Below are 60,948 nucleotides of genomic sequence, written 5' to 3'. Positions count from 1 at the left end.
TCTATAATGTGTGTATATATATATATACATGTAACACATAAAGTTACCCGTTTGATCGATACGAGAATAACATTGAATCCAACCGAAAAGTACTGGCAATGATGCGAGGCTGCGTATATAATAAGGTATACAAAGTTATTGCAGAATTATTCATCGAAGCATGTCTTCGTTTCGACGTTATTCCGACGAGTATATTTCTCGGCCAATTACCCTCCGTGGGAGGATTGTTTAAATATTCATACCGAATACCGAATGAAATTTTCATCACTTAAAAATACGTAACCGATAAAAATAATACTTGGAGTATGACTGAACGGCGCACAGTAAGTCAGATTAGATGCAGATTACCGAGAATTCCACCTTGAAGTAATTTCTCAAAAAATTAACGTCCATTTATTCTTGAATCTCTCATGCGACGATATAAGTATTAAAATAAAATCTTAGTGGCTAATTAATTACATAATGTGTAACGATGACTGGGATACCGTTATGACAATAATTACTTTTTCACATAACATACAATTATACATGTAAATCACGTGTATAAATAACTGGCAAGCATCTTCGAACAATCTTTGTCATCCTTTCTAATTCTCAAGAATTAGGAAAACTAGGCAAAGTAGTAACGTTTGCGTCGACTCGATCCAAAGGCGACCACCTGAAACGAATCCGGAATATAAAATCGGGCAATTCGTGAATTCGTAGCTTGACTCGACGAACAATTATTTTCAAATGTAAAAACATTAGCGTGACACATCCTTACCTCAAAGTGATTACTGACTCCTTTATAGGGATAAATACCACCAAGGATATATCTGTAGTTTCCGTTATGCCTGATGCGGTATTCGCCTGGCTCGACGTCGTCGGGTATCGTCCACGATATGGTAACTTCGCTGGATCCCAAAAATATCGAGGTTCGTTTCCAGATAAATCTACCGAACAAACATATAACGCAGATTATACCCATGCATTGTATACACAGGGAGACAAATAGCCGTCAAAAGTTTCGGTTACGATTTATCGCGTTACACTTGTCGTAGAATGCGAACGGTTTTTTTTTTTTTTTTTTTTTACTTCTTTTTGTTTTCATTCTTTGCCCCCGATACCAGCTATCAAAGTTAAAATTTATCCCCCAGGGAGATATATCTCAGATTTTTAAGACACAACGCTGAGAAGTTGTGAGTAAAAAAAAGTCTACTTTTTCACCGGTCTATAAACTTTATATTGGCGTAAACAGATATTATATGAAACCACTTGTAAAGTCTGCGTGAATTCATTTGGCTCGTATTATAGTATACGGTATTCATGAAATCAGCTGGAAAGTCGCGATAATATAAACGATCAACTCTGGCAAATTTTTTTGCCTACCCACATCTTGCGAGCGGGCGAAAGAAAATTTGTCTCCCGAAATTCGAAACTCACTTTGTCTCCCAGTTCGCGTCTGTAGCCACCGTTTTCCAACTCTCGTCGTCTTCGAGCCTTTCGATAAACAAAAACGAACCACCAGCCATCGGATTATTTCTGGGGTGACCAGCAACCTGTAATAAGGGTGAAGAAACAGTATTTTGTATAATTGCACGAATTATATTTGTATAAAAAATAAAGAGGCGACTCAAAATAGACCGCAAGTGTGACGTTTGAAAAAGAAATCCAGAAAACCAGTTTTTTCCAATTTATTGAAATTTTCTCCTTGCAGCTTTTTTTTTTAATTCTCCTCTTCAAATATTCGAGAAGCGAATGCGGGTGAATTTATGCTTATCCGATAATTGCTTTTTATCGCGACACGCGGTTCAGCGTGCGAATAAAATTTCGCATAACCTGTTCAAAGAGCGTTAATCTAACTGAGTGCTTTTCCCGGTGTTCGTAGAAGGCGATAGATCACCGACGTTGGAAATATTGAATCGCTGATACGAGTTTCCGTTGTGCAACGTGCAGCTTATGCAATTTTCACTCGTGAAAACTTGCAGTGACACTTGCGAAATAGAGTCGTTTGGTTTCATTTGTTTTATTATGTATGTACACAAAGTATACATAACGAATTTAGGTACACCATGAATTCAAACGAAAGAAGCTGTATCGTTGTGAATTATTAATGATCACACGTTCGTTCTCTGTGCGCTGCTGCCTGCGTCGTGGTAAATTTTTAATACCACTCTCAAAAGTTCTGAAATTAATCGCGTACATATATGTTTGGCTAATAAGCAGACCGACAGTTCGTTAATTTCAAATTTATCATGGAGTTAACGTTTGTGTTTTTTTTTTTTTTTTTTATTTTTGTTTAGCTCTTTTTCAAGCTTCGCAATCATATTTTTTTTTTTTTAAACTTCAAAACACTTCATTCGCCTTCCAATTTGCGAATCGACTGAGACGAATGTTTTAAAAAAATAATTGAGGATAAGTAATTTATCGAATTGAATTTTCAGGACTATGCAGGTGATAACAATAATCCTCGATTAAGCTTGCAATCTTTTGAACATTTCGACGTAATTTATCCAATAAAATTATCATTACTCCTGACAAAAGGGATTATAATATTTTTTTTTTCTACCCCACAAGTAATACTCAGAGGAAGAAAAGTTTCTGCCATAAAAAATTCCATCAACGGTTTCCGCAAGGAATTTTGCACACTGAATACACGATTCGTATTACGCATATACCCTATTCACGTTCACTAAAGAAAAATAGTCCCGAGATTCCAGGGTGATGGAAGAAACCTCGGCGTGTATCATGGGTGATAAGTTGCTGCGGATTCGCAAGCTCGCATTGAATCTCATCCTTGTAAATGCGACGGTCAACCGAGATTCGAAGGCGTCCCATCAATCTCCGGTAATCCTCTAACCGATCTGAGTAAAAATCGAATTTCGATCACAAGTCACGACACGGTGATAAAATCGCTGGTCTAATGTTTTTGTCGCGACTCAATTTTAGGTAGCGAAAAGCGTTTTGTACAGCTATCGACTCCGAGGTTTGCTCTGAGAAAAACTCTTTTTCCAGCATCGATTTTCACCTAAGGTAAAAGGAGGTGACGCGTTTTGCAGTAGAGACGAAAGCGAAACGAAGGTCAGGACGGCCATCTTCTTGGTCTCTGATCAGTCTATCGATTCGCACAAGGTTCCATAAAAACTTGTAACGACCATCGGAAAATTTATTACAGAAACGCGATACGGGCAGTGCAAGGTGACGATGATAAAAGTCTCGTCTTTCCCTGAGGCTCATATTCGTCTCGCTTTTCCCCGGATCCTAGATACCCTGGAAAAATCATTGGGAACCATAGATTCGTAAAGAATACTCACGAATCTTGCCGTCACCGTGTCTCCAGCTCCGGCGACTTTTGCTGGATGCTCAAGACAGTCGCCGAACTCGTGTCGCCACTTAGGAGTGTCAAAGAGGACCGGCGTCACCAAGGATATCAGATGACTCGAGTAGAGATCCGGGGGCTGCGGTCCGGGAACGAGTGACTTCCGCTGGAAGTTTTCATCGCCGATCAAATTTCCGACCGCACGCGCAATGCCCGTGCCAGGGTGAGTTTCTTTTTTACAAGGGCGAAATTACTAATGCGATTTCACACTGGGTGAAAAGTTTTTACCGAAGGTCGGTTGTTTGTGGCGAAGTTGAAGAATTCTTGTTTCTCTACGAAAAACTTTTTTTTCAATCGTTAAATAAATATTTTGCAAGTAGAACCATATGCCGATTGTACGAAATAAGAAATTCGTACTTGAACGAAGTCTAATTTGACAACTTCCGTCGAGCATAAATCAGACGTGACTAACAATTTTCTTTCGACGTGGACTTTTGTCAACGTCGAACTTTTCACGGTATAAGACGATCAATCAACTACGCGTTATAGAACCGTCATGTTTTTTAGAGCAGAGAAAAAAGCAAACACCCTTTCCCTTGATTCCCTATCGTAGTGTAAGAACTCACGGCCAGAAGTGCTGTCACCAGTTCCTTGTACTGTTTTAAATAAATCGTCAGGGTGTGGGGTCCGTATATAGTGGAGGCCCCTTCGTATCTCTGGATCTAAAATAGGAAAGTGAGAAGTTTTAGTGCACAAAAGTGACAGTGAGGTGGAAGGCTTCGAAGGTATTAAGTAAATCGATTTCGAAGTATCCGGTGTAGGTACCTGATATTCCTCGGGTGTCGTTACGTAGTCGCTGTAGGTGTTGCAAAGCCCGGCAATGACGACGACGCCGTCATCGGATGCCGAATTCTGCATCGCACCCTTTATCGCATTCCTCAGTCTCCGACCCGACATCGTTGTGAACTCTCCCGGCACTCCGGCGATTATCACATCCCCTAGGAGAGCCACGTGGGTCGAGACCACTTGTGGCTGCCATTCGTACGGAAAGACCATCTGCGGGTGAGTGAAAAAAGTCGTAAAAAATTCTCTCACTTTTTTTTTCTTTATTAACAGAACGTCGTTATTCCTCGCCTCGTAATATCTCTAGCCTCAACAAATTATCCTACACAGACAAGTATCAGAATGATAAACAATGTGTCTATGTACCCTAATACAGAGTCACGCGAAATTCCAAGAGGCGTTTATAATCTTTCGATTCCGTTTTCTTATCATTGCGAATGCACGGTATTTATCGCCTCGATCGTACGTTGAAATTCGATGAAAAGAAAACCTTCCTTTAAAAAGCTGACTCGTTCGAATTTCAATAAAAATTCAGCCAAATGCCGAATTCTCTTTAACCTTCACCTCTCCTTGCATAATGTTGTTATTACGCGACAAATTTTCACCGAATTCAAACCAATTCGGGGTATATATCTATGTTCACGAAAGTGTTACTGACGACGGTAAACGTTTTCCCAGAACTTCAAATTCTACCGAAGCGAAATATCCCGTATGCCCCGGAGTGTTTAACAGGGATCATTTCCGGCCCCGAAGAAACGTCGGGACCTTCGTCACTTCCGTTTTCATTCAGCTCTTGACTCGATCCTCTCAGCCGCCACGCCCCGAGCGGATCTTGGGCAAGGATATCACGCCGAGAAAGACGTTCGCACGCCTCGGTGTCGTTTCAAGTTCCAGAACACGGGGAGGAGGCGTGCTCGCGTAATTTCCTCGCCTTGAAACGATATTACATGATCTCACCTGACGCACGGCAAACGCTGTGTAGGATTCGTCGTTGACCATGCAAACGAACTTTTATAAAGACTCGAGAACGGCCGACTATCCTGTCTTGATTAATGTTGCGGACTTAAAAGCGGTTAATCCTCGGCGCCATTCACGCTCCAAGGTTTTTTCGTTCTATCGGTAACACCGCGATGGGCTTACTAAAAATCGACTTCACGTCTCATGAATAAACCCTGAATCCCGTTCGACGTGTAAATTGGGACATTTTTCACTTGTGTGCAGAAATTTACCACGTATAGATTACCGTGCGTTATTACGAAGCGACGGAAGTTATCGATCTTTTGTAACGCAAGATCGTGTTCTACTATTGTAAGATACGTCGAATTGCGACAGCACTTTTCACTCGAATTTACGCGAACGAACTTTTTGACTTCTCTGATCGATACTTCTCGCGTATTCACAAATTTTCTCACTCATATTGCGGACAATATTCGCATGATCGATTCCGTCGTCTGTTTCTATTTCCACAGATTTATTGAATCGAATGTTCATCACCATCGAATTAGCGAGTACCAATAACATTGGATTACGAAAGTGTGACTTGAGAGTGTTTAACCGAACTCGAATTATTCGAATGACGTAAAACCACGTTTCATTAACGACTGGAAACTTGTATCGTAATCCGGGTGGTAATTGCTTTTATTATAAAAGCTGTATAATTTCACGATTCGTTCGACTTTGACAGACAAAGAGCTTCGACCTTCCATACCAACTTACTCGTACCGGTACTGCTCTGTATTGTAATTGATATTTTCCGTACTGAGGTGAAATTTCGTCAATTCCGTTACCGCCTGCATTCAAAACTTACTTTCCAAGTACTTCATGCGTGGAATCTGACGTAGGCATGGCCATTTAAAACCGGTCGTAAACCGCTGATGTGGAAATGTCCTGAAACCCTGACGAGGGTGTAACGAAGGGTGTGAAACATGAGCGAACGGACTCGAATTTCAACCCAGCGAACCGTGGCAATAGGAATGTCATCAATAACGCGAATCAATGGTGTTCGTTTCCCCCGTTGAACAAATCGCGTACTCAAAAAAGAGCTTCCACCTACCGGGGAAAATATCGATTTATCCGATCATTTTGCAGGTCGACGAGTAACACCGGCACCCAAACATATAACACAGAGCCGGTGGATATAACAAATCGTATCGAACAGTCGGATGACTCTCGAATTTCAAAGAAACTCGCTTTGTCGGGTTCGTCTGAGACTCCCGAAATGTCAAAGGGTTACGATTTTCGAAATTCTTATTTCCGATCCTTTCTTTGCGACGTTTTTAAATGATGAAAATTGATTAAAATCCTGGAATCAAAAAATCGCCAACTAATTGGATAAGCAAGTAGGCCAAGTGGGTGCCTGCAGTGTCGCAAGTTTCGTTACGTTCGGTCGTTATGAGTTACATGCATATACCTGCATGGCCTGAAAGCGAAAAGTAACGGCCAGTTTGTCGTAACTCACGCATCCGATAATAATTAAGTCTGAAGCTATTAAGCACACCGTCCGCAATAATCGAGTCGGGCGGTAGCGATTCTGCAAATTTTATTACGTGTAATACGAATAAGAAACGAAATGGCTTCGAAGCACCAATTCTCACCCGTCCAGTTGCCAGCAAAATCGGCTTCGCTCCGTGACAGAGAACGTCTTCCTTGCTCGGAGCGGCGAGAAAATCGCGAATGGCGTTCCACAGCGGGTTCGAAGTCGTCGTTCCCTGTTCGAACGAGAAGGAACCAGGACCGTCCGTCGTTCCGGCTGCGAAGCTGTATCCCATTGCGGGAAGACATCCGGTAACCTGATCGAGAGAAAGAGAGATTGAAATTGAGAAGATCGGTTGGCGATCGGTGATCCAATGAGACCTACTCGAATTACGGTTACGGGTTGCGTTACTTTTTTATTCAATCTTTTCGCAAGCTTAAAACGTAGGAACATACCTCGGTTAACGTGTGGTAATGGAACGTGCTAATTGGGATACCGCTCAGCTAGCGTAATTGTAGATATGCGAGACGTTGTAGCGAATTAGGCAGAAGAACAAGCGTTTAATTAAGAGGAAGCTTCTCACTTTCAATTCCGTAAAAACTTTACTCGCGTAACTCGTACGATTATACGCGTATATTGTTCACGCCTCAAATAATACCGTAGTAAATTCTGTTTCAGCTGCGCTCGTGATATGTGTGCGCAAATTGAGAAGTTAGGAAATACCCGACGGAATTCATTCGATTACCGGTATAAGGCACACGATATTATTACTTATGGGGCGTTCCACGTCAAATCAACGGGTCATCGGCCTGACCGCCTGGGACTCTGATGTTCGTTGGATATTTTCGTTTGTTTCGGTCGAAAATAATACATGTCATTTTTTTTTTTTTTTTTTTTTTTAATTTTTCCGCCACCTTTTAAAAGTGTGGCGTTCTGAAATATCCATGACTGGAAGATAGACATTTTATACATCGATAAAACGTTTTCGTAAAATCAGGTACTCGAAAGTACATCACTTTGCCATGATTCAAAAATGAGATGAGAATGCTAAATATGTTCTTTCTTTTTTTAATTCTTTTACAATGGTGGTTCTTTGTGGTAAAAAATAAGATAAAAAGAAACTTCCTCTTGGTGAAATTCGATTTTCTTTTTGTTCATAACCTTTTTTCTCTTTTTGTTTCGTAATTCCCCGAATAAATGATGTACTTTATTCAAGATTCCTGTTGATCGAGCTTTTATTATTCTTCTTCGCTTTGAGTTTCGGTACCTTCATTTTACTCTTGAAACAAGAAGAGCATCGAATTTCACCAAAGTGGAGTTTCTGTTTATTTTATTTCTTGCTACAAGAAATCATCATTAAAAGTAAATGCCAAGAAAAAGATGTGTGTTTGAAAAACCGAAACTCAAAAAAAAAAAGAAATAAAACTTAGCATTCTCATCCCATTCTTGAACCATGACGGAAAAATGTGTTTCCAAGTCTTTGAATTTACTGAAAAGTTTCATCGATTTTAAAAACATCCATTTCCATGTCAAGAATATTTCCTCAGTTACTGAGGTCACCACACTTTTACAAAATGGTGAAAAAAGTTCGAAAAATTGAAGGTATTATTTTCGACTCAAACAAACAAATAAAAATCCATTGGTCATCAGAATCCCAGGAGTCTGGCCGATGACCCGTTCGTTTGACGTGGAATGCCCCTTATGCGCCAATAATTTTTGCGCCATGTGTGCATATACGTAACTCGCTCCCGTACGAGATGATCGCAGGAAGTCGTGAACCACACTCACTGCTTTCTTTTCCCTGCTGCCTGAAGCAACGAATGTAAACGAAGGAAAAACTGTTCTTGGTAGCGAGATGCGATTGCAAAATAACCTCTGTCAAACCTTCGCGCGATCATGTAACGGCGAAACCTGTCCAAATCACTCTGAAGGGTCGATTAGTGTGCGTTAGACAGGCCATTATTAGACAACGCGGAGCAAAAAAAGATGTAATTTAAATAAAAAAATGATATTCGAACTCCGTGCCAAGATATTGCTCTCGTTAATTTTTTTTTTTTTTTTTTAATTTTCGATATTCACAGTTCCTCGCTCAATCCTATACTTAATACCTGTACAACAGAAACTCTCACGACCATTTAGCCGCAATACGATCGTCGTCGCGGGGCAAAAATACCCGGTAAATAGGCCAGTTATACCTATAACGTGTTACTCTAGCGTCTGGGAACGTCACGACGAAGACTCGTTCGGTTTCGTATTATACCCACGTATGTTCCTCGAAATGGCAACACAATCTCATAGATATACATATACTGTAAAAAATTTCATTTGTCGTAGTAACTAGAAAAATTTAGTAAAACAGGTATTGTTAAAAAAACGGTTCGAATATTGTTGGAATTACGAAAAACGAGGTACATGTAACCATTTTCCGCTATCGTCGATCCTTTTTTGCTAATTGCGACGCAAAATCAGTTTGTTGGGTTTGCTCTAATTTTTTAATCAAACAAGGCTTTAACGTCAATTTATTGTTGTGCAAGCATTAAATTTTCGTAACAGCGTTTGTTTGTCCGTCGAGTAGGTTGCGCGTATTTTCCCGTCCATTTATACTCGCCGTTGTTCAAGTCTGTCCTAAAGGTGAAAAAGGACGGGACGACGAATTTTCTCTACTCATTAGAATCCGCTGGCTATTTGTGTGAGTTTCTTTTTTTAACTTACGTTTTCGACGTTTCCGGTCGTCTCGTTGAAGAACTCGGCCTCCTGCTCCGGCATCCGGATGTATTGATGGATCACGCGGATCGGTCCTGTGACTTCTTTCGCTTTGCCGCCGTGCCAGAGCTCCTGAAACACAGTTAAATATCGAGCGCTGTAGTTAGCCGTGAAAACGAGTGATCGTGGTAATGGTTGGCGACTAGCGTGTCGTACTGTACGGCAATTAGAATATTCATGTGGAAATTCCTCCACGGTCGCTGCTCATGGGGTTCAAGACTAGGTACGCGTTTCTATTACATCTCTGGGCCAAGTTTTTCCCAGCCAATTTTCCCTCCGTGAAGAAGCAGGAAAGAAAAGTGGAACACAAAACACACGACGTTGTTCTTCCATCTCACAGAAAACCTGCGTAACCCGTTTCTGCATAACGCTTTTCTCGCCACTTCTTCGACAAATATTTTCGAATCGATTATCGTGAATGAAAACGGCGGGGTTGAAATTCTGAATTTGAAATGTTCCGAAAGCGCCAAATTCTGAATTTCCTGACGGTGAATCTAAAAGTAAAGAAATCAAACTTTGATGAAGCATGAAAGTTTCGAATGGTCCGAAACTAGAGGCTCAAAATTTCAAACATGTAAAAATTTAAAAATCTCAAACATCGAAATTGTGAGTAATCGAAGATTTTCAGTTCTGTGAATTTCGGGCTTCGCAAAATTTCACCACTTTGATCTTTCTTTGTTTTAGATTTTCGATTTTTATTTTTTCTGATCTTTTACACCCACTCGTAGAGTAAATTACGCTTTGTCAGTACACTTTAATTTTCGAAAATTCACTCCATCAAAGCTTTGTTTTCCAGGATTTTGCTTTATCGGAACTTTTCTTTTCAAAACTTCTCTCTATCCTGTCTTGAGTCTTCGGGATCTTGCATTTCGGAACCTTAAGCCGTCGGGTTTCCGACCATTCACAACTTTGTTGTTTCGTAAAAGTTTTATTTCTTCACCTCCAGTTTCGTTGCCAAATAATTCAGAACATTTCAAATTCGGAACTTCCACCCCGCCCCGAACAAAATTCCGCCGACAGAGCGATGCCTGAAAAGTTCATTACTCTGATTGAGAAAAGGCAAGATTTTTATTCGTATCACTTTACGATGATTCAGGCAAAACGTGAAGGAGAAGCGACCGAGCCGTCAGTTTCTGTCTCTCGCCTCAAGGTGCACGCTTAGAAAAGTGAGAACTCGTTCCCCGAAATTATCATAAGTAGACAATGGCCGCGTGGCATGTGCCACGAGTTAAGTAAAGCGTGTAATTATCGAGTAAGCCGAAACGCCGTATGGTCGAGATTTTCTCCAGCGTGTGGCAAACGGCGTTCCCGAGGCCGCGATTCAAGGCGCATTGTACAAACGGTTTTGATGTATTGCAAACTGGGTCTCACCGGCTGACCGATTATTGACATGATAATGAGCTGCCTAAGTAAATCTCCGTATATAATCTCTCGAACCTTCCTTACACTTGCCGCACGCATACGTGTGTTCTACTTCCGCGTTTTGTGTTTTCACTAGGATTTTCTCCAGCTCCGGTTATGTACAGTGATATACATTAAACATAGGTGTATATGTGTAACTCAATTAGCCATGGTTAGCATATTTACGTCACGGACCGGAAATGGCGAGGTAAGAAGCTTGATTATTCAGTGAAAATAGCTCGGTTTTCTTCGTTCGAAATTATACACCTTTCCTTATTTTTTCGGCTGTATTATTTTGAGTCTTTTTCCAGAGTCATTGCAATCCCGAAAATCAGTCAACGTCGCTAACGGAAAGAAAATCCTCTCTCGCAGGATCCTGCCGGGTTCTGGAACAGCGGCAGTAAAGTATAAAAAATATATATATATCTATATATATGCACAAATACACATGTTACACATTTATGTATGTATACATGTACGGCTTGTGGAAACAGCGGCGAGATTCATGCGGCTGGGATCGTGAAGGCAAGGCCGACGAACAAGGACCCAGAAATGTTTTGTTTGGTTTTCTTGCGAAAGGGAAAGCTAGACAAAAGGTTCACAATAAGCAATCCAAGCAACGCAGATAAGATACACGCCGCGCCGTCTCAACGCGGTTACTTCTTTGCCTGGTTGAATTACGAATGGGGTGCTCAGAAGATCAGTGAAAAACGAAGGAAAGAGTAATCGGAAAAAATCGAGGAAGGAATCCGCCCGTTGAATATTATTGAATGCCAGTAAGGTGCGAATAAGGCTGTAGATTATTGCAAATTCTTATAATAATTTTCTCTCTCCTTTATGCCAAACATATTTCTGCTCAGCTTCCAGAATTCCATCCTGCGTACACGAAATTCCACGCTAGATTTTGATCAAATCTTACGCCATTAATCAGATGTATTGCTGGACAGGCGTCACTTCCGCCTTCCTGGGATGAAAATTGTTTGGAAGAGGGCGCAGAAACGTTTCAGTTATAAGTATCGATTAACAGGAAATGCTGTGTACACGGTATCTTTACGCAGTCGTCGAAGTTTAACCCCAATGAAGCATAATATTGGAATTCGTCGTTGTCTCTCCTAATTAACAAATTGTATTAGGCCAGGTGAACAGCGGATTTTACAATTCATTGGGTATTATTAATAAAAACTCCACGATACGTAAAGTTATGCTGATTAATGTCAGGGCCTTGTTTCTGCGTGACATAAAGAAATATAACGATATAAATTCCGGCTGCAAAGTAATAAACTCGGCTAATTAATTATCCGCGAAGGTGAATAGAACAAGAAGCAGAAATATACAAAGGAAATAATCATCGACGGTCAATAATGGTTATTATTATTGTGAGAGCGGACATCTGTTGTGGTCACATGCAATTGTTATTTATTATAATTGCAAGATCACGTAATGCACAATTTTTCATAGCGGATTGTTGATTCGTGGGCCGGCAGATCAGTCGTCCCCCGCAAATCGCGATGAAAGACGTTGAAACTCTGGAAGTAAAAACCGTATCGTTTTACGTTTCAAGTTATACATCTAAAGCCTAATTGCATTTCGGTTTCTATTCTATACACACCGGCTTTATTTAATTTCAACGATTCGAAGCGGCGTCGAAAATCGAGTTGAACGTGCGATAAAATTCAGAGGTCAAAGTACGGCTTTAAAAATATTTTATGCGTAATTGAGACAGGTTTTATTGTCAGCCCTCGTTCGGCAGGATTTCGTTTTACAGTTTACTACGTAGTAAATGCATATATGCTGCAGTGGAAAATTCGAGGAACGCAGACGATCCGAGTAAAGGTATAAACGGGATTTGTCTTTGGTTACCAGTTCACGTACACATATATGTACGCGTGCAAGGCGTATAATAAAGCTGCGGTTTGAATCATCGATTTTCATCGTTGTGAAGGTAGCCGAGAAAACGTGGAAACCTTGGGTCTCACGCCGTTCGAGTATCACAACATTATATAGATCGGGAATGACTGCGAAGTTAGATCAATGATGACACCGCAATATCTCCGTGTCACTGCGTCTTCCGTTTCGCGAAACCGCGGAATAATTATCCATATGCCCCACTATACGCGAAAGCTCATCATTCGGAGGTGAATCGACTTTGGAAGCGCTCGAAACGCATCCATCTACGTGAGATTATAATGCGGTGCACGAGTGCAATATCTGTCGAATCACGAAAGTGCGAGGGGCAATTTCGGTGCAGCTTGCGCAATTTCACACGGTTGTTTACTTTATGCATAGATAGTGGCAATCGTGTGTTTCTGTGTCAATTTATTCTTACAAGTATGCAAAAAACCTCGGCTCATTTCAATTGTGTAACGATGTGATACGGAGTAAGTAGGTTGCGCGGCGTACAGACATTCACTCGATTCTTAAAGGTTTGTGATTATTGCGGGATGCTGCCAAGACGCATCTTCCCTTGCCCGGTGTAAGCTTGCGGAAAGAAAGCTTCGGGCTCAACGATGGAGAATTGAGACGCTTAGACGAGAGGAGATTACTGTAAGAAATACATATTTGTCGCCGAAAAGATATTGCTAGTCCAACAAAAAATATTTCAGCTCCGTTCAACGGCCGAAACTGCTCGACAAAACCACCAGCTTTCGAGGTTTCCGATGATCCCGTTCCGTTCAAAAGCAAATAAAACTTTGTTGCCAAGTTTTGAACACAAGCGGAAAGAAAACCGAACGTTTCGAAGTATTTTCTGAAATCTTCCCGACGGTCTGCTAAAGGAAATTGGCTTCATGTGGTGTTTGAAACTTTGTCGACAGGCTTGAACGTTGCAGGAAACTTTTTCACCACTGAAAGTTCGAAAGTTCTAAAGGCTCGTACTTTGATCCTAAACGATGAATTATGAATAGCTTGACGCGTGTTTTCTTAAAGCTTGGAGGCAGTATTAAAAATGCTATCATTCCAGAACAAGATTGCGATCTGAAATTTGGTACCGAGAGCTCGAAGTTCACCAACTGTATTCAACGAGCCGTTATTCAATTCTAGGTATGTAGGTAGAAGCTGCGATTCCGCGGTCTCGTCGCGTTTCCTTATAGTCCCCGAGATCCAATTGGCCTCGCCCAGGATTGAGTCGGAGTGCGGCTGGCAGTCGGAGCCAAGGATAAGTACGTTGAGACATTTCTCTCCGAAGTTACGAGAGCAAAGTAAGGCAACTGGTTCACATCATTGTATTGAAATACTACTCGCGAACAATATATTGCATAACTCCTCGGCGCTAGCTGCGCCATCCGCTTCCACCTCCACCTACCTGCGCTACGGCAGATCTAAGGTAAAGGTGTCGGAACGGCGACAGAAGCGCAGGATCGGATTCACCAGGCGCTCGTTTCATGACCGTGAATCGCAGGGTGGCTCGAAGGCTGGGAGGCGAGAGCCTCTAACATTCGGTAAGGTATCGAAAGGTTCCAGGAAGCGTGGGAGACTCCACGCCCCAGTGCAATCTGCCCTTTGGCAAGAATCATTGTCATCGGGAACCGGCAAGCGAGTGTTCACACCGGAGCAGGAATTCGCCTGGGAGAGTAGTCGCTGTGCAAAAATCATGCCCCCTTTAGCGATCAGCGTGTAGTATGGATCACGAAGGAGATAACGATACACGGAGAAAAGGGTACATGCATTTAACATTCGCAGATGGTACAACAACAGATGGATAATGATTTTCCCGTCCCTCTAACGCAACTGTCGGTACAATTGTAACGGTACAATGTTTCCAAATCCATCCGAATTACCATACCACGCGTGAATTTTCAGTTAATCCTTTTCTTCGTTTACGTGAAGCCGAAGCCACGACGATCGGTGGGTTGGCATTCCTGTCGCAATCTGAAAGGTTCTCGCATGGAACAAACCGCACACGTACTCTCCAAGTGATGACGGGGAGCCTCGGTTCGCGAAGCGACACTTTCTTATCTCATCAGGGACACCGTCACGTATTCCGGAGTAATTAGCGTCTCCAACGGATCGTCAGCCCGGCCGACGCGTCAAAGAACGACGACGAGGTATCCTGAGTGATGCGCTGAAGGATCTGAGCAGGAAAGCAGGAAAAATGGCGCCACGTACGCGTGACGACGAGGATCACTTTCACTCCCTTCATCCAGTATTGAAGACGGTGTACTTTCCCGGAATTTTCCACTGTCCGCCGATCTGGAAACTCCCCGTGATCCAGGAACCCGAAGAGTTGCGCAATCCGGAGTGACTACTCGTCCAATGTGAAATTTTAACGAAGCTGCTCCGTCTCCAGAAGACGACGAGACGCCGGGATCCGTTCTGTAAATTTTCAGCTCCCGCTCGTTCTGCCTAGACTCGAGTCTCTAAGTGGCCCGAGAGACTCGACTTGCGAAATTGGTGTTGCTTCACATCCCGGAGTTGATGGGTATGCGCAAGACGTACGGTTCCTATCGCGAAAGGGTCGGCGGAGCCACGTAAAGACACATAACTGATCTATCGGAGGATGTGGATGTTTACATGCTAGACGAACCAAGACACGCTTTCGCGTCTATTTCGCACCGCGTCTTCTCGCGTTACGCACCGGGACGTCGCTCCACGCTTCGTCTATCATCGCACGAAGCATCTGACTCCTCTGCGATCTATCTCGTTAGAACGAAGATCACGTTCCTAACCAGACACACGGGTACCGGTGCTCGTTTGCTCTTGGAACGATTGCTATTGGCATCTCGCATGACGGAAAAACGGTGCTCAGACTGTCGCCGAACAGCTCGATCAAAATTTGAATGAATGTTTGCACGAGATTTTCAAAAGCACGTTTATGTCTGTCTGTCTGTTCTTCAGCTGTCGATTTGTAAGTGGACTTAATTGCCGTGGTTTCATTCGCCACGGACGCTATTTTATCCCGTCCGTATCGTGCGTGACCACCGAGGTCATTAAACATTAACAAACATTACGGTAAATCGAAATTGTTAATATTCATTAGGTTTTAACATGTTTTGACAAGTGCCGCGAGTCCTGCAAGGATATTACGTTTTAATCTGTTTCGCCATGATATGTTTTGTTTACTTTTACTTTAGTTATTGATTTTATGCTGGTTTATAAAACGAGCTGTTTGCCGATACGTAAAACTTCTGCTTGAAAGGGTGCGGAGCGCACGAAAACCCCTATCGGTATGTTCTCCACGCATATGGCAATGTATTATGGGTATACGCGTAGGGCAAATATACCGAAAAGTGAGGATATAATATTTCCACAGTCGTAAAAGGGTTCCACGGTTTTTAGTTTATTGCAATTTTTTACTGTATTAACTCGTAGAGGTTGACACAGGTTTAACCCCAGAGCTATTTTCCGTTTCGATTCGTTCCCTTTTTCATACACATGATACTCCAGAGAATCATACTAGATCGATAATATAAAATCACAGTGAACAGATGCTTTTTTGGGCTTACTTTTCCATCTTCTATAGATCAAAAACACGCCCAAAAAATTTATACTTTCGTTTTATCAAATCACATTCACCCCGCGTATTTTTTTTGTCAGTGACTTTTATCACCTCGTTTCTATATTGTGAAAGAAAATTTTGAAGATGTGCCATGATTTTTCTGGACGCAATAATTTTTCCGTCCTCTCTTTACACCTTGTAAAAAAGTTGATTTACCTAAGTCAATGCTGTAATCAATGTTAACAATATTACGATCGATCCATCTGAGGTCCGAGGTATGTACGTATTGTTTCGGAAACTAGCGAGGCGTGTTTGGATGTAAATCCCTGGACAATCGTTAAACCGATTATCATACATCGGTCGATAAGTATTCGATCAGTTGTGCTCTGTTGCACCGATTCGGCGATCGGATTGTGCACATGATCGTATTATTCACGTGATATTGCGTTCCGAATACAACCGCTAGCTGCTTGATTACAAACAGTGCGTATAAGCTCCGCAATAATTACACATCATTCCGTTTCGGAGAATTTCTGAACAGATTTCTGCGAAGTGTGCAAAGTGTCGCCTCAGATTCAAAAAGTATTAATGGGTTCAAATCCTGAGGAACGTTGACACCTGCATGAATACTTTTAAGCTGGATAATATGCTCGGTGATCAATAATTCAATTCTCTGAAAAGATGAATTTTCAATACCAAAAATAAGATTTTTCTTCCTCTTTCCTTTTTCCAAATATCAATAACTGAATCTTTCTCAAATTTTTTTTTTCCCTTCACTTTGACACGGAAGGCAAGTCAGTTTCACTACTTTTATAAACAATTTCGAGAAAAACAAAAAAAATTACGGCTTTTGAATCGAGCCTAAGCATTAATTTCACGCGCGAAAAGTGAAAGAAGTAAAAACCGAAAAAAAAACAAAAAGGAAAAAGCGCTGCTACGACACACGCGAATGCCGGTAAAAGACCTTGAGCCAAGCCCCACCGTGAAGAGAAGCAGAGGGTCGGGCGCTTCCTCGCTTCTACTTGGAGGGAGATGCATATAAGCCAGGATCCCGGGGATGATGGTATCAGTGAAAAGACTCTCTCTCTCCGTACGATATACGAGATTCTCGCGTCGAGCACCATGCTGAAGGTACCAGCGGTTCATATTATCGCAGAATTACACGCGTGTCGTGTCAAAAACCTGCAATATGTACCCGAACATTTTCACATCACATTTTCGCAAACTGCCATCGAGCAGCCGCTCAGTGTTCCCGCGGGGAAGTTGAAAAAAAATTTTCACAGTGCGAGGAAAGGGGGTAAAATAAGTAGAAAAACAAATTAACTGTGATACCTGTTCTGTGTGATTTTTACTATGTTGTTGTTATATTATTCATCGCTCGGTTTCTTCATTCATTTATTCATTGAACGCGAACGAATCCGTACGTTCAAAGCGAATTGTATTATACGTGCCGCCTATTTTTTGCAATATGAATGAAATATTTCATTCGAATTACGCATCGAGCCAGGTCCTCCAACCAAGAGAAGTTTCATACCGGACCCCAGCTTTTTGTTTTCGTATTTATTTTCATTTTTGTATTTTCCCCCTTCATTTTAACCAGACACTGGAATTTCACCGCCGTCGAACATTTTCATTCTACCGGTAAACGAGTAGGTGTGGATTACAGAAGTTTCATCATCCATTCAATGAAACGTCTCGTTGTAATTCCACACCGAAATTCCATTAGTGCGTAACGCCGTAATTATTCGTTATCAGCTCTACTCTTTGAGCAGAGCTCTTCGACGCTATTTCTTATGGAACTTTGTATTCCTTCAAACGCAAACAACAAAATTCATCACGAATGGTAGAAATGCGAAGCATCTCTCGAATGCAAAAACTGCCTCGAGTTTTGCTACGATCTGGATTTATCCAGAGCTTTATAAAATCGTTCCATACGGTACACTCTTCGCATTGCGAACAACTTGTCACGGGGATGAAGACGGATCGCAGGAACTAAAATGCACCCGAACCGCAAGACCTGCACTTCTGTTGATTCGATTCATTGTTCATATTTTCATGTTCCTGAGCCCTAAATAAATCGCTTACGTCGCGGATACTTTTTGCTATCGCGGTATCAAGTTCAATTTTCTCGCGGTAAATCATCGCTCGACTGATTTATTGCCACGTACAATATATCGCATCACTCGGACACGATATATTACTCGTAAAAAATTGCTAGAGAATATTGTCTCGGTTCTTTGAAAACTTTCTTCCTTTCTTTTGTCTCTCCGCATTATTCATCCATCCACAATCGATAAAAAAACCACCAATAACAGTATCAAAAACTTTGTTTCACCCGTATAAAAACACTCTTCGACCACCTATTTTCACAGGTTACAAGTTTACTCTGGGTAGTCGCTGCGACATGCGACGCGGTTTTAATCAGCGGGTATGACGGAGGACACGCCGGTTCGTATTCCCCGGAATATTCGGGCCACGAAGGGTACGTGAACCCTTATTCATCACACCAGGTTCTTCCCACCGTTGCCGTGCCAATCCACTCCGTTTCGGCCGCACCTCCGCTACATTCTGCTGTTCACGCCGCCGGACACGGATACGATTACGAAGAGGAACGCGATTATTACGTAAGTTGGGAAGGCTCGAGACGTGCGAATAAAATATGCATGTCTGAGAGAACTAGCGTTACTGAAACCCAAGCTTATCACAGCGAGTTACGATTGTCGCTTATCAGGGCGATCATGTTTCGCAAGTAAGGTTACAGGTCTTGTTGCCAATTAGTTAAAAGTTTCCGTGCAACGTCGAAAACAACTTTTTGCTCATCAATCTTAATCGATCAGGCAGAAAGTAAAAGCAGCCGTATAATACATCGCTGATAAGCAATTTTCGAGGGGGTGAAATTTTTTCATTTGTCTCTACAACTTTCTTTTCTTGTCAATCTCCGAAACTTGAGAAGCGATACCTCTTTTAATTACGTACCGTTGGATCATGTTTCAGGCGCACCCGAAGTACACCTTCAACTACGGTGTTCACGATCCTCACACAGGTGACGTCAAGACCCAGCATGAGATACGCGACGGCGACGTCGTCCACGGATCTTACAGCGTCAACGAGCCCGACGGCAGCGTTCGCATCGTCGAATACACAGCCGATGATCACAACGGTTTCAACGCGGTTGTGAAGAAGGTCGGACCTGCTCATCATCCGGCACAAGTTCCAGTAACAGTTCCGAAATACGTTACGACTTACGATCATGATCAGTTCAATCGTTACGCGTACGAAAAGCACTACTGAACCTTAATTTTGCCGGTAGGAAGCAGAGAGGCGGTATTTGCGTGAGCTTGAATTTTTCATTTTATTCTCAAGTTTTCTACCAACCCTTCAACAATCACGCAACGACGATAATTTACCTCACGCACGTTTATGTTTATATAATAATATACTATATTATGCGTATACATATGTACAAAGCGTCAAGCATTCATGTAATAAAAAAATTCACATATTTTTGTTATACATAAACACAAGATATTCGTTATTCGTTCGTTTATTTCAAGGTGCGACACGCGAGTTGTGTCGATTTATCAAAAAGAATTTTTGCGTACCTCGAGCAGATTTAATATTCATGGGGGAATTTTTACCCCTTATTTTTTCGGAAACTGAAGGTAGAGAGACTCGGGGTCGGAAATCCAGTGACACTTTTCATCAGCTCGTAGAATATGCCGCAGAATAACGAAATAAATCGCAGGTATCAGTCCGACTGGAGGAGGTCTTCACCTCTGGAAATACTTTCTTCGGTATATAGAAGCTCCGGTGACGGGAGAAAAATAACTCGGTATTAAATGGAGGCAATAAAAATGGTTTTGTGTAAGAAGCCCGGGAATGAATATCACTGCAAGCATAAAGAGAGGAGAAGAATTCATCGGTGATTTAGCGGAAGATTGAATGTTTGTGATTTCCCTGACTTCCAGCTCCAATGTTATACCTCCTGGACGGACGTATCGTTTTCTCAGAAAAAAGGGCATCTTATACTTGGTATATTTTCTTTTCGCGCCTTGTTATTTCTATGGACTCGTGGTTCGCGTTTTCTCCGTCCAAATATTTCGGATAATCCCCAGAGAACGCATCGAATGCTCGACTAATCTGATCTTGTTTGCGAATCAAGATTCGGAAGGATCGGCTTCGGAAAACAAAGAACGCCTGTGATCACCAAGCCTTCGTAGAAGGTCTTCATTTCTGGCCGAACATTTTGCAGAACGTTTGTCATCTGCAGGCTGGAGGCAACGCCAGCTTCAAAGGACCCTGTCGGTATGATCAAGTTATGTTGCCTTATCCAATACAGCCATGATTCGACTTTATTCGAGAATGTGGCGCGTGCGAAGGATGAAAAATTTGACGGAACGCCGACGAATGAGGTCAAGATCGATTTGCCAAACTCCGTGTCTCGGGTTTTCAAAACCGTCCGACTGTCTGAGCGTGGGTATAAAACAATATCCGAGATTAAAACGTCCTCCGTTTCGAAAGCGCTGAGAATTTCCGAAGATCCGAACAACGCTGACAATTGTGTGCGAAAACCATTGGACCACTCCGTTGGACATTTACGCGGGTTGTGTTTCGTCAGATCCATTGTGTCGGAGGACAAAAGGACACTTTGTTCGTACCGAAAGCCGGACTTGGGAAATGGAGAGCCTCCGAAGAACGCGAGAAAAATTCTAGTGTACACATTTTCTGTCGCGAACGAGGCGAAGAACTTGGCGCCTCGCCCATTGGGCAATTTTCTGACTATAGAGCCTAACGTGAAGAGCTGCGTTCAGGTGTCATTGCTACCGGAACTTTTACCCGCGGATAATACAACGAGCGCTGCGACTTGCGCTGAACCGTTTGCGTAACGTCTGGGTCAGCATGGTGAGTCTGTTGGAAGTGAGAAACGCGGGTCTCTAACGACCTCGTGGTTGGGACAATTAAGGTGCAACGTTTCGTGTTTCTAACGCAATGCGACCGCGGAGCTTTTTTTCAAGAAGGTGAAAATTTTCCTCCATGCAGAACCTTGGCTCCCTTCATTTTTACTCTCATAATTACACAGGTAGCGTTATGCATCCCGTTTTGACCTCTGTGTTATAACAACTGTTGCACACTGCAGTGCAGAAGCCGGTTGCATGAACCGTTGGGCTAATCACACGGGAATGTTATTTGTATGCTTCTGGCTTGACGATTCCTTCACAACTCGATCAGTTGCCATCCTCGTATTTCGCCTATTCATCATATTCAACGACTCTAACCAGGAAGGTATCCCAGATCGATCTCGTAGATTTCATTTCTTTTGTAATATGTTTTAGTAGACCAAAAACTAAGCGATACGTATATTTATTTTTCATTTTTCTCCCATTAAACACCTTAAGAGGGTAAAACCACCTTCCGAAGTAAGGCATGTCAAGGGGCGATTTGGCAGTTTTTTTTTCTCAATTGAAAAAATTACATCTTTCATACCTCGTTATGAGAAAACTTTTCCAGTTGGTATGGTTAAAAAATTATTATGTTCTTGTCGGTGAAACTGCCGAATTGCCCCTTGACGTGCCTAACTTTGAAGGGTGGTTTCACCCCCTTAAAATGTTTAATGGCACCTTGAAAAATACGTGTCGCTTAGTTTTTATTGAACTATAGCTTATTACAAAAGAAGTCAAATCGGAGAGATCGACCTGGGATACCTTCGTTGTAAGTCAGGGAATGATTAAGCCGGTCTACCTGATTTGGATCTCTCGGTCAAAACACACGTTTAAACGTCTTTAACATTAATTCTGTACGTCGAGTACTTTCGACTCTGGGCACTGTCTCGTCACGCGATCTCGAGCATTGTAATCCTTCTCCGGTCAAATGCAACATAAGCCAGGTGATTTTTTTTTTCTTCTTTTTTGCCTTATTTTTAGCCAGTGAAAAACCGAGAGTTCAACCTTCAATGTCATTGCGGAATGAGGCAACGCGATTTCTGGGATCAGCCTACTGTGACCAGTTCAGGATCACAGGCTGCATATTCTCTGGGTATATAAATTGCTTCGTTCGTTTTGTCCGGACGGCAGTGATCCTGTACAATTAGCACCATGCTCAAGGTACATGACTAACATCACTCGGTATTAATTCATCAGCTTTACGGATAAAACGAACTTCCTCATTATTCATCAGTAAATTTCACGTTCATCGTCGGGCTCGATTAAGCAGCATTAAGATATCGTATCAATCATATTACGGTCGCTTCAATCAATCTCATCCCCAAAAAATCGGCAAAAGTATTTCGATCAGATGTCTTGACATTACATTCCAAAAGAATTTTCCCTTTTTTTTCATTCAGCTCGTCGCTCTCCTCGCCTCCGTCTTCGTCGCATCCGACGGCATCCTCGTCGGATACAACAGTCCTCCAGTCGGCTACGAGGCGTATGCGGGATACGAAAACCCGGAAGTAGACGGAAGGGCGACTTCGCACGTCTCGATGTCCGGTCCCGCTGTCCTCCTCGAGGTCACAGGCTATCCCGCAGGGTACGGGAGTTACGGGAACGATGAACTCTACCCGAAATACGGAGACGACGGTTCCCACGATCATTACGTGAGTAGTTTCATTAAAAATGCAAAGTAAAAATCGAGCGTGGCAGTGATTGTTCGACGGCTTTTAACACTCTTCGCAATCTCGCTGCAGGCCTATCCCAAATACGCCTTCAGCTACGGTGTAAATGATCCTCACACCGGCGACGTCAAGAGCCAGGAAGAGGTCCGAGACGGCGACGTCGTCAAGGGTTCCTACAGGCTAAACGAGCCCGATGGAACGGTTCGGATCGTCGAGTACACCGCTGACGATCACAACGGATTCAACGCCGTCGTAAAGAAGCTTGGACACGCCGTACATCCGGCTCCCAATCCAGTGGTGAAATACGTCGTTGGGGAACCAGCGAAGTACCACGATTCCGAATACGAAGGATACCGCGGACGCTATTAGGGCTTGATTGTTTATTCGTATTGCCGGTTTTGTGTGGAAAAATAAAATGATGAAAATGAAAAGTGATTTTCAGAGCAGAAGACTTGAAATCGCTGAATCTTCATTCCGAAACTCTTCGTTTATAATCAAAAAGAATTCGCATCCGTATAAAATAAAATTATTTAAAGTAATCGGAGCTCCGTTTTTTCTTTATCGCAAAAAACGGCGCAGCTGGGAAAGTAGCGCATACGATGGAATTTACTTGATTTCGTTACGTCGAAACGAAAAAGAAAGAAGAATAAAACTGATGAAATTATTCTACCTCAAACTGGTAAAATGTAAGATACAAAAAATTCATCAAACTTTCATAGCAAAACCATTTTTCTTTTTTCTCAGTCTTTCGAGCGCTATGCAAAAAAGCATTATTTAAATACCAGGCATGTTGTTATAAATATACGAATAAAACAAGGTGAGGTAACAAAAAGTTGATACAGAATTGCGTCCGATCGTATATCGTAAGGTAGCATAGGTGGCGTGCTTCGGTATCAAAGATCACGACACGCGCTTTCTCTGTTGCAACGACAATAAACTAAACAATTTTCATTCGCCTAATAATCTGCAGCAGCTGGCAACGAGTTGTACTTACAGTAAGCTATACGTGACTTTGAAATATCGAGTCATTATGTCACATAGAAGCCAGGTGGCTTTGCATTGCGTCGTAAACCGAGGAAAAGTAATTAATTTCGTTATTCGGTTTATACGAAGAAAAAAAATATGCATATAAAAAAAAAAACACCACCTTGTGTGAGCTCGGATTCTGGACCAGATCTCGAAATCCGTTTTATACGGTAGGTTAAATTTCACGCGACAACTCTGCGTAGTTCGGTAACACGTGCGAATTATTGTTCAAAATCAAATGAAGGTAATGACTGAATTACACGCTGGGTTAATGCTAGCTATTGAAACTCAAATCGGCGTCACTCCCAGTCAGTATTACATGTATTCTAGAACAGACACGGAAAACTGTGAATCCTGGAAGGGTTTCAGTGGAGAGTGAAATTGGCTTCTAAATGACCGGCAACCGGAAAAGTGCGACGTCATTTCACGCGAAAAAAATATTTGACTTTGTTCACAAAATGGCCTTCATTTTCTCCTCAATTTACTCCGGTTGATAATTTCACTCTCATCGAAGGAATCGATCCTGTTCCGTCTACAGACCAAATTAAAATCTCAAAAAAATCGAAGCTTTTTATCACGTTATACCGAATTTTTCTCGTCAAATACACGGTACAGGCGGAGAAAGCTCGACTAATCACAAGTCACGTATATTGATGTTAAGATTGTTTCCGATAAAAGGGAAACTCTTTTGCATCATTTTCAACGGTGAAAAAAATCGAGCGCTGCTCATGCCGAAGGCAAAGTAATTTAGCAAGTATTACAAACTTTGTATATTGCCAGATGTTGGTATTTATAATGGAGGGAAATGAAAGAGTTAAAAATTTTGGCTGAATTACAACGACGGCAGACTTGATAAATTTACCGGTGAACATCACTTCCCATATTAGCCAGCTTCTTTTGATCCGAGCTTACGCTTCGTGACCCAAATTTTTCCGCAATATTGAGATATTCAACTTGTACGATGCAGACCCGAACTATTCACGCAAGCTCGCATGAATATACGAGAGCATTTGGTATTTCATTCGCTCCTCCATAATCCAGGTAGGTATCAATCATTTCGATCCCGTGTCAGATTTCGCACCAAAGGAGACTCGGTAAAAACGCACCCTTGCTTGTACGAAATTCATTTAAAACTTGTCTCCTCTTCGCGAATAATAAAAGCAAATTTCATGTCCCAGACTTGGCGATTACAGTTTTCGTAAGCGCCGCTGGTCGAATTTGCAACATTTGCTCGAGTCAAACTTACGAATCGTCGATCCTAGCAAAAACTTGCAAGGTTGATTTTTTGTTTCGTCACGTTTCGTCGATTACTTTTAGCGCTTAAATAACGACTTCGAAGCTCAACCTTCGAAAACCACGCAATCAGCAGCTTTTTTCCTCAAGAAAAATGAAGCAACGTCGTATTCCTCAGAGCTTTCCTGACGTTGTTGGAGCGAAATGCTCGTCTTGAGAAAGACGAGGTGACAGAAAAAAAAAAAAAAAACGTATTCGGATAATCGTCTTATCTGCCGATCATTGCTGGAGTGTACGACCTGGGTACAAGTGACAAATCATTGTGTATTACCTAAGTAGTTAGAACGGGCCAAAGGTTGACACGGTGTATAACGAATTGGTGTTCAACGCGAGGATATCATTATCGAGGGGTTAGATTAACTGTCTTTCCAACATCGCCCTCCTGCCAACTGCGACCTGCCGGCTGAAACGAGAAAACTCTCTCGCTTTTAAAGACGAAAGACTGATCCCAATTTCGTGGGATCTCTTAAGAAAATAATTCTTTCTAAGACCGGGAACTCCTTCGAGCGTAACATTCAAGTGTTGTAATAAGAACAACTTTTACAACCTGACATAAAATTCTCATCCCCTAATCGAAACCAACCTGTCAAATATATTGAACGTATAATGACAGAGAAGCGAGACCTGTATTTCAGAAGTATTTCGTACGAGACTTTTTTTATTCTCTTTTCCTACATCATTTATGTACAATGAAGTCTGTATATATATATACCTATATATGTATATATCGAGTAATCTGTAATTGATTTATCATTCTCATATTTCTCGCCGTTACTTCCGGTTCGGCGTAACCTTTGATTTCGAAGCGATTGCCGGCACACGGTATGCCTATACGCCTTTTGATCTGAGAAGCAGCTATTATGCTATTTCACATACAAATTTATAATCTTCAAATTAGGAATAAAGTAATGGCTGCGTGCCAGCCAATTTGGTGCAGTTTGTGGTATGCTATTAAGGTCAAGTATTTTTAAAAGTTAGAAGATTTTATCGATGTAGGTATTTTATGCCATATGTCCTTCCTCCTCTCAACGTCTAGCGAACGATACATGTTTACCCGTACTTGAGACTTGAGACATTTCGCAATCTCTACACGCATATATACCCTAAATGTCTTAACTTAAATTACAAATTACCGCTGTATTATAGCGGAGCATTTTTTTCTTCCGCAATATGATTCTTTTTACATGTATGTGATATTCTACTCCGTACAAATTACAGAAGGCTAAAGATTCTTGTTGGCACGATTGCAGAATAATTTATGCGATGAAGATTGACGAGAAAAATATTTTTAAACCATGTTACTATAAATTTTCAACTAAGTATGACGTTATAAATTTTTTTCCAACGTTTTTAATTTAAAATTTGTAGCTGTAATGATATTTTGTTACTCGCAAGTAGGGAAATAATTTTTATTCAACCTGGTATTTCCTTTATACATTTAAACAACGCGAACTCAAGAGAGCGTAAGTCACGCGGTAAGCGACTTTATTCCAGTACACAGGCTAAAAACAATGATAAAAACTTCTGATCCGGGAAAATGTGAAGCGTATCAAGACTCATTCCAGGACACATGTTATCGATCGACGGGCACCCGGGAATTGCGAAGGTCGCACAATTCGCGAACTCGGTGTAGGTATACAAATGCCCAGTGAAAGAATAATTGATCTCTTTGAACAAATCGGATTTGGCTCATTAGGTGAGTCTGCAAGTATCGAAACCACGTACGCGTTGGATACGAAAGTAAGCCTCGGGGTGGCTTGTTTAATATAATAACAATAATAACGACAATAACAGTAACAATAAACCGATACTATGCCTGTACACACAGAAATTGATTCAATCGGCTAGCCGATCGAAAGCTGCTTATTAAAATTTTACGAAGTTTGAAGAAACGACTTCTTTGTTGAAAAGACAAATTATACCGATGCAACGAAAACTTATAGAAAGTGGATCTCGGTAGAAATGGAGAAACTTTTTCATAGCGTGTTTCCTTCGAAGTTGGTTGATCAGTTTTTGAGAAGGAGAAACAGTTCTGATTGATATTTTCCAATCGTTTTTCCTTCTTCGTATACGCATGTAGCGTCGTATCGTACGTTTTTCGCTTAGGGAAGGATACATTGCACTTTGAGATATCTTTTACACTTAAATTAGTCACAGTCCGAAACTCTTACTGCAGCGAGTGTGTAAATATAATTAAGAATTCACGCAACGCAACTGAACGCGCCACGCCGCCTTGATATTAAGACGGTGAATCAAAAGTCCGGAAACGAGGACTTTCCCTAAAAAATAATATAACATCGTGCAATGAGCTTCGAGATACAAGCTCCTTACGAATAATTAATAGTTCGATGAATGACCGAATAGGCTTTTAATTAGTGAATTTAACTAGGTGGTTCGTTAGCAAAGTTAGGAAAGCAGCCGTATAATGGATATGATCGGAGACCGACTGAAGCGGTAAATCCTTGATACAGTGGATGTATAAATAATATTTTATTCACAGCCTCGAACTCGAGTGTGTGAAACTCTCGAGTTGTAATAATTATTCAGCATGGTGTTATAAACACGCGTATTGTACATGTATAAACAAATACGTGCGTAGATAGGCGAAGTACAGTGATATTGGGCAAAACGCAACTTGCCCGCATTCTTCAATTACTTTCGTGAAGTGACGCCAGTTCTTTACCGGGGGGCGTGGAGGCAAAAGGTATCTACAACGTCCTTCGGAAACGGCGTGCCTCCTCCACCTTCGCCGGACAATCGTGGTAACGCGGTGCAGAGGTAGTAGGGTTAAAGTGGCATGAGCTGCCCAACTGGGAGTTTTGCCGGAAAGAAACAAAACGATGTAAGACGGCAGTGAAAAAAACTGACGCAGTGTTACGGGAAGAAAAAACACCGACAAGGCCTTGAATTACACAACTGGTGATACACAGAAGGAGTCGTTACCGTGATCCGCGTACGCTGGACTTTTGCGCTATAAAAGCAACGCCCCGGACTTGAATGTCATCAGTCCGCTCCAGAACTGCTCCGTAAACACAAGCGCAATCATGTTCCGGGTTAGTAGAAGCTGCGGACCAGATCCTCGGCCACTCGAACCTCCAATTCATTCTCTATCTTCTCCTCGATTTTCAGTTCTTCGTCGTTGTCGCCATGGCCGCAGTCGCCACTGAGGCTAGTGTTCTCGGATACGAGGGTGCCGGGTACTCCGGACTTGCAGGCCACGGCTACGGAGGCTACGCTGGCTACGGAGGATACCCTGGCTACGGTGGATACGGCAACGCCGTGTCTCACGGAGCCGTTGTTGCCCCGGCCATCGCCGTCGCTCCGGTTGCCGTCGCCAAGGTTGGATACGGAGGATACGGAGGATACGGAGGATACGGAGGATACGGTGCTGGTTACGGCGCCGGTTACGAAGGTGCCCACGACAGCTACGTGAGTACATTTTTTCACAAAGCATTCCCCGAGTCGCCAGAAATTCATCCTGACGATACCTGACCCCAGTGGTCAGTTCCACTCTCTGAGTGAAGTATTCGACGTTGGTTGGTGTGACTTAAAACATCCCCTTATGTCATTGCTCATCGGTGAAGACTATGAACATTCGTTAATCTTTCGCAATGCGCAACCTTATGCCATTACGCCGACTAACGTCACTCTTCAGCACTGACGATGAAGAGCAACACACCAACCAGTGTCTTTTAGATCCGTGACAAAACAGTGGAACAACGTTGAATCTTGCACTAGACTGAACGAGCTAGTTTGTACTGTTTGACCTCTACCACTAACCGACCATCCCTTTTATTCAAGGCCTACCCAAAATACTCCTACAACTACGGAGTCCACGACCCCCACACCGGTGACGTTAAGAGCCAAGAGGAGGTCCGAGACGGAGACGTAGTCAAGGGTTCCTACAGCCTGAACGAGCCCGACGGTACAGTTCGCGTTGTCGAGTACACCGCCGATGACCACAACGGATTCAACGCCGTCGTAAAGAAAATCGGACACGCCGTCCACCCCGCCCCGACACCGGTTGTCAAGTACGTCGCGGCGCCAGCTCACTACGATTCCGGATACGGATACAACAAGTACTACTAAACGTTATCGGGGGCCGATAACACCGACGCGAATTTTGAACGGTTAAAACGATCTACATGTAAATAAATTATTCCAGCCTTAATGTATCAATGCGACAATAAAAGAAATGTTCTGTATTCCAATTAAGTACCTACTTTGTTGAACTGAAAACTTTATTTCGCATACTACTGCCGTTGAGGTAGTTCGACCATGGTGTGCAGCGTTACGTTCGGCCTTAAGTAGCGCCAGGGCGTGACGTGTGTGCACAATAAGTGATTGAGGGAAAAAAATTGTCGAATCATTGCGTGTGTCGGGTATATGAAGGACGTTCTGTAAAGTTTAATAATGGGTGTTTGTGAAATGCAAAGCGTATCACTCACCAGTGCCTTTTGGTACATTTTATTTGCTATCATGCTCGTACTTTCAAACATGTCTCTGCCGGGTCCTGATGCAAAACACATCTCGTGCTTACCGGGGCACGTGTCGGCGCCGGAGCAGGTTTCCCCTGTAAATTCGCATCTTGGTCCTCTCGTGTTTGGCGACACGTCGCCGAGATTCGTTGAGGCAAAAGCAGCCACAAAGGAACCCTGTCAAGCAAATAGGGGTGTCTGATATTTGGATACCAAGCCTGATTCGATAGTCCAATTTTCTGCCTTTTCATGTGATATTATGACGCAATCAGACAATTGTTTTACAAATTGTGTACGTGCGCGAGGTCGCGTTCTTATCGTGGTAGGTAACAAAGACTCTAAACCATATTACAGTGTCCGGAATTAGACATTCGTTATTGAATGCCAATGAATGAGAAAGTCAGAGTACATGGCAATTATTTATAAACGGATGAATTGAATTGGTTTTTGTTCAAAACGCTGCGTGCTTCCAGCCCTTTAAATGAATACAATCATCAATCCTGACGGGATGAGTACATCATTTTTTAAATGCTCTGTTCTTATTCGGCAGGAAATTACTAAAACACGAGTTCCAGTTAATGCTGATTCAAAATAATTCGACATTACGCCACGTCATTAATTATTCTGAGGTATAATATCACGAAAGTGGCTATTCGACTCATAATATTGTACATCGTCTTATTATCATCATTTATTATACTAATTAGAGGCAATTTTCTAGAGCCACGACTGTACATGAAATTGATATCAATCTGGCAATGAGAAATATGGGATTACCTTCCCAACCATGGAATTCTTGTTCATCGTTTTCTCAAACAGAATGGAGGCGTACCCGACATTGTCGCTGGATACAAGCTTGTTGGTGTTGTTCATGCTGGTCGGATGAACAGGGAACCAGTTAATTACACCTAGAGATCTGTCATCAGCGGCGATGAACTGGAGCTGAATCATTGTCTTGTCGACGTTGTACGCGTACCTGAAAAATATAGAGGAACGAGGTAAGTTTGAGTTGACGGAGACACAATCAACCCGATTCATTTGCAACAGCTATTTCGCTGTGTAGCATCAAATTCAGCTAATCTCTGCTTGTGTAAACAAGAGAGTCGTTTTACAGTAAAGGTGGGTAATGCTAGGAATATACACGTTGGTCACAATGGAGTAGCGTGCGACTCCATCGCTAGGTTGGACAAACAATAAACTCTCAACTTACTTGGCCCTTTCGGTTTCAGGATTATTCAGGTACGCTTTCGGACTTCTGTTTATGTTTGCGCCCATTAGCTCTCCTTGAGTAACGAAAATTCTCCCCGGCACAAGGGCGTCGTGAGCTCGTTCAATACTCTGTGGAGAAAAGGTTAATCCATCAGTCCTTAATCGAGGCAAGACATCGACAACTAATCCGATTACATTTCCCGGCTCCGTTTAGTCGTGAAAAACAGGGTGAACGATCCTGCGCATGAAAAATAACTGTTTGCAATAATCTTGACCGGATGTCAGTCATTCTAATTTTAACGCTATCGGCCTTACGAATATCGTTCGCATACTAAAGTGTCCAACGTCAGGCCAGACTGGTCGAACGTAATGGATTCATCCAGGGGGGTGACTTTGACAAATTGAAAAAATACACGTGTCGGTATTTTTTAATAGCTTTGCGAAAAAATTGAGTTTTATAACCCGGTAAAAAAATCTCTGATCCGAACGAAGATTCGAGCTCTATGCGAAAACTTTTTCGAAATCGTTCGTCATCGGTATTCGATGCAGGCAGATGAATGTAAATGATCGAATTACCACTTCCAGTGAAATTACGTACTAGCTCATTGTAATAACAAGGTTCAAAATTGATCGTTAATCTGATTTCCAAAAAAGCTTAAAATCTTAAAGTCGAAACTCCAATCCTCTGAATTTGAGAAATCATGACGCTATTTTTCTCCGACACGCATTCCTGTTCGAAATTAAAATAAGATCATTTAACAAATGTAATTGTTGAGATCTGACGATCAATGAAAAAAAAAAAAAAATGAAATTCACTCATGTCGGAATAAACCCAATGTGTTCATCTATCCGCTGAATATTTCAGCTGAAACTAGACCGCGATCACGGTGGAAGTAATTGATCGGAACCAACCTTCTCGAGACCTAGGGAAAAGGGACCCTCAAAATCCAGCATGATTTCAAAGGTCCGTCCTACAAAGGGAGCGCTTGAATCTCCCATAACAACCTTGAACCCAGTTCGATTGATTCTGGTCAAACCGTAATTTTAAAGCCAAAGTCCCCTGCGGGGTTCGGCAGGATCCGAAACCCTTGCCCTATTTGCGTTTACATAAATTCCCCAAGTGACGATGTTTCTCGCTGTTGATACAATGTATTCAAAGTTGAACGCGTCCCTTTTAAATGGCGCCGATGATGTCCTCACCTTTGTGATCCCGTTGACGATGGCGTTAAATGATTCTTGGACGAAGCCGAAAGTGGTGAGGTCAAAAAGGACGTCCATCATGTACCCCCCAGGAGCTGAGTGAGTGTGCGTACCGCTGATCATTACGTTTTTATCGCTGTACATATCGTCGAAACGCCCTGACAGCTTCTTCAATACCTGTAATTAGAATTGAACCTATCAATTGTCGTCGAACGTAAAACGAGTAACGACGTAGTTACAAGTTCCACCTGGTAATTCGTATACTGGGATCATTAAAACAAAAGTTCATCGGACTTTTCCACCGGAGCTGGGGGAAAATTTCGTTGATGTATTTTACACTGATACTCCAAACAGACGTTATTTCAGAAGTTATACACCTTCCATCAAGATTAGCGTTTCATTAACGAACTGTAATAATTTTATGTGTATCTAATCGTGTTTTCATTAGTCAATTAAAAATCGAATAAATCGTTTTCAGTTTCGTTGGGAAATTTCTTTGGTGATCGGAAATTTTTCAAAATAAATTAGGAGCAGTAGCTATCGCATTGCGGACCGATCAATGGTTTCTCTACCACGACGATGCAAGAAAATCCACGTGAAACCTGAGACCTTGTATTTGATTCATATAAATATGAGACCCGATTTGTTAGACCGTGATATTTGTTTCACGGTCAGCAAATATTGGCCAATCATATTTGTACAAGCCAACATAAACAAATTTACATACCATTTAGGATCAGGTTCTAAGCACGCTCCGGTAATCGTTTAGCACAGATTTTTCTGTCTAACAATAAGATACTAATTGCAAAAGCCTGATACATCGACCATGAAACAAAGTATCATCCAGCGCATAATTATGGCATTTTGGAAATTTATCGAGTCACTCTCGCAGCGATACATTTTTTGTCTTTTCATTTCAAGATGCGGGTAATGAGGAAACTCATCATAGCTGAATGAAACCAGCGTGACTGCACAGACCGTGAAAAAATATCATTGACCGTCGTGAATTAAGATGTTTGATTACCGCCAGCCTAACACCGTGTCCAATCATAGCACTGTCTACGCTGACGAAGACGAAACGTTCCTCTCCATCATCGATGATAAAAGCTCGGGAAAAAGTCCTGAGATGAAGTCCCGATCCCTTTTGCTCCGGCCTGGCATATCCCATCTGTAAATTTATTTTCACAACATTAGACGTTTGATCGTCAAAGGTGTCGCTTGTATCTCTTGCAATATCGCTTCTTACTCGAATATTGATGAAAAAGTGAACTCCAAGCTTGATGAATACTTAATTTCAAGCTCGAATTTACATCAAACGCGGCGTTAAAACGTGAGAAAACGAGCGAAACGCGGTTTTGCCTGATGCTATCCGCTGATATTTGACACTAATTTCCGTTTCCAAAATATCCCCCTCATGCAGTATCTAAACTCCGACCACATGCCTCGGCAATCTCTGCGGTTAAATTTTGATGAAATACCTTGAACACAAAGCCCATCTTCCCACCAGCTGTTTGGAGGTTGAGGCTTTTGTAAACTAAAGAGAATTCACGGATTCCTTTCAGCAAGACTGCAAGAAGGTTATCCAAGGTCCTCTAAGTTAGCAACTGTTTATTAATAAAATAGCAAAATAGTTGGCAATTTTTTCCATACATGCTCGAATACGAAGGCAATTTTACAACCCGTAACGCAGAGAAGCCTTCCGACTTCGATGAAAAGACACGAAAGGTCACTCACAAATACGATCTCGGCCACGGGTCCTGTGGTATCGGCAATCCCGACACCGACGTTGTACGACGCCTCCGCAGCGCACAATGCCGTTAACAAGAAGCATAGCTTTAGCAGCCGGTGAAACTTCAACATCGAATCCATCAAGCCCGGCTTAGCTTCCTGCAGCAGCTATTTACTGGAACGAGAAAAAAAATTAGAGTGAGAGCTGTGGTAGATACTTGAAAAGCTCGGAGGATCCTGGCGATTTTTTTCGTTACAGCCGTGAAATAAATTGGTGAGAATCCCCATTTCGTCCGGCTTCTTGGAAGGGATGTTCAGGCATGGAAGCGGGAATGAAGGAGGGCGTCGAATTACTATTGAGCGAATCCGCCAACGCACTCTTCCCATTTGGAAATTACTTTCGCGAAACAACAACGCTCCCTCAATTTCCTACCAGACTTCTATTTCTCTCGCCCTTTTCCCATAACTTTGGTCATCTGTATTTACTTCTGTTTTTATTTATCTTCCCCTTCCAAAATTATCTTGTCGCATCTTTCATCACACACTTCCCGAAAAATTGCTCAACAAGAATCTTATCAAGATACTTACGATTCTGACGTGACAATCTGTGTTTATTCGTTTTTTTTTTTTTTTTTTGTCACGCGCGCACGTCGATCAAAGACAGAATCAAGGACCTTCTTCCATCCTGCGGAGGATGTACTTTGGAAATAAATTTACGATGTTGGCAGGATAAAATGCGGATTTAACATAGATTTCTTTGTTTCGGATACGCTACTCGGTACAGCTACCTTCGCATGGCAATCCAGCTGAAGCCCCTTTTCGGAGAGACGGAACGAAGGGATGGTCTTTGCCCGAGAAATTGGCACAAGGAATTGACGTGTAATTATTCACTAAACCGATACCACTGCTACCTAAAAATCTCACTCTCTGTTCGACTGTGACGATATTAATGATCAAAGAGCGAAGTCAAGTGCGTAACGGTGCGTCTGCCCAAAAGCCAAATAGGTAACCATAATTGCATAAACGATCAGAGTCCGTCCATTAAATATTCAGACCGCAGGACAATAGCTTCGAGTTATAAAATTTGAAAATTTTCCGAGTCTTTTTTTCCTTTCCTATTTATAACGTAAGTCCCCAGTGAAAATCTTCTTTGCATATTAGAAGATACTCGGCATAATTTCCGCATGATTACGTATACTTATTACCTGTAAATATACTTCCGGAGAAACCTGTGAATCAATATTGCGAGTAGTGGACAAATGCAAACTGCACCGCGACCTCGCTTGAAACGCATAAAGAAAATAATAAGCCTGTTCATGCATCGACTGGTTGATGAATAAACTGTTGGCTGAAAGAGACATTGAATCGGCTCACCGTCACAAAGCGAGCAAGGAAAACATCCGTTACAGCCACACAAGAGCGGAAATGGTTCTCGGATATCCATAATACGACGGTGGCTTTATTTTTTATTCATAAATTTTACTCGCAAACCGCGATGAATGCGCAATACGAAAAGTTATTTTGTACGAATATTACGTGCCTCTGTATTTATAAACAGTCTCTTATTCCAAAAAATAATAGGGTAAATTGCCCGCACGTGCACGGGAAGATATTTTAGCTTCAAAGCGCCGAATTTCATTTTTCACATGTACCCTAATCGGCTTTCAGACTTTTTGTTGAGCTCGCGACTCGCATTACAATTATCCGACGATACGATATCCAGTATTACATAATACCGCCTCCTCATCTCAACCGGCGTACGAGGTATGAAATATTGAACTTGCAAGTTAATTATAAAACATCTGCATTAATGCGAATTATTCATAATCCGTTTGTATAAATACGTACGAGAGACGTAGTAAATTCTTCTCTATCTGGACGGATTTTCACGAAAATCCTATTAAATTCCAAAGAGTTGGAAGATGATTTTTTGTCTTCTTTTTCATTTCGCTGGGAGTTTATAATTACGGAAATACTCGAAACTCGACTTACAGACCCCGGCCATCGTAAGTGCGTAAAGCATGAAGCGTCAGCCTGGACGTTGAACATCGTCGTAAAAATGAGTCAAGGTAAAAACAATAAATATTTTTCACTACAGGTATGAGTGGGACGTTCACATTGGAAAGCTGAACAGGTTTTCGCTGTTAAAAATACGTACCTATAATAATATACTCTACCTTGCGATATAGCAGGTTGTAAGCATTTTACGCAAACTCACGTTATCCATTCAAGGGTTGAACGAGAGAGGAAGAAAAATGGAAACCAGAAGAAAATGAAAAACCAAAACAAAAACAGTCAATAGAAAATCGATCACAATTACCGCACTAGATGATCAAGTCCGAAACTGCTGAAACGTGCGGCGTCAAAATCTATACAACAATCCCGCCAACGATAAGCTCAAACAATAAATCAAAGCCGTGATGATCGCTATAAATGAAACGATTCCTGATAACGACAATGACGCAGAACCGAGTGTAAATTTCGTAATTTTTGTACCTCAGAAGACGACAGCTGACTATTGGATCGTCGGATGATACTTTATCAGATATATTATCGCGACGGGAAAGGGACAGAGTAACAGTTCAGCTCAAATTCTCTTCACAGTCAGCAGTGCCAGATCGGATTTCGGTCGGGTATTATCGCGGCAAATTATACGGCGTAGCTGTGCCTGCACAATTGTATACTTGCCGGTTATGCAATTATTCCTGTAATTCACGTTCTCCGTTGCAGAATTGGCAGAGCTTCAGAAATCGCGAGATGAAAGTCTGCGGTCGAGAGACTAGCAGAGTAATCGTGATCCTCTCATAAAGCTTTCAAAGTTCCTTTGTCCCGTGAACAGCTTAAAGTGGTCGGCTCGTCCTTCTCTGTTCTGGTCTGGTCGAATCCGGCCAATCAATTACCGGACACCGCAAGAACGTTCATAGTTATTTAAAGAAAAACTTGTCACGTGCCAAAGTCAAACCGTTGCGACGCGACGCAGAGAACGCGAATGTGAATGACCGGATCAGACCGCGAATAACAACCGAATGATTAAATCAACCGCGCTGCTGTTAATTCCACCGACAATTTTCACCGATGCTGTATCGTCTATAGTCATTTTAAATTCCACGAGGCGACAACAAGCCGGTAGTTGCCATGAATCATTTCTATTTATGAACTTTAGCTTATCATGAGAAATTGTCACAAACAAGGATGAAAAATGTCTCGTTGATATTGTTTTACAAGCTTTTTACGTCGAAGAAGATTGTCATCTCGATCAGGCTTCGTGTCTACGCTTAGCGCTTCACGTGCGCTGCTCGGCAGAATAGCACAAGCCTAAAACGCATGTGGAGTAAACGATAGTGTGCTCAAAGATGCATCAGGCTACCGCCGGAAGTTTGATACAACGTTCGAATCAAACGGCTGACCTAGAAACCCGATGCCTTTGTGCGCCGGACAACTTTTACTTTTTACCTACCAGCTACGGTCTTCACGATTACGTTAGTTGCATCGCAGTGATACGGAGATTAAGAATTCTTTACAACCTAACCGAGTTTCTGCGGCTCACGTCTCACCGGAACTTTTACCCGAGATAAAATACAGCCCTGATAATGTCGAGAATATTCAATTCAATGGCTTTCTTTGATCGTAACTTTACTAATGAATTAAATAGATTTCTTTCAAAAGGCGCGGTAATTGAATCGAATTATGGCGGAGGGAAGGGAGGGGAGGTGATGCTGATAAAGATTTTTGGTTAACAACCCTCGTGTCGAAGAGCTTGTCGGAAATTGGTTTATATTAGTCAAAAACGTGGGAGTAATCCATCGGCAGGTGTATAATTAATAAGAGTCGAGGCTTGTAGAAAAAAGTTGCACGAGGTAAATGTTCGGAGTCCCGCTCTTACCTGTAACGCGAATATAATCCTTTCTTGAAACGTGATTTTTCGAAGGTATCCGATGCATGGTCACGATCCTCACAAGATGTGAGCCTTGTACTCGGAGATTTGTCGGCAGTACGAGGACCGCGAGATTCTCAGCACTTCATATCTCGATCAACGTCACTCTGGAATTAATCTTCGTCAATAACAGTTCGACGAGGGAATTTCAATCAAGAGAATAAAATTAAATCACACATATACAAACAGAAGCTGTATAAGGCCAACGGTTACGAAGAGCGCGGTGACGCGACTGAATTTATATTATACACGTCAACTGTTAGAAAGCGAGTGTGATAATTCGTCGACTAGGTATACATGTACTGTAACACTTTTGGCTCTCATTCATTCCGCTGGTATTTTTATATCATTCTTTTTCACTTCTTCTTGCAACCAGTTTTCTTCACCTGTTAAAAATACCGGCACGGTTTCTAGGCCGACAACTCGGTCCTGAAATCGTCGGCGAATATTCACCGAGGTTCGGAACTATGCGATTATTATTCCCCCTCCGATGATTCTAGCTTCCGTAGCTAACTGTTAAATCCAACGACAAGGTGGCCGTCATCGCGTTGCGGTTGAATTAACTTCGATCAATATCACACCATGGTAACGGTACTCACACACGGTGGCTGATCATTGTTTTACAGTGTCTCGACCTCCGGTCACTTCGCCGTCTTTGCTCCCCAGTCACTCTGTCTTGCGGATCAACTTGATCTTGCGCCGGGAAAAAAAGGCGAAATCAACAAGCAAGCAAGAGTAATCGGAGCACTTTCACCTCTGCTTGAAACTGGTTCAACGAATCACCGATCGGGTTTTTGTCGCCCCCTGCTTCGAAGTCTCTCGCATCCTTTTACAGTGCCCGGGACTATTTCCGAACAGATTTCTGACCGACCGAGTATTATTATCAGAGATACACGTTACATTTTACCGCGGTTAAACTATCGGAAAGAATGACACGACAGCCGTCCACAACGCCGGCGTCACCTGGTCTGTTAAGCAGCGGAATCGGTATACGAGTCGCGAATAATGCGAGTGCGATGACGTCGACTACCTGCCACCGTCACGTAGGAGGAGAAAAAGGTAAAACCTGGGGAAGGGGCATGGTCGAGTAGCCCATCACCCTTCTCTACAATGACCATCAGCCTCCAGTGCATCTTGGACTGGAAACGGAATGCAGCTGGACCGGTGCACGGTGGTGGTGATGGACCTACAAAGGCCGATAAACGGGGGCAAAGTCGACTCTCCGTTGTTACGGTTCTGGGAGAAAAGAACCCGGAGAGTTAGAACTGGGAACGAAAAAAAAAAGACCACGATTTGGCGGTACCTGTAACCTTTCTCGTTTCGTAATGGTGTTATACCTGAAATATGCATTGCCTATAAGCGACTACTGGTTGTGATGAATTTTTGGTACGGAATTTGCATTTACGCGTAAAGTATGAAATGAGATATACGTACGTAATCCCTTCTCTTGGGACTTTCACTGCGAGTATATTTGGTATCGAGAATGTTAGAAAATAAGATTGCAGCTCGCTTTTCAAATTTGCATGACATGTGCATAGACAGTGTTAACGATTCTTCGACGGTTCGAGCGAAATCCATTTTGCGATATGGATGACGTACACGCGTCGTTTGCTTTCTGGTTCCAGGTATTTGTGCTACTTGAGAAGAATCTGTAAACAAGGATCGTGAAAACGGTGATAGAACTCCATGTATTTATATGGCGTAATTAACTACTGCGTAAACTTGATCACGCATCAGAAACGGCAAACGATAGCTTCGAAAGCAAGTTGATAATTAGGATGAAATTTCTCTGACGATGAGGGATTAGCACAAAACCCACTCGAGAAATTAAGTCAAGCGCTCATCTTCAACGTGGATAGAATTGGAACACGCTTAGCGTTTCTCATTCCGAAACTTTGGGTAGAGACGGATGGGCAAAAAATTGTAGTTTTTTTTTTAATCCTACGCCTGGGTGAGGTGACAAAGCTAATCTTAAGTCTGAGGATTTAATTGTCAACCAACCTTCCGACCATCTCATCAGCCGATGAATTATTCTGACTATTATTCAAGTCTATGTAACTTGCAGCTTTTACTTCAGCCAACACATTCGATAAATTACGACCAAGAGAAGAGGCAAGATTGTGCGATGTAACAGTGTCTCCGTTACCATACAGAGATCGTAATTGATTTTTGTGAAGGTAAAACTCAGTCGCTTGTTGGAAATTTATTGAAATATTCAAGTCAAATATTCTAGAGGGGATACAAATGCCTCCTGAATTTCTTTTTAGTTTCTAAAATTTGTCATTCGTTTCATCCGAGGAATGGATTTCACTTGAAACACCAATTGACTCCGATCGTCACCGTATTCGAGATACTTTCATCTGCAGATAATCGTAAACCAGTGTTTGAAACCTCTTGCGAAAACAGCTTCAGCCGAGATCAAAGAATTACGGTGTTATTGGAAAAGTGAAACGCAATCTCTGGATGATTTTGAAATTGCAAAGCGTTGGAATATCGCAACCTACGGTTACTTAATAAATAATGATTAAAAGCGCGAAGGACGCTTCGTTCCGCAAACATGTATGACAATATTTTTTTCACCGAGAGAGGTGGAGTCTCTTTTACCTACACGTAACGAATGCATACGAATCGTGCATACTTTCGCGCCGCGGTTCCTCGAGATTTATTGCACACCGTAATAAGTGGGTATAAGCTACAGCCGTAGAGATGTGCCAAACTCTGGACCACCAACATTACCATATTCATGCGATAATGCAGGTCGAGGAAACGTTTGCCGCATACGGCGATAAATCAGAGAGGCAAGAATTCGGTGTGGAAAGATATTGCAAAATGCGTGTAAGCTCCGGTTCAACATGCAGAATTCCAGGTCTAGGAAACCGTGACAGTTGATTGACAGTCGCAAAATTGCAGGCCTCGCATTATTCCCGCATTTTTTAATACTTTTAATATTGAATGTAAAGCGAATGTCGACGACGGTAGAACGACTCAAATGTCATTCCTTGCAATCGCAGAGAGTCAAATAATTTTTTCCCCTTTCTCACTTCTCCCACTTTGCATAATAATTTCACCATAAATCGTTAACCTCATTTTAAAAACGCAATTTGAGCGCAGTTTAAACGGGCTTGCTCAATAATCTACTCTGAACAGTTTGCTCATGTTCGACTCGTTTAAAAGTCACATCCTTCAAGTCATCCGTAAACCTCGAAGCCAAAAAAATTTTTATTTGTACGATATAAGTAACGAAATTCCACCGAATAAATGTACTCACTGCGCGACACGTGGAATTCCGTGGAAAAAAATTTCAATCTAGAACCACGTGTGCCTGGCTCGAAAAATGGGGCAAAACTGAAGAGTATGGAGAAAAATTTGTGATCGCTTACAGCCAACGCAGCTGTGTTTGACTGACGCAATGATAAACAATATTCTCATCACCTGAATACAGAGCGCAAATATTTTTTCCTCTATTATGCAAATAATGATTCACAAAAAAAAAAAAATATATTGAAGTTTGGATAAAATATAATCTATTGTCAGTGACAATTCACTTGACAAAAGGTTTGTTTTTCTGACCGGCGAAGGTACTCCAAACGGAGAAGGACCGTCTGTTGAACTAAGATGAAGTAAAAAGGAGCCAATCACTCCTCAGACACAAACATTAATCGTCGCCTCGAAATTCTATGAGCTTGAAAATCCTTGCCAGACTCATCGTACGCATCACATCCAGACAGATAACAGGGTCTGCTCTCTTCATTAACACGTTAGATAAAGATCCATGAGGTCTGAACGGAGAATTCCCCACACCACTTGGACTCTCCCATTTATCGTCAGCTAAGAAAACGAACGTCGGACTGAAAAAATAAGACAGCTCTCTGCGAAGCTATGGCAAAAGCCTGTATCGGGAAATTGAACGAGAGCCAGTATTGTGCTCGGCACAATCAATTCGAAGATACTTTCTTCGACGGGCAGTCGTCGGCCCGCATGCAAGAGAAAGAGAAAGTAAAAGTGTTTCCGTTGCGCCACCATTCACGGTTGTATCATTTCCCAGTCGGCACAAAATTGCCGCCAATCGTTTCAACGCCGCATGCCAGCCGCTCCACCCGCATGTCAATCAGCATTTATCGTTAGACGAGGAAGCTCGACCACTAATATATTTTGTGATGGTAATTCATTTTTTTTTTTTTTTATCAATTTATCATTTCCGATGCAGGCTCATATTTTTCCCCATGAGATAGATATATTCTCCGTTTTCTGCTGGTTATATTTCTATGGGCATGAAAAGGGGAAGCAGTTTCCCCTGACGTAACGGATGACGTGCTTCTTAATTATTTTATATTTTGTAGTTATTATTATTATTATTATTGTTATTATTGTTGTTGTTATTCATTTAAACTCTTAGTCAGCGGCCATTCCCCATTTGAGTGCGTTTTCATTGACGACCCACTCAGACACTAATTCGTGTGATAATGGCTTTCAGCTGTGCTATATCGTCACCTTTTACCATGGTCTGTAGGGTCGACCGTTTGTCGACCGGACTGCTGATGATGATTTTCATGCAAGCAGACTACCATAAATTGATTCTCGCCATCATGGCATTTCGTTAGATAATATATCGCTGCAAATTTATAATCATTTTATTTTTAACGAACGGGGTTTCTTGTCTTAGCATATCTACCTATTTCTACGTTCGCAATTTGTTCAAAGATTCAGGATAATCGTTGAAGTAATTCGAGGGAAATAAAAGAAACTACAATACAGGTACTTCGAATGAAACAGTATATTTATTGATAGATATGTGAGCATGCGTAGCACGTTTATAGAATAATCGAAAAATTATGCTGTTGTGCAAACGCGAATCGGTTTCCGGGATCAAAAGTTATGTATATCGTATGAATGCGTGAACGGGTTATTTGCTTCTTTCGATTTATGTTACAGAGTTGTGAGCCTTGAGTGAGGTCTGACAAACAGGCGAGTCACGGAAAATTTTCAAGTGTACAGCATCGCAGTACTTGGAATACCGAAACCTCAGCACGTACGCTGGAAGATCTTGAATTTAGATTGACTGACAGGCAATACTGAGCAACCTATGTTACGTCGTACTCGTACAGCATCATCAAACGATGAATTATTGGAGATCTGAAGTGAGTACAGCATACGGAATTTCACAGCTACGACGTGTATGAACCGATATAGACTTGTGTTTAATTTTCCAGAATGTCACGTGCATGTGTAGCCAAGATTTGGCAGTATGGAGAACGTCGATTGCATTTTTTACTGGAGAATGATAAATTCGCGTCAAGTTCATCGGCTGGAAGTCTTCAACACGAACGCCTGATGTCGAGCAGCACAAGATGAATGAACACTGCAAATCACACGGATTTCAATGGAAGAAGGTCCTGAATAAGTGGCACGGAAGACATATAACAGTGATCAAGCGTTTATCGTTAAACTGAGCAGATTCAAAATATCTGAAAATGTGCTTAAACGATTTGCTTGGGAAACCACGTTCAGTTCAATTTAGTTAACGTTAGTTGGATCGTGGAGGTGAAAATTTATGTGCGTGATATTGATAGGTGTTAATTAGTTGATTAGTTAGTACGTTACCCTATAATCTGCATAGTATCATCAATCATGTATTTCTAATTACATATTTTGTACTGATATGAATATGGGAAATGATGCCAAAACTGTGTTGTATGAATGCTCTCTGATTAATTATTGATACGAAGGTCGCGACGAGTCTGGAAACGCGTCTCAAACTGATTCTAGGACCATTGGTTCTTCGCCGCAAAAGACACGGAATGAATCGAACACCTGTAAGATTTTTACGGACAAAGTTTAGCTACTTATTTTTTTCGATAGAGAACCGTTGCGTAGTCTGAGCTCGCCGCGAACGGCGTATTACAATATGTCGTGATTTTTGCCCAAAATTTTGACGATTTTTGATAACGCTGGAAACAATTCTTTCATGCACTTTCATACACACGTAATTTTGAGATAAAAATCGATTGCGCGCAGTCCGAACACGCCGCGCGCAATGGGTCAAGAGATTCAGCCGACAAACAAGAAAATCTTGCGGTATTATCAGTTGTTGGTCCTTTGCGATTGTATATACCCATTCTTCATTTTGGAGGGTCCGATAAGAGTACAAACTTCGCAAAGACAGCAAGTTTTACCTAACAAAGAACGGTTCAGAAGTACCATTCAAAATACAAAGAAAATTTTGGCTGGGTCTCGACAAGGTGATAGAGAAAAGTCATAAATTCATAGCTCAAAGTTTCGATTTATTCAGTATGACTTAATTCTAGTACAAGTGTTCCTGTGTCAGTGTGTAGTTATTTAACACGTTAACAGATAGAGCTAGAGTAAAAGACTAAGGAAAAGCTATAATATCATTGAATATATGATAAGTAATCTAATTATTGGATGAGAAAATATGTGTGCAATATACACTGTCATGGGCAGACCATGAAAAATATTATATCGGATGATTATAATCATAGTTTGAGTACACAGCTCAAATTTCGGCAGAGGTACGCTAGCGAGGAATGTCTGCACGAACGATGAATGTTGTATAATATTGTATGGTCATTGGTTTAGGTGTGCTGAATATTACAAATACATAAATTTAGTTTAAACAATATTACTTTTGTCTATCCTGAACTCTTGATCGCTTTCTTATATGGATATCTTTTTCACACTCTTAAGGATACAATAAATTTGACGATGGTGGCTCACATCACCTCTAGAAAATGAAATATTTCACTCCAGCAGTAAGTAAGGCTAACTCCTTTGCATTTTTGGCGGAAATTTTCGAGACTTTGAAAAGTGCTGGAATGAATGAATTGTAGCACTACTCCGACGTAATTTTGCGTAAGAAATCGATTGGGCGCAGTCCCAATACGCTGCGATCAACGCATCAAAAGTTAGAGCCAAAAAACGAGAACCAGTGTTTTCGACATTTTTCAGCAGGTGCTTTTTCCTTCGTAACTTCTCTCCTGTTGATCCCACGCTCTTTTCGCTGCGTTTTCTGAGTTCCTGGTGGTCCAATTAGTCAGGTAAGGGTCGTTAGAATCGAATCCGAGACCAAAAATTTTTCGGTCGAAAATTGAAAAAAAAGTAAGGCTAACCCCTTTGCATTTTTGGCGAAAATTTTCGCGATTTTGAAAAGTGCAGGAATCAATTCTTTCTGGCACTATTCCGACGTAATTTTGCGTAAGAAATCGATTGGGCGCAGTCCCAATACGCTGCGATCAACGCATCAAAAGTTAGAGCCAAAAAACGAGAACCAGTGTTTTCGACATTTTTCAGCAGGTGCTTTTTCCTTCGTAACTTCTCTCCTGTTGATCCCACGCTCTTTTCGCTGCGTTTTCTGAGTTCCTGGTGGTCCAATTAGTCAGGTAAGGGTCGTTAGAATCGAATCCGAGACCAAAAATTTTTCGGTCGAAAATTGAAAAAAAAGTAAGGCTAACCCCTTTGCATTTTTGACGAAAATTTTGGCGATTTTGAAAAGTGCAGGAATAAATTCTTTCTGGCACTAATCCGACGTAATTTTGCGAGAGAAATTGATTGGGCGCAGTCCCAATACGCTGCGATCAACGCATGAAAAGTTAGAGCCAAAAAACGAGAACCAGTGTTTTCGACATTTTTCAGCAGGTGCTTTTTCCTTCGTAACTTCTCTCCTATTGATCCCACGCTCTTTTTGCTGTGTTTTCTGATTTCTTGGTGGTCCAATTAGTCAGGTAAGGGTCATTAAAATCGAATCTAAGACCAAAAATTTTTGGTCGAAAAATGAAAAAAAAGTAAGGCTAACCCCTTTGCATTTTTGGCGAAAATTTTCGCGATTTTGAAAAGTGCAGGAATCAATTCTTTCTGGCACTATTCCGACGTAATTTTGCGTAAGAAATCGATTGGGCGCAGTCCCAATACGCTGCGATCAACGCATCAAAAGTTAGAGCCAAAAAACGAGAACCAGTGTTTTCGACATTTTTCAGCAGGTGCTTTTTCCTTCGTAACTTCTCTCCTGTTGATCCCACGCTCTTTTCGCTGCGTTTTCTGAGTTCCTGGTGGTCCAATTAGTCAGGTAAGGGTCGTTAGAATCGAATCCGAGACCAAAAATTTTTCGGTCGAAAATTGAAAAAAAAGTAAGGCTAACCCCTTTGCATTTTTGACGAAAATTTTGGCGATTTTGAAAAGTGCAGGAATCAATTCTTTCTGGCACTACTCCGACGTAATTTTGCGTGAGAAATCGATTGGGCGCAGTCCCAATACGCTGCGATCAACGCATCAAAAGTTAGAGCCAAAAAACGAGAACCAGTGTTTTCGACATTTTTCAGCAGGTGCTTTTTCCTTCGTAACTTCTCTCCTGTTGATCCCACGCTCTTTTCGCTGCGTTTTCTGAGTTCCTGGTGGTCCAATTAGTCAGGTAAGGGTCGTTAGAATCGAATCCGAGACCAAAAATTTTTCTGTCGAAAAATGAAAAAAAAGTAAGGCTAACCCCTTTGCATTTTTGGCGAAAATTTTCGCGATTTTGAAAAGTGCAGGAATCAATTCTTTCTGGCACTATTCCGACGTAATTTTGCGTAAGAAATCGATTGGGCGCAGTCCCAATACGCTGCGATCAACGCATGAAAAGTTAGAGCCAAAAAACGAGAACCAGTGTTTTCGACATTTTCCAGCAGGTGCTTTTTCCTTCGTAACTTCTCTCCTGTTGATCCCACGCTCTTTTCGCTGCGTTTTCTGAGTTCCTGGTGGTCCAATTAGTCAGGTAAGGGTCGTTAGAATCGAATCCGAGACCAAAAATTTTTCGGTTGAAAAATGAAAAATAAGTAAGGCTAACCCCTTTGCATTTTTGACGAAAATTTTGGCGATTTTGAAAAGTGCAGGAATAAATTCTTTCTGGCACTAATCCGACGTAATTTTGCGAGAGAAATTGATTGGGCGCAGTCCCAATACGCTGCGATCAACGCATGAAAAGTTAGAGCCAAAAAACGAGAACCAGTGTTTTCGACAATTTTCAGCAGGTGCTTTTTCCTTCGTAACTTCTCTCCTGTTGATCCCACGCTCTTTTCGCTGCGTTTTCTGAGTTCCTGGTGGTCCAATTAGTCAGGTAAGGGTCGTTAGAATCGAATCCGAGACCAAAAATTTTTCGGTCGAAAATTGAAAAAAAAGTAAGGCTAACCCCTTTGCATTTTTGACGAAAATTTTGGCGATTTTGAAAAGTGCAGGAATCAATTCTTTCTGGCACTACTCCGACGTAATTTTGCGTGAGAAATCGATTGGGCGCAGTCCCAATACGCTGCGATCAACGCATCAAAAGTTAGAGCCAAAAAACGAGAACCAGTGTTTTCGACATTTTTCAGCAGGTGCTTTTTCCTTCGTAACTTCTCTCCTGTTGATCCCACGCTCTTTTCGCTGCGTTTTCTGAGTTCCTGGTGGTCCAATTAGTCAGGTAAGGGTCGTTAGAATCGAATCCGAGACCAAAAATTTTTCTGTCGAAAAATGAAAAAAAAGTAAGGCTAACCCCTTTGCATTTTTGGCGAAAATTTTCGCGATTTTGAAAAGTGCAGGAATCAATTCTTTCTGGCACTATTCCGACGTAATTTTGCGTAAGAAATCGATTGGGCGCAGTCCCAATACGCTGCGATCAACGCATGAAAAGTTAGAGCCAAAAAACGAGAACCAGTGTTTTCGACATTTTCCAGCAGGTGCTTTTTCCTTCGTAACTTCTCTCCTGTTGATCCCACGCTCTTTTCGCTGCGTTTTCTGAGTTCCTGGTGGTCCAATTAGTCAGGTAAGGGTCGTTAGAATCGAATCCGAGACCAAAAATTTTTCGGTTGAAAAATGAAAAATAAGTAAGGCTAACCCCTTTGCATTTTTGACGAAAATTTTGGCGATTTTGAAAAGTGCAGGAATAAATTCTTTCTGGCACTAATCCGACGTAATTTTGCGAGAGAAATTGATTGGGCGCAGTCCCAATACGCTGCGATCAACGCATGAAAAGTTAGAGCCAAAAAACGAGAACCAGTGTTTTCGACATTTTTCAGCAGGTGCTTTTTCCTTCGTAACTTCTCTCCTATTGATCCCACGCTCTTTTTGCTGTGTTTTCTGATTTCTTGGTGGTCCAATTAGTCAGGTAAGGGTCATTAAAATCGAATCTAAGACCAAAAATTTTTGGTCGAAAAATGAAAAAAAAGTAAGGCTAACCCCTTTGCATTTTTGGCGAAAATTTTCGCGATTTTGAAAAGTGCAGGAATAAATTCTTTCTGGCACTAATCCGACGTAATTTTGCGAGAGAAATTGATTGGGCGCAGTCCCAATACGCTGCGATCAACGCATGAAAAGTTAGAGCCAAAAAACGAGAACCAGTGTTTTCGACATTTTTCAGCAGGTGCTTTTTCCTTCGTAACTTCTCTCCTGTTGATCCCACGCTCTTTTTGCTGCGTTTTCTGAGTTCCTGGTGGTCCAATTAGTCAGGTAAGGGTCATTAGAATCGAATCCGAGACCAAAAATTTTTCGGTCGAAAAATGAAAAAAAAGTAAGGCTAACCCCTTTGCATTTTTGACGAAAATTTTGGCGATTTTGAAAAGTGCAGGAATCAATTCGTTCTGGCGCTATTCCGACGTAATTTTGCGTAAAGATCGATTGGGCGCAGTCCCAATACGCTGCGATCAACGCATCAAAAGTTAGAGCTAAAAAACGAGAACCTGTGTTTTCGACATTTTTCAGCAGGTGCTTTTTCCTTCGTAACTTCTCTCCTGTTGATCCCACGCTCTTTTCGCTGCGTTTTCTGAGTTCCTGGTGGTCCAATTAGTCAGGTAAGGGTCATTAGAATCGAATCCGAGACCAAAAATTTTCCGGTCGAAAAATGAAAAAAAAGTAAGGCTAACCCCTTTGCATTTTTGACGAAAATTTTGGCGATTTTAAAAAGTGCAGGAATGAATTCTTTCTGGCACTATTCCGACGTAATTTTGCGTAAGAAATCGATTGGGCGCAGTCCCAATACGCTGCGATCAACGCATGAAAAGTTAGAGCCAAAAAACGAAAAACAGTGTTTTCGACATTTTTCAGCAGGTGCTTTTTCCTTCGTAACTTCTCTCCTGTTGATCCCACGCTCTTTTCGCTGCGTTTTCTGAGTTCCTGGTGGTCCAATTGGTCAGGTAGGGGTCATTAGAATCGAATCCGAGACCAAAAATTTTTCGGTCGAAAAATGAAAAAAAAGTAAGGCTAACCCCTTTGCATTTTTGGCGAAAATTTTCGCGATTTTGAAAAGTGCAGGAATCAATTCTTTCTGGCGCTACTCCGACGTAATTTTGCGTAAGAAATCGATTGGGCGCAGTCCCAATACGCTGCGATCAACGCATGAAAAGTTAGAGCCAAAAAACGAGAAACAGTGTTTTCGACATTTTTCAGCAGGTGCTTTTTCCTTCGTAACTTCTCTCCTGTTGATCCCACGCTCTTTTCGCTGCGTTTTCTGAGTTCCTGGTGGTCCAATTGGTCAGGTAGGGGTCATTAGAATCGTATCCGAGACCAAAAATTTTTCGGTCGAAAAATGAAAAAAAAGTAAGGCTAACCCCTTTGCATTTTTGGCGAAAATTTTCGCGATTTTGAAAAGTGCAGGAATCAATTCTTTCTGGCACTACTCCGACGTAATTTTGCGTAAGAAATCGATTGGGCGCAGTCCCAATACGCTGCGATCAACGCATCAAAAGTTAGAGCCAAAAAACGAGAACCTGGGTTTTCGACATTTTTCAGCAGGTGCTTTTTCCTTCGTCACTTCTCTCCTGTTGATCCCACGCTCTTTTCGCTGCGTTTTCTGAGTTCCTGGTGGTCCAATTAGTCAGGTAAGGGTCGTTAGAATCGAATCCGAGACCAAAAATTTTTCGGTCGAAAAATGAAAAAAAAGTAAGGCTAACCCCTTTGCATTTTTGACGAAAATTTTGGCGATTTTGAAAAGTGCAGGAATAAATTCTTTCTGGCACTATTCCGACGTAATTTTGCGAGAGAAATTGATTGGGCGCAGTCCCAATACGCTGCGATCAACGCATGAAAAGTTAGAGCCAAAAAACGAGAACCAGTGTTTTCGACATTTTTCAGCAGGTGCTTTTTCCTTCGTAACTTCTCTCCTGTTGATCCCACGCTCTTTTCGCTGCGTTTTCTGAGTTCCTGGTGGTCCAATTAGTCAGGTAAGGGTCGTTAGAATCGAATCCGAGACCAAAAATTTTTCGGTTGAAAAATGAAAAATAAGTAAGGCTAACCCCTTTGCATTTTTGACGAAAATTTTGGCGATTTTAAAAAGTGCAGGAATGAATTCTTTCTGGCACTATTCCGACGTAATTTTGCGTAAGAAATCGATTGGGCGCAGTCCCAATACGCTGCGATCAACGCATGAAAAGTTAGAGCCAAAAAACGAGAAACAGTGTTTTCGACATTTTTCAGCAGGTGCTTTTTCCTTCGTAACTTCTCTCCTGTTGATCCCACGCTCTTTTCGCTGCGTTTTCTGAGTTCCTGGTGGTCCAATTGGTCAGGTAGGGGTCATTAGAATCGAATCCGAGACCAAAAATTTTTCGGTCGAAAAATGAAAAAAAAGTAAGGCTAACCCCTCTGCATTTTTGGCGAAAATTTTCGCGATTTTGAAAAGTGCAGGAATCAATTCTTTCTGGCACTACTCCGACGTAATTTTGCGTAAGAAATCGATTGGGCGCAGTCCCAATACGCTGCGATCAACGCATCAAAAGTTAGAGCCAAAAAACGAGAACCAGTGTTTTCGACATTTTTCAGCAGGTGCTTTTTCCTTCGTAACTTCTCTCCTGTTGATCATACGCTCTTTTCGCTGCGTTTTCTGAGTTCCTGGTGGTCCAATTAGTCAGGTAAGGGTCGTTAGAATCGAATCCGAGACCAAAAATTTTTGGTCGAAAAATGAAAAAAAAGTAAGGCTAACCCCTTTGCATTTTTGGCGAAAATTTTCGCGATTTTAAAAAGTGCAGGAATCAATTCTTTCTGGCACTATTCCGACGTAATTTTGCGTAAGAAATCGATTGGGCGCAGTCCCAATACGCTGCGATCAACGCATGAAAAGTTAGAGCCAAAAAACGAAAAACAGTGTTTTCGACATTTTTCAGCAGGTGCTTTTTCCTTCGTAACTTCTCTCCTGTTGATCCCACGCTCTTTTCGCTGCGTTTTCTGAGTTCCTGGTGGTCCAATTAGTCAGGTAAAGGTCGTTAGAATCGAATCCGAGACCAAAAATTTTTCGGTCGAAAAATGAAAAAAAAGTAAGGCTAACCCCTTTGCATTTTTGACGAAAATTTTGGCGATTTTGAAAAGTGCAGGAATCAATTCGTTCTGGCGCTATTCCGACGTAATTTTGCGTAAAGATCGATTGGGCGCAGTCCCAATACGCTGCGATCAACGCATCAAAAGTTAGAGCTAAAAAACGAGAACCTGTGTTTTCGACATTTTTCAGCAGGTGCTTTTTCCTTCGTAACTTCTCTCCTGTTGATCCCACGCTCTTTTCGCTGCGTTTTCTGAGTTCCTGGTGGTCCAATTAGTCAGGTAAGGGTCATTAGAATCGAATCCGAGACCAAAAATTTTCCGGTCGAAAAATGAAAAAAAAGTAAGGCTAACCCCTTTGCATTTTTGACGAAAATTTTGGCGATTTTAAAAAGTGCAGGAATGAATTCTTTCTGGCACTATTCCGACGTAATTTTGCGTAAGAAATCGATTGGGCGCAGTCCCAATACGCTGCGATCAACGCATGAAAAGTTAGAGCCAAAAAACGAAAAACAGTGTTTTCGACATTTTTCAGCAGGTGCTTTTTCCTTCGTAACTTCTCTCCTGTTGATCCCACGCTCTTTTCGCTGCGTTTTCTGAGTTCCTGGTGGTCCAATTGGTCAGGTAGGGGTCATTAGAATCGAATCCGAGACCAAAAATTTTTCGGTCGAAAAATGAAAAAAAAGTAAGGCTAACCCCTTTGCATTTTTGGCGAAAATTTTCGCGATTTTGAAAAGTGCAGGAATCAATTCTTTCTGGCGCTACTCCGACGTAATTTTGCGTAAGAAATCGATTGGGCGCAGTCCCAATACGCTGCGATCAACGCATCAAAAGTTAGAGCCAAAAAACGAGAACCAGTGTTTTCGACATTTTTCAGCAGGTGCTTTTTCCTTCGTAACTTCTCTCCTGTTGATCATACGCTCTTTTCGCTGCGTTTTCTGAGTTCCTGGTGGTCCAATTAGTCAGGTAAGGGTCGTTAGAATCGAATCCGAGACCAAAAATTTTTGGTCGAAAAATGAAAAAAAAGTAAGGCTAACCCCTTTGCATTTTTGACGAAAATTTTGGCGATTTTAAAAAGTGCAGGAATGAATTCTTTCTGGCACTATTCCGACGTAATTTTGCGTAAGAAATCGATTGGGCGCAGTCCCAATACGCTGCGATCAACGCATGAAAAGTTAGAGCCAAAAAACGAGAAACAGTGTTTTCGACATTTTTCAGCAGGTGCTTTTTCCTTCGTAACTTCTCTCCTGTTGATCCCACGCTCTTTTCGCTGCGTTTTCTGAGTTCCTGGTGGTCCAATTGGTCAGGTAGGGGTCATTAGAATCGAATCCGAGACCAAAAATTTTTCGGTCGAAAAATGAAAAAAAAGTAAGGCTAACCCCTCTGCATTTTTGGCGAAAATTTTCGCGATTTTGAAAAGTGCAGGAATCAATTCTTTCTGGCACTACTCCGACGTAATTTTGCGTAAGAAATCGATTGGGCGCAGTCCCAATACGCTGCGATCAACGCATCAAAAGTTAGAGCCAAAAAACGAGAACCAGTGTTTTCGACATTTTTCAGCAGGTGCTTTTTCCTTCGTAACTTCTCTCCTGTTGATCATACGCTCTTTTCGCTGCGTTTTCTGAGTTCCTGGTGGTCCAATTAGTCAGGTAAGGGTCGTTAGAATCGAATCCGAGACCAAAAATTTTTGGTCGAAAAATGAAAAAAAAGTAAGGCTAACCCCTTTGCATTTTTGGCGAAAATTTTGGCGATTTTAAAAAGTGCAGGAATGAATTCTTTCTGGCACTATTCCGACGTAATTTTGCGTAAGAAATCGATTGGGCGCAGTCCCAATACGCTGCGATCAACGCATCAAAAGTTAGAGCCAAAAAACGAGAACCAGTGTTTTCGACATTTTTCAGCAGGTGCTTTTTCCTTCGTAACTTCTCTCCTGTTGATCATACGCTCTTTTCGCTGCGTTTTCTGAGTTCCTGGTGGTCCAATTAGTCAGGTAAGGGTCGTTAGAATCGAATCCGAGACCAAAAATTTTTGGTCGAAAAATGAAAAAAAAGTAAGGCTAACCCCTTTGCATTTTTGACGAAAATTTTGGCGATTTTGAAAAGTGCAGGAATCAATTCGTTCTGGCGCTATTCCGACGTAATTTTGCGTAAAGATCGATTGGGCGCAGTCCCAATACGCTGCGATCAACGCATCAAAAGTTAGAGCTAAAAAACGAGAACCTGTGTTTTCGACATTTTTCAGCAGGTGCTTTTTCCTTCGTAACTTCTCTCCTGTTGATCCCACGCTCTTTTCGCTGCGTTTTCTGAGTTCCTGGTGGTCCAATTAGTCAGGTAAGGGTCATTAGAATCGAATCCGAGACCAAAAATTTTCCGGTCGAAAAATGAAAAAAAAGTAAGGCTAACCCCTTTGCATTTTTGACGAAAATTTTGGCGATTTTAAAAAGTGCAGGAATGAATTCTTTCTGGCACTATTCCGACGTAATTTTGCGTAAGAAATCGATTGGGCGCAGTCCCAATACGCTGCGATCAACGCATGAAAAGTTAGAGCCAAAAAACGAAAAACAGTGTTTTCGACATTTTTCAGCAGGTGCTTTTTCCTTCGTAACTTCTCTCCTGTTGATCCCACGCTCTTTTCGCTGCGTTTTCTGAGTTCCTGGTGGTCCAATTGGTCAGGTAGGGGTCATTAGAATCGAATCCGAGACCAAAAATTTTTCGGTCGAAAAATGAAAAAAAAGTAAGGCTAACCCCTTTGCATTTTTGGCGAAAATTTTCGCGATTTTGAAAAGTGCAGGAATCAATTCTTTCTGGCGCTACTCCGACGTAATTTTGCGTAAGAAATCGATTGGGCGCAGTCCCAATACGCTGCGATCAACGCATCAAAAGTTAGAGCCAAAAAACGAGAACCAGTGTTTTCGACATTTTTCAGCAGGTGCTTTTTCCTTCGTAACTTCTCTCCTGTTGATCATACGCTCTTTTCGCTGCGTTTTCTGAGTTCCTGGTGGTCCAATTAGTCAGGTAAGGGTCGTTAGAATCGAATCCGAGACCAAAAATTTTTGGTCGAAAAATGAAAAAAAAGTAAGGCTAACCCCTTTGCATTTTTGACGAAAATTTTGGCGATTTTAAAAAGTGCAGGAATGAATTCTTTCTGGCACTATTCCGACGTAATTTTGCGTAAGAAATCGATTGGGCGCAGTCCCAATACGCTGCGATCAACGCATGAAAAGTTAGAGCCAAAAAACGAGAAACAGTGTTTTCGACATTTTTCAGCAGGTGCTTTTTCCTTCGTAACTTCTCTCCTGTTGATCCCACGCTCTTTTCGCTGCGTTTTCTGAGTTCCTGGTGGTCCAATTGGTCAGGTAGGGGTCATTAGAATCGAATCCGAGACCAAAAATTTTTCGGTCGAAAAATGAAAAAAAAGTAAGGCTAACCCCTCTGCATTTTTGGCGAAAATTTTCGCGATTTTGAAAAGTGCAGGAATCAATTCTTTCTGGCACTACTCCGACGTAATTTTGCGTAAGAAATCGATTGGGCGCAGTCCCAATACGCTGCGATCAACGCATCAAAAGTTAGAGCCAAAAAACGAGAACCAGTGTTTTCGACATTTTTCAGCAGGTGCTTTTTCCTTCGTAACTTCTCTCCTGTTGATCATACGCTCTTTTCGCTGCGTTTTCTGAGTTCCTGGTGGTCCAATTAGTCAGGTAAGGGTCGTTAGAATCGAATCCGAGACCAAAAATTTTTGGTCGAAAAATGAAAAAAAAGTAAGGCTAACCCCTTTGCATTTTTGGCGAAAATTTTCGCGATTTTGAAAAGTGCAGGAATCAATTCTTTCTGGCACTATTCCGACGTAATTTTGCGTAAGAAATCGATTGGGCGCAGTCCCAATACGCTGCGATCAACGCATGAAAAGTTAGAGCCAAAAAACGAGAACCAGTGTTTTCGACATTTTTCAGCAGGTGCTTTTTCCTTCGTAACTTCTCTCCTGTTGATCCCACGCTCTTTTCGCTGCGTTTTCTGAGTTCCTGGTGGTCCAATTAGTCAGGTGAGGGTCGTTAGAATCGAATCCGAGACCAAAAATTTTTGGTCGAAAAATGAAAAAAAAGTAAGGCTAACCCCTTTGCATTTTTGACGAAAATTTTGGCGATTTTGAAAAGTGCAGGAATCAATTCTTTCTGGCACTAATTCGACGTAATTTTGCGAGAGATATTGATTGGGCGCAGTCCCAATACCCTGCGATCAACGCATGAAAAGTTAGAGCTAATAAACGAGAACCTGTGTTTTCGACATTTTTCAGCAGGTGCTTTTTCCTTCGTAACTTCTCTCCTGTTGATCCCACGCTCTTTTCGCTGCGTTTTCTGAGTTCCTGGTGGTGCAATTAGTCAGGTAAGGGTTATTAGAATCGAATCCGAGACCAAAAATTTTTCGGTCGAAAAATGAAAAAAAAGTAAGGCTAACCCCTTAGCATTTCTGACGAAAATTTTGGCGATTTTGAAAAGTGCAGGAATAAATTCTTCCTGGCACTATTCCGACGTAATTTTGCGTAAGAAATCGATTGGGCGCAGTCCTAATACGCTGCGATCGACGCATGAAAAGTTAGAGCCAAAAAACGAGAACCAGTGTTTTCGACATTTTTCAGCAGGTGCTTTTTCCTTCGTCACTTCTCTCCTGTTGATCCCACGCTCTTTTCGCTGCGTTTTCTGAGTTCCTGGTCGTCCAATTAGTCAGGTAAGGGTCGTTAGAATCGAATCCGAGACCAAAAATTTTTCGGTCGAAAAATGAAAAAAAAGTAAGGCTAACCCCTTTGCATTTTTGACGAAAATTTTGGCGATTTTGAAAAGTGCAGGAATCAATTCTTTCTGGCACTAATTCGACGTAATTTTGCGAGAGATATTGATTGGGCGCAGTCCCAATACCCTGCGATCAACGCATGAAAAGTTAGAGCCAAAAAACGAGAACCAGTGTTTTCGACATTTTTCAGCAGGTGCTTTTTCCTTCGTAACTTCTCTCCTGTTGATCCCACGCTCTTTTCGCTGCGTTTTCTGAGTTCCTGGTGGTCCAATTAGTCAGGTGAGGGTCGTTAGAATCGAATCCGAGACCAAAAATTTTTGGTCGAAAAATGAAAAAAAAGTAAGGCTAACCCCTTTGCATTTTTGGCGAAAATTTTCGCGATTTTGAAAAGTGCAGGAATCAATTCTTTCTGGCACTATTCCGACGTAATTTTGCGTAAGAAATCGATTGGGCGCAGTCCCAATACGCTGCGATCAACGCATGAAAAGTTAGAGCCAAAAAACGAGAACCAGTGTTTTCGACATTTTTCAGCAGGTGCTTTTTCCTTCGTAACTTCTCTCCTGTTGATCCCACGCTCTTTTCGCTGCGTTTTCTGAGTTCCTGGTGGTCCAATTAGTCAGGTGAGGGTCGTTAGAATCGAATCCGAGACCAAAAATTTTTGGTCGAAAAATGAAAAAAAAGTAAGGCTAACCCCTTTGCATTTTTGACGAAAATTTTGGCGATTTTGAAAAGTGCAGGAATCAATTCTTTCTGGCACTAATTCGACGTAATTTTGCGAGAGATATTGATTGGGCGCAGTCCCAATACCCTGCGATCAACGCATGAAAAGTTAGAGCTAATAAACGAGAACCTGTGTTTTCGACATTTTTCAGCAGGTGCTTTTTCCTTCGTAACTTCTCTCCTGTTGATCCCACGCTCTTTTCGCTGCGTTTTCTGAGTTCCTGGTGGTGCAATTAGTCAGGTAAGGGTTATTAGAATCGAATCCGAGACCAAAAATTTTTCGGTCGAAAAATGAAAAAAAAGTAAGGCTAACCCCTTAGCATTTCTGACGAAAATTTTGGCGATTTTGAAAAGTGCAGGAATAAATTCTTTCTGGCACTATTCCGACGTAATTTTGCGTAAGAAATCGATTGGGCGCAGTCCCAATACGCTGCGATCAACGCATGAAAAGTTAGAGCCAAAAAACGAGAACCAGTGTTTTCGACATTTTTCAGCAGGTGCTTTTTCCTTCGTAACTTCTCTCCTGTTGATCCCACGCTCTTTTCGCTGCGTTTTCTGAGTTCCTGGTGGTCCAATTAGTCAGGTAAGGGTCATTAGAATCGAATCCGAGACCAAAAATTTTTCGGTCGAAAAATGAAAAAAAAGTAAGGCTAACCCCTTTGCATTTTTGACGAAAATTTTGGCGATTTTGAAAAGTGCAGGAATCAATTCTTTCTGGCACTAATTCGACGTAATTTTGCGAGAGAAATTGATTGGGCGCAGTCCCAATACGCTGCGATCAACGCATGAAAAGTTAGAGCCAAAAAACGAGAACCAGTGTTTTCGACATTTTTCAGCAGGTGCTTTTTCCTTCGTAACTTCTCTCCTGTTGATCCCACGCTCTTTTCGCTGCGTTTTCTGAGTTCCTGGTGGTCCAATTAGTCAGGTAAGGGTCATTGGAATCGAATCCGAGACCAAAAATTTTTCGGTCGAAAAATGAAAAAAAAATTAGGCTAACCCCTTTGCATTTTTGGCGAAAATTTTCGCGATTTTGAAAAGTGCAGGAATCAATTCTTTCTGGCACTAATTCGACGTAATTTTGCGAGAGAAATTGATTGGGCGCAGTCCCAATACGCTGCGATCAACGCATGAAAAGTTAGAGCCAAAAAACGAGAACCAGTGTTTTCGACATTTTTCAGCAGGTGCTTTTTCCTTCGTAACTTCTCTCCTGTTGATCCCACGCTCTTTTCGCTGCGTTTTCTGAGTTCCTGGTGGTCCAATTAGTCAGGTAAGGGTCGTTAGAATCGAATCCGAGACCAAAAATTCTTGGGTCGAAAAATGAAAAAAAAGTAAGGCTAACCCCTTTGCATTTTTGACGAAAATTTTGGCGATTTTGAAAAGTGCAGGAATCAATTCTTTCTGGCACTAATTCGACGTAATTTTGCGAGAGAAATTGATTGGGCGCAGTCCCAATACGCTGCGATCAACGCATGAAAAGTTAGAGCCAAAAAACGAGAACCAGTGTTTTCGACATTTTTCAGCAGGTGCTTTTTCCTTCGTAACTTCTCTCCTGTTGATCCCACGCTCTTTTCGCTGCGTTTTCTGAGTTCCTGGTGGTCCAATTAGTCAGGTAAGGGTCGTTAGAATCGAATCCGAGACCAAAAATTTTTGGGTCGAAAAATGAAAAAAAAGTAAGGCTAACCCCTTTGCATTTTTGACGAAAATTTTGGCGATTTTGAAAAGTGCAGGAATAAATTCTTTCTGGCACTATTCCGACGTAATTTTGCGTAAGAAATCGATTGGGCGCAGTCCCAATACGCTGCGATCAACGCATGAAAAGTTAGAGCCAAAAAACGAGAACCAGTGTTTTCGACATTTTTCAGCAGGTGCTTTTTCCTTCGCAACTTCTCTCCTGTTGATCCCACGCTCTTTTCGCTGCGTTTTCTGAGTTCCTGGTGGTCCAATTAGTCAGGTAAGGGTCGTTAGAATCGAATCCGAGACCAAAAATTTTTCGGTCGAAAAATGAAAAAAAAGTAAGGCTAACCCCTTTGCATTTTTGACGAAAATTTTGGCGATTTTGAAAAGTGCAGGAATCAATTCGTTCTGACGCTATTCCGACGTAATTTTGCGTCAGAAATCGATTGGGCGCATTCCAATACGCTGCGATCAACGCATGAAAAGTTAGAGCCAAAAAACGAGAACCAGTGTTTTCGACATTTTTCAGCAGGTGCTTTTTCCTTTGTAACTTCTCTCCTGTTGATCCCACGCTCTTTTCGCTGCGTTTTCTGAGTTCCTGGTGGTCCAATTAGTCAGGTAAGGGTCGTTAGAATCGAATCCGAGACCAAAAATTTTTCGGTCGAAAAATGAAAAAAAAGTAAGGCTAACCCCTTTGCATTTTTGACGAAAATTTTGGCGATTTTGAAAAGTGCAGGAATCAATTCGTTCTGGCGCTATTCCGACGTAATTTTGCGTCAGAAATCGATTGGGCGCATTCCAATACGCTGCGATCAACGCATGAAAAGTTAGAGCCAAAAAACGAGAACCAGTGTTTTCGACATTTTTCAGCAGGTGCTTTTTCCTTCGTAACTTCTCTCCTGTTGATCCCACGCTCTTTTCGCTGCGTTTTCTGAGATCCTGGTGGTCCAATTAGTCAGGTCAGGGTCATTAGAATCGAATCCGAGACCAAAAATTTTTCGGTCGAAAAATGAAAAAAAAGTAAGGCTAAACCCTTTGCATTTTTGACGAAAATTTTGGCGATTTTGAAAAGTGCAGGAATAAATTCTTTCTGGCACTATTCCGACGTAATTTTGCGTAAGAAATCGATTGGGCGCATTCCAATACGCTGCGATCAACGCATGAAAAGTTAGAGCCAAAAAACGAGAACTAGTGTTTTCGACATTTTCCAGCAGGTGCTTTTTCCTTCGTAACTTCTCTCCTATTGATCCCACGCTCTTTTTGCTGTGTTTTCTGATTTCTTGGTGGTCCAATTAGTCAGGTAAGGGTCATTAAAATCGAATCTAAGACCAAAAATTTTTGGCCGAAAAATGAAAAAAAAGTAAGGCTAACCCCTTTGCATTTTTGGCGAAAATTTTCGCGATTTTGAAAAGTGCAGGAATCAATTCTTTCAGGCACTACTCCGACGTAATTTTGCGTAAGAAATCGATTGGGCGCAGTCCCAATACGCTGCGATTAAAGCATGAAAAGTTAGAGCCAAAAAACGAGAACCAGTGTTTTCGACATTTTTCAGCAGGTGCTTTTTCCTTCGTAACTTCTCTCCTGTTGATCCCACGCTCTTTTCGCTGCGTTTTCTGAGTTCCTGGTGGTCCAATTAGTCAGGTAAGGGTCATTAGAATCGAATCCGAGACCAAAAATTTTTCGGTCGAAGAATGAAAAAAAAGTAAGGCTAACCCCTTTGCATTTTTGACGAAAATTTTGGCGATTTTGAAAAGTGCAGGAATAAATTCTTTCTGGCACTATTCCGACGTAATTTTGCGAGAGAAATCGATTGGGCGCAGTCCCAATACGCTGCGATCAAAGCATGAAAAGTTAGAGCCAAAAAACGAGAACCAGTGTTTTCGACATTTTTCAGCAGGTCCTTTTTCCTTCGTAACTTCTCTCCTGTTGATCCCACGCTCTTTTCGCTGCGTTTTCTGAGTTCCTTGGGGTCCAATTGGTCGGGAAAGAGTCATACGAATCAATCCTGAGACGAAAACTTTTTTGGTAAAAAAAAAGGAAGGCTAACTTGGGGTAAACCAATCATCAAGTAAAATCGTAATCCTCAATTACACAAACCCGACACAGTGGTCATCGCAATTTCAACCCTGCGTCTGCACATACCGTCATTTTGACCTCAAATATTTTTTTTGTACTCAAATAGCGCTGAGCACGGTTAACTTCAAGCACGTTTTTCATCGGTTGCATTTTTTATTTTCGTAAATCCGACCCCACAGGCATAAAGTTCAATCTATTTACCACAAAAAGTATTTTATAAACCGCTTTTTTTTTATAAGTTCCCTAATATATTCGTATACCGCAATCAGCCGCATCTTTTCAGACTCATTTACGCATGTAGTAACTAGTAGTGGAAACGAACCCCGTGCACGAAACCTCGCATTCTAGAATGAGTTTCCATTCGACCCGTTCTACGGGCATATTGAGAAAATCCGAGCCATCAATGACTGTGTAAAGTACAATAAGATAGTACGCCGAGAATGTCGCCCACGTGACTAGTAAAGACCATAGCCCGCAGCATAGGGATGAAAAAGCACGTGAACGTCGAACTTACCGGCAGTTGGTAAGGTCAGTAACATGTATCGGTTTCCGGTAAGCGGTATGCGTCGAAGGATGCGTGAAAGCTGGTAATTCCCCTTTATCAAAATTCGCGTTTCCACCCCCCGTTAGCCTCCGCCAGTAATCCGTATTCCATGCCTGTATGCGCCGAATGTAAGTGAGGCTATATCGCTGGTAGGATTTATGTTCCGTCAATCTCGAAAATAGAACCTTGTACCG

At 41.8% G+C, this 60,948-nt stretch overlaps 5 protein-coding genes and 1 long non-coding RNA gene across 15 annotated transcripts in view; 5 read left to right on the top strand and 1 right to left on the bottom strand.

Annotated features, from left to right (window-relative positions):
* Nucleotides 1–367: 367 nt before the first annotated feature.
* Nucleotides 368–40,975, bottom strand: LOC124175792 (neutral ceramidase). 7 transcript variants are annotated; one of them, XM_046556364.1, is made up of 16 exons: nt 40,959–40,975; nt 37,640–37,797; nt 33,763–33,931; nt 33,053–33,196; nt 32,029–32,205; nt 30,830–30,957; nt 30,397–30,595; nt 29,590–29,796; nt 9,327–9,449; nt 6,736–6,930; nt 4,124–4,354; nt 3,925–4,020; nt 3,294–3,464; nt 1,423–1,538; nt 764–932; nt 368–658 (listed from the first exon to the last, which is right to left on the bottom strand). In XM_046556364.1, exons 3-16 carry the CDS (start codon nt 33,895–33,897, stop codon nt 611–613), a joined length of 2,139 nt encoding a protein of 712 aa, XP_046412320.1. In that variant the 5' UTR covers nt 33,898–33,931; nt 37,640–37,797; nt 40,959–40,975; the 3' UTR covers nt 368–610. The 7 variants fall into 7 exon arrangements, with proteins under 7 accessions (XP_046412320.1, XP_046412285.1, XP_046412304.1 ...); XM_046556329.1 differs by lacking the exon at nt 40,959–40,975 and adding an exon at nt 38,077–38,673; XM_046556348.1 differs by lacking the exon at nt 40,959–40,975 and adding an exon at nt 38,290–38,673.
* LOC124175821 (cuticle protein 19-like) lies at nt 17,235–19,736 on the top strand. Its single transcript, XM_046556394.1, has 3 exons — nt 17,235–17,343; nt 18,585–18,836; nt 19,207–19,736. The coding sequence occupies exons 1-3, from the start codon at nt 17,245–17,247 to the stop codon at nt 19,501–19,503; spliced, it is 648 nt and encodes a 215-aa protein (XP_046412350.1). The 5' UTR covers nt 17,235–17,244; the 3' UTR covers nt 19,504–19,736.
* On the top strand, nt 22,182–23,280 carry LOC124175833 (cuticle protein 19-like). The gene is made up of 3 exons (XM_046556421.1): nt 22,182–22,313; nt 22,553–22,804; nt 22,895–23,280. Exons 1-3 carry the CDS (start codon nt 22,305–22,307, stop codon nt 23,189–23,191), a joined length of 558 nt encoding a protein of 185 aa, XP_046412377.1. The 5' UTR covers nt 22,182–22,304; the 3' UTR covers nt 23,192–23,280.
* Nucleotides 28,149–29,356, top strand: LOC124175826 (cuticle protein 8-like). Its single transcript, XM_046556408.1, has 3 exons — nt 28,149–28,194; nt 28,271–28,570; nt 28,943–29,356. The coding sequence occupies exons 1-3, from the start codon at nt 28,186–28,188 to the stop codon at nt 29,228–29,230; spliced, it is 597 nt and encodes a 198-aa protein (XP_046412364.1). The 5' UTR covers nt 28,149–28,185; the 3' UTR covers nt 29,231–29,356.
* Nucleotides 40,976–41,862: 887 nt separating the features above from the next.
* On the top strand, nt 41,863–44,275 carry LOC124175838. Its single transcript, XR_006869251.1, has 3 exons — nt 41,863–42,445; nt 42,623–42,828; nt 42,901–44,275. It is a non-coding gene; the product is annotated as an uncharacterized LOC124175838 (long non-coding RNA).
* A 16,576-nt stretch (nt 44,276–60,851) lies between these two features.
* LOC124174375 (cation-independent mannose-6-phosphate receptor) overlaps nt 60,852–60,948 on the top strand; it is a 19,656-nt gene continuing 19,559 nt past the window's right edge. For 2 of the 4 annotated variants that reach the window (XM_046553686.1, XM_046553601.1), the window contains exon 1: nt 60,852–60,948. This exon is cut by the window's right edge and continues 281 nt beyond it. The gene's annotated coding sequence lies outside the window, so the exon portion shown is untranslated. The other 2 variants (XM_046553514.1, XM_046553746.1) reach the window with 1 other exon arrangement.

The sequence above is a fragment of the Neodiprion fabricii genome, chromosome 1 (assembly GCF_021155785.1).
Source record: "Neodiprion fabricii isolate iyNeoFabr1 chromosome 1, iyNeoFabr1.1, whole genome shotgun sequence".
NCBI lineage: Eukaryota > Metazoa > Arthropoda > Insecta > Hymenoptera > Diprionidae > Neodiprion > Neodiprion fabricii.
Note: the sequence above shows the minus strand (reverse complement) of the source record. Positions and strands in the feature narration are given on the sequence as shown.

Bases quoted from the DNA above. Each gene is read 5' to 3' on its own strand.
- LOC124175821 (XM_046556394.1), top strand. From the start codon at position 17,245: ATGCATATAAGCCAGGATCCCGGGGATGATGGTATCAGTGAAAAGACT. The intron at 17,344-18,584 runs GTACCAGCGGTT...CTATTTTCACAG, and splicing joins CGTCGAGCACCATGCTGAAG to GTTACAAGTTTACTCTGGGT. The intron at 18,837-19,206 runs GTAAGTTGGGAA...ATCATGTTTCAG, and splicing joins AAGAGGAACGCGATTATTAC to GCGCACCCGAAGTACACCTT.
- LOC124175833 (XM_046556421.1), top strand. The intron at 22,805-22,894 runs GTGAGTAGTTTC...ATCTCGCTGCAG, and splicing joins ACGGTTCCCACGATCATTAC to GCCTATCCCAAATACGCCTT.
- LOC124175826 (XM_046556408.1), top strand. The intron at 28,571-28,942 runs GTGAGTACATTT...CTTTTATTCAAG, and splicing joins AAGGTGCCCACGACAGCTAC to GCCTACCCAAAATACTCCTA.
- LOC124175792 (XM_046556364.1), bottom strand. From the start codon at position 33,897: ATGGATTCGATGTTGAAGTTTCACCGGCTGCTAAAGCTATGCTTCTTG. The intron at 9,450-29,589 runs GTGAGTGATACG...ACTGTGTTTCAG, and splicing joins AAATGTACCAAAAGGCACTG to GAGCTCTGGCACGGCGGCAA. The intron at 933-1,422 runs GTGAGTTTCGAA...TTTGTTCGGTAG, and splicing joins GACGCGAACTGGGAGACAAA to ATTTATCTGGAAACGAACCT.